Below are 72089 nucleotides of genomic sequence, written 5' to 3'. Positions count from 1 at the left end.
AAAAAGACAACAAGATACTCAAGTAGTCCAAATTAATGCGAATATTTCTACGGATGCTCACCCTGACAACATGTACATCAGAATATAAAAATTATCTATTGATTCTCATCGTAACGTGTACTATGATCTAATATCTCAAGTCCGCGTCAGCACTCATCAACTGAACGCCAACTGAACGTAGGGCTTCAAAGATCAGTCCAAACACTTTGATCAGGCTTAAATAATTTACTAAATTCTTGTTGGGCGCAGAGACACGCCCACCGCCGCGGAAACGATATGTCCTGAGAGAGAGCATTAGCTTTTGTTTTCATAAAAGTACAAGTCAAACTTGATATCTGTGTTTCGCGAAGGAAACCCAGACTCAGTAATGAAATATCTCAGCGAAGTGAGATATCCACTCTTCCTCTCATCAGTGCAAGGACTGAAATATTAAGGGCACCTGCAAGTAAAACAAATAGTTATGACAATACAAACACGGGATTTTTACGTGGTTCGGCAAACTTGCCTACGTCCACGGAAGGGGGGTTTCACTATGAGGAGAATACCAAACTCTTACAAGTTCTCTCTCAACTCACTCTTTCTTTTCTCTCAAAAGAACTCCACACAAGAATTACCACTTAGTATTTTTCCCCACACACTATAACCCCTCCACCCCTTCACTATTTATAGGAAAACCAAAGGGGAGGAGCTGAAGAATTTGGCGGGAGCAAACGGCGGGAAAATGACGCGCGCGCGGGAGAAAAAAATCGCGCGGGGCTGAGTTTCGTGCGCGCGCACGAAAGGGCAAGGGCGGCTTCACGTGGGCAGGCCCACGTGGGTGGGCCCCCTTGTCTCCTCGCTCACAATTCTCCACCTCGTACATCATTTGATAAACCTCAAATTTTGGACGAACACCAGAAGAACCTCACGAACTCCACCAGAGAGATATTTAGGTCAAACCAGGCCAAACCAGCCGCGTCACTATACCGCGACTGCCTACGTACCCTCTACCGGGATCAAGCTAACCGTAGTTCTGATAACTATTCTCCAACATAGTCTCCACCACACCTCCATCACCGCCCCGAAGGGCCATGCCCTCTTGGGCATATCAACACGGACTGATATGAAGCAAGTCCAAGCAATGCTGGAACTTGCTACCTGTCACCACCTTGGTTAACATGTCCGCGGGATTCTCATTCGTATGCACCTTCATGAGAGAAATATCGCCTTCCTCTATGACATCCCGCACAAAATGATACCTGACGTCGATATGCTTAGTACGAGCATGGTGAACTTGATTTTTCGCCAAGTGAATCGCACTCTGACTATCGCACCACAAGTTCACACTTTCCTGCTCGATCCCCAAATCGTCTAGAAGACCCCACAGCTACAATGCTTCCTTCACTCCCTCCGCTATAGCCATGTACTCGGCCTCTATTGTAGAAAGTACCACTGTAGCCTGCAACATCGATCGCCAACTAACTGGAGCTCCATGTATCCTAAATACATAACCAGTAGTAGATCGCCGTCTATCTAGATCTCCCGCATAATCTGAGTCCACATACCCGTCGATCTGACATGCATCTCCACCAAAACACAGACCCGTGTCCGCGGTATCTTTCAAGTACCTCAGGACTCATTTCACCGCTTCCCAGTGTGCCTTTCCCAGATTCGCCATGAACCTGCTGACCACACTAACCGCCTGTGAAATATCAGGGCGTGTACACACCATTGCGTACATTAAGCTGCCAACTGCACTAGCATAAGGAACACGCTCCATGTGTGCCTTATATTCCGCTGTAGTGGGAGATTGTTTACCTGAAAGCCTGAAGTGTGGAGCCAATGGAGTCACCACCGACTTAGCACTTTGCATCCCGAACCTCGCGATCACCCGCTCTATGTAGCCCTTCTGACTTAAGAACAATCGTCGATTCGCCCGCTCTCTTCTAATCTCCATACCCAGTATTTTCCTAGCTGCGCCCATATCCTTCATCTTGAACTCATTGCTAAGTTAAGATTTCAGCTTATCTATCTCCACCTTGTTCTTCGATGCAATAAGCATGTCATCCACATACAACAGGAGATAGATATAATCACCTCCACGAAGCTTCCGAATGTAGACACAACAATCATAGTCGCTTCGGGAAAACTCATGCTTCAGCATGAAGGAGTCAAAACGCTTGTATCACTGTCGAGGAGATTGCTTCAATCCATAAAGTGATTTCCTCAAGCGACATACATGATGCTCCTTATCCTCAACCTTGTAGCCCTCAGGTTGATGCATATAGACCTCTTCGTCCAAGTCTCCATGCAAGAAGGCCGTCTTGACATCGAGTTGTTCCAGCTCAAGATCACCATGAGCAACAATACTCAATAGCACCTGAATAGAAGTGTGTTTTACCACCGGAGAAAATATCTCATTGTAATCCACACCCTCTCTTTGTGCAAATCCCTTAGCCACTAGCCTCGCCTTGTACCTCGTTCCACCGAGCTCTGAAGGATCTTCATTTCTTTTATACAGCCACTTACAGCCTATAGCTTTCTTTCCTACGGGCAACGGGACAACCTCCCATGTTTGGTTCTTCCGGAGAGATTCCATCTCCTCCTCCATCGCAGCCAACCAACTCTCACTATTCTTGTCTCGAATAGCTTCCTTGAAGGAGACCAGCTCATCTTCCTCCACCGAGAGTGCGTATTCAACCAAATTAACATGCCCATAGTGCTTCAGGGGTTGATCAGCCCTCAGCTTCTGTACCTGCTTGTATGCTCGCCTTGGCCTAGTGGAAGCCAAGCTATCCTCGAGCTGCTGTTGTTGTAGTGCCTGTGTATTCTCCTGTTGAACCTCCTCCTGCTCAAGCTCATCATCTACATGATTTCCCACTTGAACACGACTAGAACCTGGTTGGTCTTTCGGTTCTATCTTAATAACCTGGGACTCGGGAGTCCCAACAGTATCAACACCACCATCTTTGGGCACCCTAGCAACCATGGACTTCTCATCAAAGATAACGTCCCTGCTGATCACGAACTTCGAATCTTCTGTACACCAAAGACGGTAGCCTTTTACGCCCTTTGCATACCCCAAGAAAATTGCCTTCTTGGCCATCGCGTCAAGCTTTCCCTCGTTGACGTGATAGTAGGCGGTACAACAAAAAATTCGGAGCCTCTCATAATCCGCATGCTCCCCTGACCACACCCGATAGGGTGTGTTACCGTCCAATGTCGAATGTGGAGACCGATTCACTATATAGCAAGCTGTAGCAATCGATTCTGCCCACCATTCTTTGCCCAAACTGTAGCAATCGATTCTGCCCACCATTCTTTGCCCAAACCAGCATATGATCGCATACTCACTGCTTTCTCTCGCAGTGTTCGGAACCAGCATATGATCGCATACTCACTGCTTTCTCTCGCAGTGTTCGGTTCAGTCTTTCCGCGACCCCATTCTGCTGTGGTATAGATCTAACTGTCCAGTGTCTAGCAATACCCTCCTGATCACAGAACTCCTTAAAAGCACCGTCTGTATATTCTGTACCGTTATCAGATCTCAGTGTCTTCAATTTCTTCCCTGTTCTGTTCTCAACCATTGCCTTCCACTTCTTGAATGTCTCAATTGCCTCATTCTTATGCTTCAGAAAGTAAATCCAAACATACCTAGAATGATCATCTATGAATGAGACAAAATATCTGGAACCACCCTTGGAAGTTGTCGAAGCCGGACCCCAAACATCCGTGTGCACATAATCTAGTATCCCTCTGCTATTGTGCTTGCTCCTCAGAAATTGAACCCCGTGCGCCTTTCCATACACACAATCCTCACAAAAATCCATGCAAGGCTTCTTCAGATTCTTCAGCAAACCCTCTTTACCAAGCAGATCCAGACCCTTCTCTGACATGTGCCCAAGCCGCCTATGCCATAACCGTGTGTGCTCACATGGGTCTCCACCACTTTCTTCAGCTCTAACTGTTGCATCTCTCGTCACCGTCGTACCCGAGAGAGTATATAGATTACCGTGACGAACACCCTTCATCACTGTTAGGGAACCTCGAACAACCCTCTTCACTCCGTTCTCTGTTACAATCTTGCAACCCCCGGAGTCCAAAGCTCCGACTGAGATGAGATTCTTCCGCAAGCCGGGAACGTGCCGTACGTCCGTTAAGGTTCGAACCACTCCATCATGCATTTTGATTTTGATATCACCTAGCCCCACCGTTTTACAAGCATGGTTGTTCCCCATCAATACGGTTCCACCATCAATGCTCCTGTAGGTAGTAAACCACTTCCTGTTTGGACACATGTGGTAAGAGCAACCAGAATCAAGAATCCACTTCCCGGAGGTATCCTCGCCATCCGTGACGACATAACATTCCTTATCGCTCCCATCCTCTGAAGCGTAGCTCGCCTCTTCCTTGCCTTCTCGTCTTTCAGTCTTGTTGTTGTTCTTTTTCCCGCCTACTCTCTTGTTAGGACAATCGACCTTGAAATGCCCAACTTCACCGTATTTGAAACACGCTCGTCCCGCAAGAGGTCTCGATTTCGATCTAGACTTTCCTCCCTTGCCTTTTCCACGCTCATTGCCTCTTCCTCTGGCAAACAGTCTCTGCGCTTGTTCTTTGTTACCACCAGTGGTCATATCACTAGTTGCAATTTTTCGAAGATCATCCGCTAGAAGCGCCGTTCTAGTCTCATCCATCGACAAACTGTCACCCACAAGCATCAGTGTTTGAACCAGATTCTCATAGGACTTCGGCAGAGATAGAAGTAGTAGAAGCGTCTGATCCTCGTTTTCCACTGTCACCTCAATGTCCTTCAAGTCTGATAAGATCCTATCAAACTTGTTAATATATTCCCGGATTGACGAGCCCTCCTCCATCTTGCAAGTATACAATTTGGATTTTAAATAGATCCGGTTCGTTAGACTCTTCGTCATGAAGGTGCTTTCTAACTTCAACCACACACCCGCAGCCGTTTCCTCCCCGTCTACCAAGAAAGCTACATCCCTCTCAAGGCATAGGATAATCGACGCTCGTGCTTCCAGATCCAGCTCCTCCCAATCCTCATCAGACATATTTTTATGCTTCTCTCTTCCTGCCAAAGCCTTGTGCAACTTTTGCGAAATCAGCGAATTTTTCATATGCATCCTCCAATAGGAAAAATCATTTTTCCCATTGAATTTTTCAATCTCGTATTTACCAACTTTACTTGTTTTACTTGTAGAAGTCATTATCCGCTTGAATTATCCGCTTCTCTCAAATTTTTTTAACAATTACTTGTGTTTTACCACACAATATTCAACCACCACCTCAGATCAGAAATTTTACCACCTCCGGTCTGAATTAAGGGGTTCTGATACCAATTGTTGGGCGCAGAGATACGCCCACCGCCGCGGAAGCGATATGTCCTGAGAGAGAGCCTTGGCTTTTGTTTTCACAAAAGTACAAGTCAAACTCGATATCTGTGTTTCGCGAAGGAAACCCAGACTCAGTAGCGAAATATCTCAGCGAAGTGAGATATCCACTCTTCCTCTCATCAGTGCAAGGACTGAACTATTGAGGGCACCTGCAAGTAAAACAAATAGTTATGACAATACAAACACGGGATTTTTACGTGGTTCGACAAACTTGCCTACGTCCACGGGAGGAGGGTTTCACTATGAGGAGAATACCAAACTCTTACAAGTTCTCTCTCAACTCACTCTTTCTTTTCTCTCAAAAGAACTCCACACAAGAATTACCACTTAGTATTTTTTCCCCACACACTATAACTCCTCCACCCCTTCACTATTTATAGGAAAACCAAAGGGGAGGAGCTGAAGAATTTGGCGGACACTATAACTCCTCCACCCCTTCACTATTTATAGGAAAACCAAAGGGGAGGAGCTGAAGAATTTGGCGGGAGCAAACGGCGGGAAAATAACACGCGCGCGGGAGAAAAAAATCGCGCGGGGCTAAGTTTCGTGCGCGCGCACGAAAGGGCAAGGGAGCTTCACGTGGGCAGGCCCACGTGGGTGGGCCCCCTTGCCCCCCGCTCACAATTCTAATACTAACCATGCAACTCTATTAAATATCAAAATCATATTTATTCAATTGTGGAGCCGGGTGAGGCTTGCCCTGGGCAACCGCCCAGGATAAGAAATTGTGCTTTTACAAGGTAAGAGTGGTCTTGTAGGCAGGTCCCAAGGTGGTGACGGTGATGGTCATGGACAGAGTAGCGGTCGAGAACGAGACTTAGGGCTAAGAAAGGAGAGAGTGAGAGAGTCTAGGGAAGGAGAAAGGGAACTTATAACTTGAGACCATCTTTATTTTTTGCTCAGGGAAAAAATAATCCTGGCTACGCCACTGTATTTATCATGTCCCTTTTCAGTGCAAATCCTTGTAGAGAGAAGCCACTGACCCACTTCCCTAGTGAGTATTGAGCAACTCCTCAAACGTTAAAACAACATTATCAGTTGCGCTGTACCTTTCCAACTTTCAATTTTATTCATTATTTTTTTTCCCGTGGTGCTCCTGAGAGAAGCCACTGACCCACGCTTCAATTTCCCATGGCTTTTTCCAAAAGGAACAAAATTGAGTTCGCAATGAACTGCTAAACTCTAATTATGGAGTTTTAATAGCGTGTGTTAAGTGATATCACTTTGTCATCCAATCAAAACCTTTTCTTCGCCTTTTCTAGCTAGATGCTAAAGAGGCTAAAAGTGATTGGGAGTGTGAAATCATCAAACCTCTTGTAGGCTCTCCCCAGAGAACGAAAACAAAACTCATTGCACTCATTTTGAAAGGGACTTACTTAGCAATCCACCTTTTCCAAATAATTGAAGTGCCCCTTGTAGTCTTCTCACCAAATTATCAAATTTATTTATTTGATTTTCGGATGGTACGTCCCTTTCTTTTGTGAAATGTGAGTCCATGACATATTCCCATACATGATGCTTTGCAAAGTTTGTAAATTAAGAGCATCTCCAACAGCTTCCTCATTTTATTGGTATTCTCATTTTTGAAGAATTTTGAGCTTTTTTTTTGTTCAACATATTCCCCATCTCATTTCCTAAAATAGGTATGAAAGAGAAAAAATAGGGAGTCTTCCCCAAATCTGCAGTATTCTGCAGAAAGCTTTGTCATAAATGCAGCACATTCTTCAAAACGGGATGGATGAGAAAAAAAACACAAAACAAAATCCGTAATTACAAAAAAAGCAATGGAGGCAGTTCCAATGCATAAGAGCATCCCAAAACAAAGATGTAGAATATTTTTATTATCGTAATAAATGCAGGATTCTTCGAAATAGGGAAGCTGTCGGAGTTGTAGCAAAAATAATTTAAAAAATATGACTTTTGTTTCCCTATTTTGAAGAAATTTTTGAAGAACCTATTGGAGATGCTCCAAGAAGGAGGAAGACTGCAAGCACACCGCCCATATCTCCTTTGGATTCTTGATGGGATGGGGATTTGGCTATGGTGATCCTATGTGGCTATGCGAGACATACGTAACTAAGGCTACTCGCAATAAATTGTGGAGGCCAAATAATTGTTAGGAATTGAGCCCTTTTAGATAGAGGATAATGAACCTAAAATATTATGTTTTACACTTTTTTGCTATTGAATCAAGCTTTAATAGTTACCGGTATTCTGGATGAACACAATGCGTTTATGGCAAAGATCATGGAGGAACATCGTTCTCGAACTGTAGGGGAAAGAATGATGTATTAAAAAGAAGAAAATTTCAAATATGAGGATATTTCCTTTGATCTTTTCCAAGTTGGAGGGCTTGTCTAGATTTTTCTTTTTCCCCCTTTCCAAATCCGAGAGAATTTATATGTATACACTAGTTTTATGCACATGGTAAAATACCATGATTAAGTATTTGTAATTTATTTCCTCGTTAAATTTTATTTCTCAGTTTTACTTTAATAGTTTTTGCTCACCTATGTCTCTAAGCTTTAGCATTGTAATTATTTATTTTCTTTGGGTTTGTTTGAATGGACTACATTAAATTTAAAATTTCATGTTGATAATACAATTGACAAGAAACAAATCTAATCCAAAGCTAATTTTTTTTTTTATTTGGACCAACATGAAGCCAAGTTTGACTTGAGAAAGTATAGTATTGCGAACGTGAAAAATACTTAAAAATTATGCTATAAAAGCAAGACGAATAATTAAAGCCAATAAACCAAGATGATTGGTTAAAAATGAGCTAGAATAAAACTGAAGAGAATATGAAGTTATTCCTAATCATTGATACACTTCATAAAAAATTATAAACTAAAAATTAATGCTAACTCTAATACATTTTTATATGATAAAAGTATCCACATAAGCATATAAAGTACTAAAAATAGTTTAACAAAATCCCTTCTAAATATTCGTAATTTTACCCAAAAAATAAAATAAACTATTCTATACAATATTCAATATATATATATAATTAAGTCAAGATAAATCATTCTCTACCTTTATCTTTTTCTTGTATAATTCTAGAGTAATGTCTTCATTATCTATATCGATTGTGACATCATGCTGGAGATGGATTTTTTTTGTACTGTTATATTTTCATGGGCCCGTTCATCTTTTGTTTTCTTGTCTTACTTTAAAAAAAAAGTTGCATTTATTTTAGATTTTCAACACAAACTTCTAGAATATAAATTTTGATTATTTTTCTGTTTTAATGTGGATAACGATTAATTTCATATATACAATTTTTTGCGTTTTTAATTTATTACTTAAATAATGTTAGGAGTTATATTTTTTTCTCTTTAATGAATTCTTTTGTTGTGCATCCATTAAGAATTTCTGTTTTGTTAAATAATGTTACATGGATATTATTGACTCAATTTATAATGACATGGATATCTCTTCTACAAAATTGAGACATATATAAGGTGAATTTTATGTTTAGTAACCTTTTATTAAGAATTTTAGTAATGAAGTATGTTACCTTCATATTTAAAGATCTTGAAATCTGAACATCAAACAATTACTCTTTTCTTTGCCAAGTTTAGCAATTTCAGTCTTTTTGTGATTTAAAAATTTTAAGGTTGTGTTTTGCAATTTTTAAAATTTTGATAATATTTGAAAAAAATATTTTTTAGGTTTTAAGTTCGTAATTTATATGTTTCATGTGTTTGTGGTAAGTTTTTACATTTTAGTATATTTCTTGTAACTCTAAAAATTTGAGGGTGTGTTTTGTAGTTACTAAAAGTTTGGGTTATTTTTTATAAAATTGAAAATTTTAGCGGTCTATTAATAATTTTTAGATTTAATGTGTACTGGTTATAAGTTTTAAAAATTTAGTGTTTTTTATGATTTTTGACTTTTGAGGGAATTTTTACAATTTTTATATCCTTGAGGGTTTTTTACAGATTTTAAAATTGTAAGTGTCTGTTAATCTCTTAAATTCATCTATATTATTTGTAAGTTTTGAAATTTTAAAATTTTAGGATGTTTTTTTTATAATTTAAACTTTTAAAGTTATTTCTACAAATTTTAAATGTTGAGGGTGTTAATTGTAAATTTAAAATTCTTCGGGGCTGTTGTTAATTTCAAGATTCTATGTTTGCTGTTTTAATATTTAAAAAATCATAATATTTTATGTAATTTTAAACTTTTGAGGTTACTTTGTGCAATTTTAAAACTTTTTTCGGTTTTTAAAAATATTTCATGTATTAGAATTTGTCAACTATGTACGATATCTTAATCTTATTTTTTTGACTGTTTAGCTATAGGTAATTCGCATTGAATTAGTATAGAATATAATTAGTATTAATATAGATTAAGATTTAAATAAAATATTCTAATAGTGTTTCATGTATATTATTAATCTTATTTTTAAGTCGTTGAGATATAATTAGATTTAGGATAAATTAAAATCTAAATAAAATATTTAAAATAGTGAAGGATAAAATTAATCATGAAAATATTTTTTCGAACTCGTACTTTTAAAGAGAGTATAAATATATATATATATATATATATATATATATATATATACATAGATGTGAAGAAGTTCTTTATTAATGGACTGTAGATTGGTAAGTGAGTTCATTTCAGAATTTTGTATTATTAAAAAGTAACAGAGAGGTTACTGTTTTTAATCACGACCATCTATATATTATTGATCGAGCACTATTTTGCCTCCTCTCCGCTATGCTTAGCACTAGTTAATTACGATCCCTTTTAGTGTACTGCTCCCATTTAAAATTTTCACTTAAAGCAGAATCATAAGCATTGACTAGCAAAACAACAAATAATTATCATTAAAGATAATGATCGATCTTTCTACTACTTAGTTCAATATAAAGGATCCAAATCATCTATCTACCCTTTAAAAGAGGGAGTACTAGAAAAACTTTCACTACCCCAAATTGCCCTTCAACTTTTGTAAATATAACAAAGTTAATTTGGATCTAATTAATGGGCAAATTTATGAGGTGTTTTCCATTATTATTATGAATTTATAAAATGAGTTATAAAATCAAAAGCCTTCACACCCAATAAATTCCAACTAATTGTCACAAGTTATGAGTTTTTTTACTTAAGAATTAATGGAAAATTTGTTGCGAAATGAAGAGGCTAAATATAGCATGGAACAGTGAGAACATTTCGGATTCTAGGACTCTGAAAAGGTTTCCGAAAGTAGCCTGGCAACATGCCCGCTTGTTGTGGAAAAACTCGGTTCGTCTTCTTCTACAACGAAGGATATGTTTCATGCATTGAGATTGAACAACATTCTTAAATGTTAGATTGATGTCAAAACCAGTAAGGTATCTTTATTAGCTAAGAAAAGAAATTGTTCTTCCCCCAAATTTTTTTTGCTGATATTGAATTACCCATATATCTTCTTTTTGTTGAAGAGAATTGTGGGGAAATTGCATAGGAATGCTAGACTCAACTAATTGTGCCTCCTATTTTGTTTGAAGAGAGCTGCTCGAGCAAGTCAATCCCCCTCCACCTCCCTCCCTCTTCCTTCTCTCTCCTCTCCCCTATCGCTTAAGGTAAAATTTCACCAAACCCCCTATGTCTTTTCTCTAATTTTTTGTTAGTCCATTCTGAGACTCTCCTTTGATTTCACCAAACAAAAGGTTCTGAAAGCACCGTCTACGACGTGAGGCTCGATGGCCGGAGAGTCACCATTAAAAAACCTGTCTTTTCCTCTTCAGACGACCTCGACAAGTTCCACATAGAACTTCAACTGTGGTGGTAAGAAAGTTTACACTCCTTTAGGTGGTTTTCGCTTAAAGTTGAGATTTTGAACTTCAACTGTGGTGGTAAGAAAGTTTACACTCCTTTAGGTGGTTTTCGCTTAAAGTTGAGATTTTGAGAGTGCCCATGTTGACCAATATGGATAATTTTGATGTTGGTTTTTTTTAGCGTGAAGTGAAGTGGATCATCCTTGATTGGCTAAGTTGGTTATTGCTCATGCGAGGCCTCCAAATTATTTGTTTTTCTTTGAGTTTTATGAGTGGGGGAATTTGGCAGAGAGATTGCATGTTGAGGAGTGGAGCCCTGAGATTGATGAAGAACTCGTGATTACTTATGATCTCGGTATATTCTTTTGTATAATGTGTTGTATATGACTATTTACCGAAAATATCCTGTGAGATCAAATTAGACATTGCATTGTTTGTTTTGTACTAAATTGTTTGTTATTATTTCAGCTGATACACAAGTTTATTATCCTCGAGTTCTATTTCTATTTATATAGTTACATCCTTAATTACCTTCTCTTTGATCTTCAATGTGTTCTGTTATTATTTGAAACTTTATAAACATAAAAAACATATTTTCATTTTTCTGATGCAGAATCAAGGTTTTGATGTGTCACTGTCAGATGCCAGTAGTGTTTTTGATTCCATAAAGGTGATAAGCTTTCAACTCCTATGTATTCTTTTTCTTTTTTGCTACTTTTCCATTTAGTGAAGAGGTATAACTTAAACCATTATTTCATCAGTCGCTTAGTCAAAGTGATGGAAGATGGCGATATGATTCTAGCAGTGCTGAATCCAGCACTTATGTTGCTGGTACTGAAATCTTTTACCTTTCTTGGTATCTATGTTGAAAATAACTTAACACTAGATGCTACATTTACCAGTTTATGTCTTTTGTAATTATTGCTTCATTTTAATTGACTGGAAATCGTCTCATGTTAATGTTGTAACTGCTAAGTACAACTATTGTTGTGCCTGATCAAACTGATCACTTTTCATGTTTGTACGGTTGCAGGGACAACACTTGAAACACTTGTAGGAGTGGTTTCCCTGGTAGATCCAGAGGTGGATCAATCAAGGGTAAGACTTACATTACCAATGTTTGTTTTTTAAATTGTATGATTGTGTTATGATTAGCTTTGAGTAACTATTTGATATCAGAATGATCGTTCATAATTTTTACTCCTATTTAAAAATTAAGGAGAATATCTCTTACTTTTGCTTATAATTACACTTCGTAGATTAGATGCATTGCTATCCCACTGAACTTTATTTTGCTTAAATGTAAGACTCATTGGCTTTAGGTTAGTATGGCAATGTGATTCTATGTTAATCTTTCATGGCCATTTGAAAGTGAAAATTCTTTATTTTACTCAAGCTCTAAGGCTTCTTGCAAAGTTGCAAGCTTGCAATACATCTTGCTAATCCATAATACTCTGAAGCATTATCACTAAGAAGGCAATAATTCATCCAAGTTGTGTGAGATAGGAATGCGACATGCGATTGAGTACCAAATTGAGTGATGACTTTTTTTTCATAGGTAAAGAATATTTCACTGATTATCAGGTGTACAAGGGTACTTAGGCATTCCAAAGTATAATAAAAGTAGGCTTCCAACAGCAAGAAAAAACATCACAATGCTGCATGAGAGAACAATATACAAATATAAGTTAGTGTCATTTAAAATCACCAAGTTTGCAGGCCATCAAGCTGTGAATTTTATTGAGTAATCCTGCAAGGGAATTGCTAATGCGTCTAAATTTTCTGCAGTTTCGTTCCTGCTAAATATAGTATATAGTTGCTACAAGGAGAGCTCTTCTATGCCTTGAACCTGGACCTTTTCTTCCCTCTAGAGTCTTATACCAAGGTCGGAATCTAATCCAAGACTTATGTCTTCCTTGTAGCCTCATATAGGATAGTATTTGATCACATATTTGAGCTGAAAATAAGCATTTAAAGAACAAATGCTCAACAGTTTTATTATGAGCCCACAAAGGTTACCTTGTGCATCATCTGTTCTCCCCCAAGCTTTAACTTTATCCTTGGTCATGAGCTTGTTGAGCATAACTAACTACAAGATTTTGTCAAATCATGCTCTTGTATTAAGTTAAAAGATTTGAGACTGTTCATATCAGTGTAAGTGATAATGTGCATTTATAGTACTTGAGTATTAAGTTAAAAGATTTGAGACTGTTCATATCAGTGTAAGTGATAATGTGCATTTATAGTACTTGATAAAATAAAATAAATTGGGTTAGAGAGATTTGAACCTTGTGAAATTTTGCATATACCTTAAAATTCACAGATATAATGGTATATTATTATAATCATAAATACCTTAGGCTCGAATTTAAAAAAATTAATTTAACTTTTTTTACCTTCAACAAATCATCATAGGCTATATCCCTTTCGCTCATTTGTTAGAACTATAAGTAGATATAGTAGTTTAATATATTTTGTCTAGAGAGCTTTATTTTTTTCCCTTTCCTTTTTTAGTTGTTTAATAATAATTGTAATTGACTCAATTGTTATATACTAAAGATTCTGAAATTTGGAAATTCCTATTAGAGAGTAAACTTTTACTAAATGGACATTATCAAATATCTTGCAATATCTTAATTCATGTAAGCAAATATGAGCTCAAATGCCAATTGAAATTACTATGAGGAAAGTACTAATTTCATGATACATATAAAAATTGATAATGCAATTGCTAAAGGAAATTATTAAGCTTACTAGCTACAAGTCATATGATAACTTAGAGAATGATAGTTAGTCAAAACGCATTTGCGTCTATGAGCTTAATTATTCTATTGATAGACTCTATAGCATAACAAATATTATAGATGTTAATGTAAGAAATGTTGGCAGATATTATAATGTAAGAAATATTATAGATGTAATGGGTATTTGTTTAAAAAGAATGTTCTTTATAGGAGAGATTTATTTCTATATTGCTTTGTTCATTATCAATGATTCAATCAGTACTTAGGTCATCTGCTCTAATTCCTTATGCATCCCTGTTTCATGTTCCTTTAACTTTGTGTTCAGAAGGTTATATGTCTTGATATGTCCTTCTTATTGTTTTAGCCTTTCCTATGACCATAAACAATGGCGAAATAGTAAGAGACATGGGGAGCTACTAGGAGATCAACAATTTGATGCTATTTAGTTGAGGTCAGGTCTTTGGTGAATGGAGATGTTTTTAAGCTCTATATTTTGTTGCTAAATGTTGCTAATGTTCCAATTTTTTGGTGTGAGTATGTTAGGAGTTGTTTTGATAGGTTTTTGATGTATACAGCTAGGGAATTTTATGTTTTTTTTGGTGTGATGTAATGAGAGATACTCTTCATTTTATTCTTTGGTTGGGGATTTTGATGATTATCTGTAAGTAGATTGTAATCACCCATTTTTTCAAGAATGTATTGCTCGGTTGGGGTCTTCTTTCAAGACTCAATCCTTTCTCTTAAGAAAACATGAGAAGAGCTTGACTTCATAGTGATTAACCGATGCTAGATAATTGTCTATGCTACTTGACATGTATTTTCTTGAAAACATATTGCACTTGCTGAACCAATTCTATTGTATTCTATCTTGAATGCTGGTCATATTATTTTGTTATAGGACACAAAAGATTTAATGTTCAATCCAAGTATCTCATTCATTCAATGAGATTATTAGGGTGATTCTTAGTTGTTATATCCAAATATCTTAAAGAATTTCAACTTATTTCGTTTTGCGATAGCGGTAAGGTTTATACTTTATTTATGTGCTATATATTGATCCATTCTTACATCAATAAATAACTAAATATTTCCTAAATAAGTTAAAATTTATAATAATGATAATTTTACGACGTGCATGCACGTGCAATCCAACTAGTATATATATAATATATATATATATATATATATAATATATATATAATACTATATAGATATATATATATATATATATAAATAGAAATCCTAGTACGAGGCTTTCACACTTTTTCTTAAGAATGAGTATGTTTCTGGAATACTAAAAATGTGACTCACATGTCAAAATGACGCTTCTCTTAAGCTTCCACCCTTCTAATCGCATCATGTTAAAGAAAATGGTTTATTAAAAGGATTAAATTGATCCCTTCCCCCCAAAAAAAAAGGATTAATTTACGGTTTAAATAAATAATAAAAAAATAAATCAGAAAATTCACAAATTAAAAAAATTTCTTTTAATATAAAATAAGCGTCATCTTTTCTAAAGTACTAATAATCGCCATGCACTTTGTCCGTGATGATCAATCAATTAACGAAAATGCCTAAGGTCTCCTTAACGGGTTATTTCTAGTCTATTTGTCTACAAATATTTGAACGAGGAAGGCTTACAATAAAAATAGCTCATTCAGTTTACTAAGCCCAGCTAATGAACAACAAATACAACAAATGGGCCTACTGCATAATTTATGAATTTGGACCTTGCGATTGCCCATTGTGATAGACATTTTTATAATTAAACCGTGTAACTGACAGCTATGAAGCCGCTAAATGGCACTTAAATGGCACTTCAAATAAGTTGTAAATAATAATATTTTTAATACCCTACGTTATAAAAAATTAGCACGTTAGTATCTTCTATGCGTTGCTATGAGAATATTTCTAAGAATATATCATGACAACTAACATAAGGTATTAAAACGCTACTTTCTTATAATTTTTGGGTATTAAAGCGTCATTTTTTACAACTTAGAATATTTAAAGGTAAATGTGGTGAAACAACAGGGTACTTAAGTGTCATTTTTTTTACAACTGAGGGTACTAAAGTGTCATTTTTTAGCTTAAGGTATCAAAGTATTAGTTTTTACAACTTAGAATATTTACGTGTAAAAGTGGTGAAACAATAGAGTATTTAAGGGCTAATTTATCAAATTGGTATTAAAAGTAGTATCCAGTGATCACATTGATAATAAAATTATCCCCGATGACCACAATGTATTTAAACTTGCATGATAAGACAAATGATGTAGAACACACAGCAGACATATTTATGTCAAAGTGGGATAGTCGCAAATGCGGATCTGGTCGAAGAAAATAACGTGTTTCGAAGAAACGGCCGTAACTTTCAAACCGTACGTCGGAATTGGACGAATTATATATGAAAATCGACTATCTCGACGAGACGGAGCCATCCAAACCGACCCATTTGGATTAGGTTTGCGTTCCAGTTTTGCCAAATTCCTTACGGTTTGAGAGATAATTACAATTTTGTTCGTTTTTACTATTTTTAGTAATAATTTAGGAGTCTGTTTTGTTTAGGAAATAAATCCAATTTGATCTCAGATTTGACCGGTGGACTTTCCTATTCATAAGGATTCTTTTTAGGAGTTTTAATGTTTTAGGAATTCTTTACTATTTTTGGTAAGTTCACAGTCTTTGTAGGAATTAGAGTCCTTGTAGGAGTCTTGTTTCTTTTTCTATTTAAGAAGAGTCTTGTAAGCCCTAGAGGCATAACTTTTGATTAATAAAATTTTGTTTTTCCTCAATATTTCTTCGTGGATTCGAAGCTCTTCGTGGATTCGAAGATCGTTCTTTGTGGATTCAGAGAACACCCTTGGTGGATTCCGAGGTTACAACTTCCGCGCTGCGTCAATTGGTATCAGAGCCTTGTTCCTCCGATCCGATGGCAGGTGAAGAAGCCCATATCTCTCGAACTGAGTTCGACGTGCTAAAGGCCGATGTCAATCAGATGAAGACTGTCTTGGAGCGACTAGCTGAGGCAGTAGAGCGTCTGGACACGACAGAAGATCAAAATCGCGTTGATGGTCGCCAACGACGTGAGACGACTCCGTATGAAGATTCCGACAGCGAGGAAGATCATTATGCACCCCCACGCCGCGGTGGTTATCGCAGGGACCGACGACGAAGGGATAATTATGACGTTGGAGGATTCAAGATGAAGATGGATCTGCCATCTTTCAACGGACAACTGCATATTGAAGAGTTCCTCGACTGGATTGCAGAAGTAGAGAGGTTCTTTGAGTATATGGAGATCCCAGAAGAACGCAAGGTAAAATTGGTGGCCTACCGACTCAAAGGTGGAGCTTCAGCTTGGTGGGAATCTGTTTGTCTGAATCGATCTCGTCAAGGGAAGCCGAAGGTCGAAAGGTGGGAGAAGATGAAGAAGCTGCTGAGAGCCCGTTTTCTGCCAAGTGATTATGAACAAGTTTTATTCGGTCAGTACCAAAATTTTAAGCAGGGTGGACGAACCGTGGATGAGTACACGCAGGAATTTTATCGGCTATCATACCGCAACAACTTGAACGAAAGTGAGGCCCAACAGATCTCTCGATATACAGGGGGATTAAGGATGGCGATTCAGGATCGTGTATCTTTACAACAGACCTATACCTTAGCAGATACGGTTAGCCTAGCCGAGAAGGTGGAGCGACAACTCGGACGAAGTAGTAAAGGATCATGGGCAGCTTCCGACGGGTCCTTTACGAGTTTCAAACGTGGTGGAAGTAAATAATCTCAAACTGTTCCTGAGCAGGATGCAACAACGGATAAGGGCAAGGGTCCAGCGACAACAACAGCAAAGAAGCCTACCCCATCGAACCCTTATGCCAAACCTGACCCGATCAAGTGTTACAGATGTGGACAACCTGGTCATCGATCCAATCAGTGCCCTAAAAGAGGTACTGTGAACATGGTGGATCATGAAGATGAGGATACAGACCGAGACAATGATGAAGACTATGATGATGGGTTGGATGCTGATGATGGTGGAGAACAACTCTCATGTGTTGTGCGACGACTACTGTTGGCCCCAAAGGCAGAAGAACCACCACAGAGGCATAACATCTTTCGAACAAGATGCACGGTGCAACAGAAGATCTGTGATGTCATCATAGATAGTGGGAGCAGCGAGAATATTGTCTCTCGGCGCATGGTGGAGAAGTTAGGGCTGAAGACGGAGAAGCATCCCGCTCCTTACAAGATCGGCTGGATTCGCAAGGGTAATGACGTACAGGTTGATGAAGTGTGTCGGGTATCATTTTCCATTGGCCGAACTTATGTGGATGAGGCATTGTGTGATGTAGTAGAGATGGATGCATGTCATATGTTGTTAGGCAGACCTTGGCAGTTTGACGTTGATGCCACACATAGGGGGAAAGATAACGTTTACATCTTCAAGAAGGATGGTTGCCGAATTGTGCTCAAGCCTCTAACCGAGAAGGGGCCTGTCAAAACCAATGTGGCTGAAAAGAAGAATTTCTTGGTTGTTGACAATGAAGACTTTATGAAAGATGTGAAGCAGTCTGATGAGATTTATGCCCTTGTAGTTTCGGGAAAAGATGAGTCTGCCACTGCCGAAATTTCACCTGAAGTACAGACCCTCTTACAGCAGTTTGATGCAGTTATGCCTGATGATCTTCCATCTGAATTACCCATGCTTAGGGACATTCAACATCAGATCGACTTTATCCCTGGATCTCGACTACCAAATCTGCCACACTATAGGATGAATCCGAAGGAAGGAGAGATTTTGCAGAAGCAGGTGGATGATCTCATCCAGAAGGGCCTTATACGACCTAGCATGAGTCCGTGTGCAGTACCAGCACTACTAGTCCCAAAGAAGAACGGAGAGTGACGTATGTGTGTGGACAGTAGGGCTATCAACAAGATTACAGTGAAGTATAGATTTCCTATTCCACGCTTGGAAGACATGCTAGACATGTTATCTGGTTCATGTAGGCGTCAAAAAATGCTGAAAGATATCGGCTATCATCAGATTCGGATTAGGGAAGGAGATGAGTGGAAGACTGCTTTCAAGACAAAAGAAGGCCTGTACGAGTGGTTAGTCATGCCTTTTGGTCTTTCTAATGCCCCTAGCACTTTCATGCGATTGATGAATCAGGTATTAAAACCCTTTATCGGCAAGTTCGTCGTAGTTTACTTTGATGATATCCTGATTTATAGCCAGAGTGGGGCTGCACATCTGGACCACTTGAGGGAGGTACTAACAGTTTTGCAGGAGAATAAGTTGTACATTAATCTGAAGAAGTGCAACTTCATGACCAGTAGCCTCGTGTTTCTAGGCTTTGTTGTTAGTGCAGAGGGTATTCATGTTGATGAAGAGAAAGTTCGTGCTATTAGAGAGACAGCAAACACTGTCTCGCCCGCCGAGACAGCAAATGCTGTCTCGCGAGCACTGTTCATCCAGAGGGTTATAAATACCCCCCCGAAGGCCATTTTCGCAGGGGCTGGCAGAGGGATCCAAGGCTGATCATTTTGAGCAATCCAGAGCAATCCAGAGCAGAGAGAGAGCAGAGGTGCTGATCTTACGGCCAATCCTTGAAATTGAGCTTTGACTTGATTTCAAGAAGAACGACTATCTTACATCGATAAGATATCGTTTCAATTTCTCACTTCGATAAACGAAGTCAGAATCATAAACCCCTCACGGTTCAATCAGAATCTGTGATTTGGTGGTCCACGAGTCAAAGCGCTCCCGGCACAGGCAAAGATCCCACGAAAGCAGTGATCCAAACAACGATCCTGCGTTTATTTTCTCAAGAGTTGTAATTTTCTTTTTGTTGTGTAAAAGAGTCTTATAAAAAGGCTGTTTTCTTTGAATTTATTGTAATCGACCGAAGATATAATGAATTCCACAACGAAACCAACTTTTGACGCAAACAAGCTGGCGACCACAGTGGGAGCCAACGGTCTCGCTGCCGAGACCGTCGTGTCGCAGCCGATCAAGATTCCAGTTGAATCCATGGTCGAATACGAATTCGACCAGACCAAGTTTGAGGAATATCTCTCATCATCCTCTTCAAGATCTTCATTATCTCGCAAGTACAAGAGGATCTCACAATTGAGGAAGAGTTGCATGCCAAAGAAGGCACAAAATGAAGACTCTCGCTTGATTGTTGCTGAGAATTTCACTCGCAATACTTCTGCTCACAATGGCTCTTATCTAGTTAAAGAGTCATCGAATCAAAGCCCGCCGGCATTGACGAAAAGAGCTCGTCAGAGACAACGCCAACGCTGTGCTCGCCAAATGGCTAAAGCCTTGGAACAAACCGACGGGGTTCGTTACCACGCGGACCTAGAGTCGAGGAGACATCGAGTGGTTCAGTTGTCTCAACAACCAATCACTCGTATCTCTGCTAAAACAACGACGGATGAATGGACTATTGTCAAAAAGACTCGTTCGACCCTCAAAGAACGTATACAAAAACGTCGTGCAAAAGCTGCTAATGCCCATGCTCTCTCACAACAAAGACGAGAAAAGAGAAAGGAAATGGTGACCAAAGAATCACCAAAACTTCGTCAAGTTTGGATTCCAAAGTCTGGACTTATGCAAAATCAGCATTCGGAGCCCGTTAAGACTCCATACCCACAAGGGGGTGGTTCTAAACGTGCGACTCCCGACATAACCTTGGATCGCTTAAAGACAAAAATAAATTGTCCTGAGAATGCCAACAAGGTTTTATACCCCCAGAAGAAGACGCATTCACCAAATGATATCGTCATACCTGGGAGATCATACCAACAGACGATACGATTTTTTGGCAATCATACCGATGAATCGTATTATCAAGTTGAAGTTGTGAATAATTTTCGAAAGAGAGTTATTCGAGAGATAAACTCTCGTTGTTCCTGTGCGCGACTCGTTAAAACAGCAGTATCAGAATGTGACTGTTTCAAACAAGAAGTCATCCCACGAAAAGTCTCTGTATTATCGAAACCTAAGCCGAGACATTTCCGCAAAAGAAGAGCAGCTGTCCAAAATGATGAATTCCCTGAAGTCACCATCAACGTGGCTGATAGAAGAAAGTCTAAACAGCATTCAAGTGACTCAAATCCCGACTTTTCCCCGAAAGGAAAAGTCAATCCAAGAATTGCTCAAAGGATGTCTCGACTCCAATTAGGAGCTATCAGACGCAGAGACTACAAGAGAATGCAAGAAGAAATGTCCTCGGAGGATGAATTCTCGGACACTTATTCTGCAATCGCTTCTGATGATACAATGTCTAGCACAGGACAAATCAGAGAAGTATTCACAATCACTGCTGATCAGTTCACTCAAATACTTCAGGAAGCTCTAGCCAAACAACGTGAAGAAATTAGAGCTGAAGTGAAGACAGAAATGAAGTTGGCTATCCAACAAATGAGAGAACTGTTAACTCAACAGCCTCAACCTCCTGAGTCCAATCAGCGATTTGAATCCAGCCACCACACTCGGAATGTTGTAGATGACAGTGATCCAGAGGTGGATGAAGTCATCTTGGCTGATACACTTCCCAATGGCAATAATGCTGGGGGTGGTTTAACGGATCCTCCCAATAACGATATTGGGGATGGTTCAATAGCACCTCTCAAAAGGGGTGGCCTAACTCATTCTCCTCAACGCCATTCGAATGAAGAAAAAGACGATAACGAGAAAATGCAAAAGCTTGAAGACAAAATCAATGCTTTGATGACAACTCAAGAAGTTAAGAAGACGGGTATTCCATGTCCTTATCCGAGGGAATGGGATTCAATACCATACCCGACCAAATTCAATCTGATTAACTTTACACCGTTTGAGGGGAAGAGTTCGCCGATTCAGCACTTGATTTATTTCAAGTCTCATTTGGGCATGATCTCTGGAAACGAGGCTTTAATGGTCCGGTCATTCGTTGGCACCCTTCGTGGGCCCGCTTTCGATTGGTATCGACGGCTCAAGCCAGGGAGGATCAATTGCTGGGATGACATAGAAAGTTTGTTCCTCAGCAACTTCTTTGATGATGATGCCGAAGTGTCAATCGGAACCCTTCTAGATGAGAAGCAAAAAGACGGAGAGTCAGTTGATAACTTTGTCAAACGTTTCCGTAACAAAGCAATGAATTGCAGAGATCCTATCACGAAGGAGTTCATCCTGCAAACATGCCACAATAACCTTTCCATCGATGTCCTGGAAGCTCTGGGGGTCGTGCCATCCACAACTTGGAAGTAGTTAAAATCTCGGGGTGAACAAGCTGAGCACTTTCTTAAAAGAAAGAAAACTGAGAGAGGCCAACCAATGACATCTGCAATCATTGAGAATGCGACTCTCGATCCGAGGTTTCAAAAGGAATATTCTTTCGAAGATGATGAAGCTCCAGCCATCTTGGAATACCTCCTCGCTAATGACAAAATCGAGCTACCACCTATTAAAGATCAGGATGGTGCTAAAATGATTATGGATCCAAATTACTGTGCGTACCACAGAAGGGTTCTTCATCCCACTGAGATTTGCTTTGGACTCAAAAATAAGATCCAAGCCCTAATTGACTCCGGCGTCATAACGACGAAAGAAGTCGAGTAAAGACGACCATAAAACTCCATTGGGTACACGAGTATAAACTGTTTCCCCTCACTCCGAAAAGTATACGAGTATAAACTGCTCCTCGATACTCCAAAAGGTATATGAGTCTAAACTATTTCCTTTCCTTAACGGGAAGTTCCTGGAGAATCCTATATTCTTAAGGATAACCCGAACATATGACTGAGGTTAACGTACTCCTCGTTATACCCAGTTTTACAAAGAAAGCTGGGGGTCGATAATTCATGTAATGGGAAGTTCCTGGAAGAATGTTAAATATAATATTCTTAGGGATAACCCGATTATTATGGACAGAATGATAAATACTAAGCTCCTATTATGATTTTCGAACACTCTTTTGCTGAGATGAGATTCGATCACTTCGTTAGATCAATCTTCCCTCACAAAACCCATTTGGTCAAACCTTTAAACAGTTAGGACCGAAGCCAAAATCCCCTCTCGATTCGTTCCATGAACGAGAGGTCCACAAATTGAACGATCAAACCTTTAAACAGTTAGGATCGTCTCAAATTCCCATTTTGGTCAAACCTTTAAACAGTTAGGACCAAAGCCAAAATCCCCTCTCGATTCGTTCCATGAACGAGAGGTCCACAAATTGAACGATCAAACCTTTAAACAGTTAGGATCGTCTCAAATTCCCATCTTGGTCAAACCTTTAAACAGTTAGGACCAAAGCCAAAATCCCCTCTCGATTCGTTCCATGAACGAGAGGTCCACAAATTGAACGATCAAACCTTTAAACAGTTAGGATCGTCTCAAATTCCCATCTTGGTCAAACCTTTAAACAGTTAGGACCAAAGCCAAAATCCCCTCTCGATTCGTTCCATGAACGAGAGGTCCACAAATTGAACGATCAAACCTTTAAACAGTTAGGATCGTCTCAAATTCCCATCTTGGTCAAACCTTTAAACAGTTAGGACCAAAGCCAAAATCCCCTCTCGATTCGTTCCATGAACGAGAGGTCCACAAATTGAACGATCAAACCTTTAAACAGTTAGGATCGTCTCAAATTCCCATCTTGGTCAAACCTTTAAACAGTTAGGACCAAAGCCAAAATCCCCTCTCGATTCGTTCCATGAACGAGAGGTCCACAAATTGAACGATCAAACCTTTAAACAGTTAGGATCGTCTCAAATTCCCATCTTGGTCAAACCTTTAAACAGTTAGGACCAAAGCCAAAATCCCCTCTCGATTCGTTCCATGAACGAGAGGTCCACAAATTGAACGATCAAACCTTTAAACAGTTAGGATCGTCTCAAATTCCCATCTTGGTCAAACCTTTAAACAGTTAGGACCAAAGCCAAAATCCCCTCTCGATTCGTTCCATGAACGAGAGGTCCACAAATTGAACGATCAAACCTTTAAACAGTTAGGATCGTCTCAAATTCCCATCTTGGTCAAACCTTTAAACAGTTAGGACCAAAGCCAAAATCCCCTCTCGATTCGTTCCATGAACGAGAGGTCCACAAATTGAACGATCAAACCTTTAAACAGTTAGGATCGTCTCAAATTCCCATCTTGGTCAAACCTTTAAACAGTTAGGACCAAAGCCAAAATCCCCTCTCGATTCGTTCCATGAACGAGAGGTCCACAAATTGAACGATCAAACCTTTAAACAGTTAGGATCGTCTCAAATTCCCATCTTGGTCAAACCTTTAAACAGTTAGGACCAAAGCCAAAATCCCCTCTCGATTCGTTCCATGAACGAGAGGTCCACAAATTGAACGATCAAACCTTTAAACAGTTAGGATCGTCTCAAATTCCCATCTTGGTCAAACCTTTAAACAGTTAGGACCAAAGCCAAAATCCCCTCTCGATTCGTTCCATGAACGAGAGGTCCACAAATTGAACGATCAAACCTTTAAACAGTTAGGATCGTCTCAAATTCCCATCTTGGTCAAACCTTTAAACAGTTAGGACCAAAGCCAAAATCCCCTCTCGATTCGTTCCATGAACGAGAGGTCCACAAATTGAACGATCAAACCTTTAAACAGTTAGGATCGTCTCAAATTCCCATCTTGGTCAAACCTTTAAACAGTTACGCGAGACAGTCTTTACTGTCTCGCGGGCGAGACAGACTTTTACTGTCTCGCCCACGCGAGACAGTCTTTGCTGTCTCGCCGTGCGAGACAGAATTTACTGTCTCGCACACGAGACAGTTATCAGTGGTTCAAGAAACTGTTTTGCAACCGTCGACACGTGGCCACTAACTGTTCAAGAACGTGGGAAACGTCGTGGGCGAGAATCAAGTGAATAACTGCCAGAATAACGGAGTTTGAAACGTGGGAAAGCAGTTACATCGAAAACTGCCAGAAATGTAGACAGTATTTTACTGTCTCGCTGGGCGAGACAGCAAATTTACTGTCTCGCTGGGCGAGACAGCAAACACTGTCTCGCCCGCCGAGACAGCAAATGCTGTCTCGCGAGCACTGTTCATCCAGAGGGTTATAAATACCTCCCGAAGGCCATTTTCGCAGGGGCTGGCAGAGGGATCCAAGGCTGATCATTTTGAGCAATCCAGAGCAATCCAGAGCAGAGAGAGAGCAGATGTGCTGATCTTACGGCCAATCCTTGAAATTGAGCTTTGACTTGATTTCAAGAAGAACGACTATCTTACATCGATAAGATATCGTTTCAATTTCTCACTTCGATAAACGAAGTCAGAATCATAAACCCCTCACGGTTCAATCAAAATCTGTGACTTGGTGGTCCACGAGTCAAAGCGCTCTCGGCACAGGCAAAGATCCCACGAAAGCAGTGATCCAAACAACGATCCTGCGTTTATTTTCTCAAGAGTTGTAATTTTCTTTTTGTTGTGTAAAAGAGTCTTATAAAAAGGTTGTTTTCTTTGAATTTATTGTAATCGATCGAAGATATAATGAATTCGACAACAAAACCGACTTTTGGCGAAAACAGTTCAAAAGTGTTCTCCAAGATAGATCTCAAGAACGGCTATCATCAGATTCAGATTAGGGAAGGAGATGAGTGGAAGACTGTTTTCAAGACAAAAGAAGGCATGTACGAGTAGTTAGTCATGCCTTTTGGTCTTTCTAATGCCCCTAGCACTTTTATGTGATTGATGAATCAGGTATTGAAACCCTTTATCGGCAAGTTCGTCGTAGTTTACTTTGATGATATCCTGATTTATAGCCAGAGTGAGACTGCACATCTAGACCACTTGAGGGAGGTACTAACAGTTTTGCAGGAGAACAAGTTGTACATCAATCTGAAGAAGTGCAACTTCATGACCAGTAGCCTCGTGTTTCTAGGCTTTGTTGTTAGTGCAGAGGGTATTCATGTTGATGAAGAGAAGGTTCGTGCTATTAGAGATTGGCCTACCCCGAAGACTGTCAGCGAAGTTCGTAGTTTTCATGGCCTAGCAACATTCTATAGGAGATTTGTAAGAAATTTCAGCAGCATTGTAGCACCTATAACTGAATGCATGAAGAAAGGAAAGTTCAATTGGGGGAAAGATGCAGATCATAGCTTTGCACTGATCAAGGAGAAGTTGTCCACCGTACCTGTGCTTGCACTTCCGGATTTTCAAAAAGTCTTTGAAGTTGATTGTGATGCGTCCATCATAGGAATTGGTGGTGTTTTATCTCAGGAAGGGCGTCCAGTTGCCTTTTACAGTGAGAAACTCAGTGAAGCTCGGCAGAAGTGGACCACATATGAGCTGGAGTTATATGTCATAGTTCAGTCTTTGAAGCATTGGGAGCACTATTTGATCTCGAGAGAGTTTCTGCTTCACACTGATCATCAGGCTTTGAAGACCCTTAATAGTAAGACTACCATCAACCGTATGCATGCTCGCTGGATTGCATATTTACAGCGTTTCACCTTTGTTTTGAAGCATAAATCTGGGCAACAGAATAAGGTTGCAGATGCACTCAGTAGGAGAACTGGATTGTTGGTAACTTTGAAGGCTGAAGTGATTGTGTTTGAGTACCTTAAGGAGCTGTATGCAGAGGATGAAGATTTTAAGAAGATTTGGGATGGTTGTCTTCAAAATAAATTAGTCAAAGGCTTTCATATTCAGGATGGTTATCTATTTCATGACGATCAATTGTGCATACCCCAGAGTTCACTAAGAGAACAGATAATTCGAGACCTTCATGCTGGCGGACTAGGAGGACATTTGGGACGTGATAAAACAATTGCAGCCATTGAAGAACGATATTATTGGCCTCAGTTGAAGAATGGAGCAGAAAGATATGTGCGGCGTTGTCCAATTTGTCAAGTTGCTAAGGGACAGTCTCAGAATACAGGATTGTATACACCCTTACCAGTTCCTGATGCGCCGTGGCATGATATTTCCATGGACTTTGTGTTGGGGCTGCCTAGAACCCAACGAGGTATGGATTCTATTTTTGTTGTGGTTGATAGGTTTTCAAAGATGGCGCACTTTATTCCATGCAAGAAGACTGCGGATGCGAGCAACATTGCCAATCTTTTCTTTCGGGAGATAGTTCGTCTTCATGGAGTGCCAAAGTCCATCACATCCGATAGAGATTCCAAGTTCTTATCACACTTTTGGAAGACTTTGTGGCAGAGATTCAACACTTCTCTCAAGTTCAGTACTGCCTATCACCCCCAAACGGATGGCCAAACTGAAGTGGTCAATCGCACCCTCGGCAATCTTCTTAGATCTATTTCTGGCGATCGACCAAAACAATGGGATCTTGCTTTGGCACATGCTGAATTTGCCTACAACTGTATGGAGAGTCGGACTACATGCAAGGCACCCTTTACAATTGTGTATGGAAGGCTTCCGAATCACTATCTTGATCTAGCCCCGCTGCCTAAACTTCCTGGACAGAGTGTTCCTGCAGATCATATGGTTGAAAAGATACGTGCTATTCAGCAGGAGGTGAAGGAGAAGATAGAGCAGTCTAATGCTAAGTATAAAGCCGAAGCTGATCAACACAGAAGGAGGAAGGTGTTTGAAGAAGGAGACATGGTGATGGTGTTTCTGCGAAAAGAACGTTTTCCCGTGGGTACTTACAACAAGCTGAAGAATAAGAAGTATGGTCCATGCAAAATACTGAAGAAGATTAGCGACAACGCTTATGTGGTTGACCTTCCTACAGATTTGGGTATTTCTCCTAGTTTTAATGTTGCAGATTTGTTTGAGTATTACCCACCAGAAACAGCTGTTCATGCAAGTGTAAGCTCGGGGTCGAGCTCTTTTCAAGCAGGGGGGACTGATGTAGAACACACAGCAGACATGTTTATGTCAAAGTGGGACAGTCGCAAATGCGGATCTGGTCGAAGAAAATAACGTGTTTCGAAGAAACGGCCGTAACTTTCAAACCGTACGTCGGAATTGGACGAATTATATATGAAAATCGACTATCTCGACGAGACAGAGCCATCCGAACCGACCCCTTAGGATTCGGTTTGCGTTCTCAGTTTTGCCAAATTCCTTACGGTTTGAGAGATAATTATAATTTTGTCCGTTTTTACTATTTTTAGTAATAATTTAGGAGTCTGTTTTGTTTAGGAAATAAATCTGATTTGATCTCAGATTTGACCGGTGGACTTTCCTATTCATAAAGATTCTTTTTAGGAGTTTTAATGTTTTAGGAATTCTTTACTATTTTTGGTAAGTTCAGAGTCCTTGTAGGAATTAGAGTCCTTGTAGGAGTCTTGTTTCTTTTTCTATTTAAGAAGAGTCTTGTAAGCCCTAGAGGCATAACTTTTGATTAATAAAATTTTGTTTTTCCTCAATATTTCTTCGTGGATTCGAAGCTCTTCGTGGATTCGAAGATCGTTCTTTGTGGATTCAGAGAACACCCTTGGTGGATTCCGAGGTTACAACTTCCGCGCTGCGTCAACAAATAGGCTGAAAAAATAATTTTTCTAGCTATTCCCCCCCAACCACTCAAATAATCTGCCACATGTTCTTAGGTGACATATTTATGATGAGATGACAACTATAATTAACCTCATCCAACCCATTAGAATGAGGGTTTTTAAATTAAGATAAAAGTAAAAATGTAATTATTTAATCTTGACTTATTCTCTTTCTTCCTTCAAATTGGAGGTTCTTCATTGCTTGAGCTCAAAAAATCCATGTTCTCCAGCAATGAAGAACCTCCAACTTAATAGAAAAAGCAGAAGAAGCCCTCAAACTAAAAACTTCCTCTTTTATTTTACACTAATTAAAAAAATCCTCTCTAATAGTTTGAATGAGGCTAACTATAGCTGCCACGTCATCATAATATGCCACATAAGCATTACGTGGTAGATAATATGAGTGATTGCCTGAAAAGTTAGCCTGAAAATTTATTTTTGAGCCTATTTGCCTCGACATGCAAGTTCAAATAACCTTGTTGTCACCAGAAATAATTTTAATACTAATCTAATCTTTGGGTATTACTTTTAATATCAATCTGGTAATTTAGTTGGTATTTAAGTGTCATTTAGCCATTAAGTAATAGATTCATATCTAATTCTCATTAATGTCTTATGAACTGCGCTATTTATATTTTCACCATTCCGGGCAAATTAAAAATAACACTTTATCTCTAATATTTATAAGTTCCAGTGGAGAGGATTTGGATTCATGATTCATGAGTTCGAATTTGAAGTGTAATTCTTGCTCTAACTAATTTAGAAACACTAAGTTGATATAGTTTTTTTTTCAATCTTATAATAAGTCAAGCGTAGTGGCATTATGCCAATTGCTTCTAGCGGCAACTCTCGGACATTTAAGTTACTATATAATAATGTTATATGGGGTTTGATACCTCAAACGATCGACCAAGGCCGACACCGTAATTCTACATACATGCATGTTTCTCATGACAACTCATGAGAAGTTTGGCTTAAGATTTCTTTTTTCTTTTTAAGAAAAATGATGGATTACAATACAGTAATCCAGCCAGCTAAATTAATAAACTGGTTGTTACATATAATGTGCACATCCCAACCCAAAATGTGCACATACATCCAACTGAAAATACATTTGGCTTAAGATTTTTAAACCATAAATATTAAGTTTGTGAGTTTCGATTTGTAAGAGTAAGAAAAAGACTATTGTGTTCATATGGGGGCGTTAACTGATGTGTTCGCTGACATGACACACACTCAATTTATTGCATTCAAGATCATCAATATATTTAGCGATAGCACAACTAATAGTATAGATGCATGCTATGTCAAAAACAAACATTTTGGAGTAACATCTCGGCCCTTATTTACTCAATTTACAAATCCGCAACTGTAAATTTTCAAGGAACCAACACTATTCTAGATAAGAGAGGCTTTTGGCATTGGTCCATCAAATCAGCCTCGATATGCCTAGCGAATTAAATTGAATTCCAAACGAAAGAGAAACTAACGCAATTTTCAAGTTTGCTATTGTAAATGATGAATTTGACGCTTCTTATTAAGAATCAGATGGCAGGCCTAATATACGAATCATAATACTATTGAAAACTACCTGCAACAGATGAACTTGTCATAAATAAAAAAGTATGAAAACTTAAAACTTGTACATGTGGCAATGATTGACTATTTTCCTCCATCAAAATCAAGAATGATCATGCAGCCAACCGGATACATGAAAATAAAATAATTAGCTACACGCGCTTCATTTTTCCGAAACTATCAATGGCAAGAAAACAAATAGCTGCATCGATCTCAAGAACACCCATCTCAAAAATCCTGGACTTGAGATCACAGGCAACCAAATGGACACCTTAGCCTCAAATTCCAACCGTTTGATACCATTTGGACATGGCTCTTTATCTTTTTAATATCAAAGAAAAAGTGCGTTAACAAAATTACATGTTTGTCCTAAACCATATCAAGCCGGCTAATATCCCCTGCATACGTCAGGCACGGACCAAACGATCCCTTGAAACCACTCGTATCCTAACCTATCGCTACAATTTGAGCGGGATAAAGTGAAGCAAGTTGGGATAATAAGATAATTTGAAACTAGAACTGCGACAGATTTAAATAAAACAAATAAACACGGATTTGGATCCTCTCCACTACAAAAAAGTAGTGGAGAGACCACTACTTTTAATCTCAAGCGTTGATTATTTAGTAGGCGGTTATGATACAATCTAAATCTAACACTTACCATACCACCGTGTATTGCACTCATTCCTAATTTGCACTAAAAGAAAAAATCATAACCATCAACTAGATAATCAATGGATGTGATTATGTAGTGGTCCCTCCACTATTTTTTTTGTAGTGGAGAGGATCCGAATCCAATAAACACCTTAAAGTGAAGCCTGGCATAATTGCACTTGCCCCAAGATGTCCCAATGAATAATCCTCGAGCGCTCGGACTAAGTCCAAGGACATCACGGTGCTTTGAGACAGCAACACTAGGATATCCCATTGTGATGCATCACCTCCTTTATATCACAAGCAACCTCTCCCCCTGAGAAACATTGAAGAGTACCTTATCAAAAATGGGGACAGAAGGAGACTCCAAAACTTTCGGAGACATGACAACTTCATCAGCGTTGGTGACCAATGGATCCGTTGATTTTCGTGGCAGGATCGCCGTTAAGGCCATGACTGGAGGATGGAAAGCCTCTCCGTTCATTATCGGTATACGAAACTTCCGACACTTCTGCCCGTCTATCTGTCTGTCCGTCTATCTATCCGTATAACTATAACGATATTTTTGTGAATGTTAGTGAACGAGGTTGCGGAGAGGATGGCGTTTTATGCGATAGCGGTGAGCATGGTGACGTACCTTGTGAAGGAGATGCACCAGTCGTTGCCAGACGCAGCGACGCACGTTAACGATTGGGTCGGAGCAGCATTTATACTGACCATCCTGGGAGCGTTTCTTGCGGATGCGTATCTTGGCCGGTTCCTGACTATCGTGGTCTTTTCTTGCATCTACGCCGTGGTATGATTCACATTTTTCTTCTTTCTGTTACTTCAAAAGGGACGGGAGAAAACTAAATCATAACCCTCTAAACTAGTGCATAAGATCACCTGAGTTCAGAAAACCATCAAAAGTTCCAACCTTTTCAGCGTTATTTTCAGAAAACCTCCAAAAAAAGTCAACATAATGTTTAGAAAACGCAAACTTTCAACATTATTTTTAGAAAACCCACCCAAACTATCATCATTTGGACATCGACAATATTTTCAGAAAACCCCCATTATGCTGTTAGGGGGGTTGTTGAAAAAATTACGGATGCCTGGATTTATTTCCGGGATTTGGAGCCTACGCATGCACTGTAAAAAGTAGTGAGAGACCACTTCTTATATGATTGTCATTGACGTGTTTAATGGGTGGTTGTAATTCAATCCAAATCTAGCAATCACCATGCTCCTCATGAATGACACTCATTCCTAAATTAAGAAGTTGTTTCTCCACTATTTTTTTTATAGTAAAGAGGATCTGAATCTGCAAATTTTGGTATAAGCTCCCATAACTCGTTCACTCTTCCAAATTTTAACAGGGAATGGCCCTCCTAACAGTCTCCGCCTCCCACGACGGCCTCCGCCCTCCCCTTGGCCAACCCGCAACCTCCAAACAAAACGCATTCCTCTACATCTCCCTCTCCCTCATCGCCCTCGGCACCGGCGGCATCAAACCCTGCGTCTCATCTTTTGGCGCTGACCAATTCGACGAGTCCGACCCCAAAGAATCTGCCATGAAGTCGTCCTTCTTCAACTGGTTCTTCTTCGCCATCAACATGGGAGTGCTCCTCGGCATCACGGTGATGGTTTATGTGCAGGAAGAGAGAGGGTGGGGCTGGGGGTTTGGAGTTCCGGCGGCGATGACGGTGGTTTCGATAGCGGTGATTGCGGCGGGGTTTAGGGTCTATAGGTTCCAGAGGCCGATGGGGAGTCCGTTTACCAGGTTTCTGCAGGTATTGGTTGCTGCTTGTAGGAATCATTTGAAGGGGGCTGTGAGGGGAGGGGAGTTGTATGAGGTGAAGGGTAAGGAGTCTGATATTGTTGGTGCAAGGAAATTGAGACACACTAATCAGTACAGGTAAGAAATTTCGGATTTTGGCGATACAGATCTTATCAAAACATTCCTCATACAACCTGAGATATATAGATAATAGATTCCAAATTATCCGTAATAACTTTTTCATTGGCGTACTAATAACTTTTTCATTGGCGTACTACATCACGCTCGCACACATGGGGTGTTCTGATAAAATTTTGTACTCAAAGCTTGACCACATAGATTTGAATACGAAGAAATTTTCAAAACAGACTCAAACCGTTGTAGGATTTGTCCATAACCAAGAACGAGAGACTTTTGGAAGCAATCCTAAACTGTTCAAAAAAAAGACTTTTGACCTATATCTCCTCACTGCTTTCAGATTCTTGGACAAGGCAGCAGTCATAGCAGAGCCCAACACCACCACCGCAACAAAGCCCAGCAGATGGAGGCTGTGCACGGTGACACAAGTCGAAGAGCTCAAATGCTTCATCAGAGTCCTCCCAATCTGGGCCACAACGATCTCCCTCTCCCTCTCCTTCGCCCAAATGTCCACCTTCTTCATCTCCCAATCCTCCCTCATGAACCGCACCCTCTCTACCTTCACCATTCCCACGGGCTCCGTCCCCGTCTTCGGGGCCCTCGTCCCCCTCCTCCTCGTCCCCCTCTACGAGTCCCTCGCCGTCCCCCTCCTCCGCAACCTCACTGGCGCACGCCGGCGGGAAACAAAAAACAAACGCATCAGCTCTCTCCAGCGCATGGGTGTCGGCCTCTTCATCGCCATCTTCGCCTTTCTCTCCGCTGCCTTGGTTGAAAAACACCGCCGAGACAATTCAACTTCAAATTCAGGTCCTAAACCGTTGAGCGTGTTCTGGCTGTTCCCGCAGTTCTTCCTCATGGGCGCCGCGGAAGTGTTTACGTACGTCGGGCAGCTGGAGTTTTTCTACGACGAGGCGACGGACGGGACGAGGAGCCTGTGCAGTGCCATGTTTTTGAGCGAGTTTGGGATCGGGAGCTGGCTGAGTACGGCGCTGGTGAAGATCGTGGAGGGGACAACAGGAGGAGAGGAGAGAGGGTGGTTGAGGAATAGGTTGGATGAGAGCAGGTTGGACTTGTTTTACTGGGTTTTGTGTGGGATCAATGGGGTGAGCTTCGTGGTGTATTTGGTTGTGGCGATGAGGTACAAGGGAAAGGATGGAGGTAGGAGTGGGAGTGTGAGGGATGAGGCTGTGCTGATGAAAGCTGAGGAGGAGGAGGGGGTTTAATGGATTTTTCAGGGTATTTATGTTTTAATTATTGAATTAAAGTGATTTGGCACAAATTTTACATTTTCATTTAGTCGAAGAACACGTAGTAATCTTGTGTTTCTCATCGTTTATCATGTGATTGTATCTTATCATATCAAACGTTGACATTGTTTCCTTATTTTTTTTAGAGGAACAGGGTTTACTTCCATATGCACTGTAGAAGTTTGATTGTATCATGTTGTATACTAACATGTTTGTTACAGATTGAACGTCTTTTTAATGGACAAAATTAAAGCCTGAAATTTTAAATGCATGTTCAATGTGATTTTGACCCGGATTGGTCTAGTATCATTTAAAATTTTCTTTATATTACAAACCCTTTTTTGCTACATCCAAACTGCAACAATATGCTGAGAATTGAGAATTTTAATTTTATACTCTAACGTTTCTGCACGACAGGTTAATTAACGAATGTCTCTTACAAATTTATTTTGTAAATAGTTCATACACATGCCGGTTATTTCAAAATTTGTTGTGTTTTAGTAAACTTTTTACCGGATCACTTTTGAAAAATAAAATTGTATCTCTTTGAAAGTAACAGTGGTGTAGTCACCTGAGGGAGGGGTTGCAGGTTTTTCCCCCAGGTCGTAGCTTTCAAGATGCTCTGATGCACTTTGCATGTTTGCTAGTATTTATTGGCAACACGAAGTAACGCAGCAAATGCTTCATTTCCTGCAATTTTGAGATGCTATAATTAGGAAATCAAAATCATATGGAATATTATTATATAAAAAAACTTATAAAGTTTTGGAAGCTGCTATGAATTAGAGCTAATGAATGACTATAACATTCATCAGCCCAGAGAAGTCTAGTTGAGGGTTTTTAGTTTTCACTAGTTTCAGGCCCGTGCGATGCACGGATTTGTCTAATATACAAAAAATGATGTAACAAAAGAATACAAAATAAAACAATAATAATATATAAGTAGTCAGAAATGATACAACATAAGTTATATATATAGTTTAAAAAATTAGAAAGTTTGAAAATTTTGAATCAGTTTAAGATTATATATATAGTTTGAAAAATGTAAATGTGTAAAAACGATATTCAAAAATATGGTGGGGGTTATTTTATTATTAAAAGGTAGAAAAAAATTCAAAATTAAAGTGAAATGTCAAAAAAGTAACAAAAGTGGGGAAACTTTAAAAAATTGAAAAAATGAAAGGTTTGGAAAAATGTAAACATAGGAAAATAATATTTGAAAATTTTGTGCGAATCATATTAATATTTAAATCGTTGATAACTGTCCATAGAAATTGGTTCAGCAAGCACAAAATGTATTCAAGAAAATACAGATCAAGTAGGGACAACCTTAAAATCAACATAGAAAATTGTCTAGCATCAATTAATCATTATGAAGTCAAGCTCTTCACATGTACGAATAGCTTTCACCACGTTTTCTTAAGAGAAAGGATGGGGTCTTCAAAGAATACCCCAGCCGAGCAATACATTCTTGAAATAAATAGGTGATTACAATCTACTTACTGGTAATCACCAACATCCCCAACCAAAGAATAAAATGAACAATATATCTCTTTACATCACACCAAAGAAACATAAAACTCCCTAGTTGTATACATCAAAGACCTATCAAAACAACTCCTAACATACTCACACCCAATAAAAGGCAAAAATAGCAACATTTAGCAACAAAATATAGAACTCAAAAAACCTTTCCATTCACCAAAGAACTGACCTCAACTAAATAGCATCAAGTTGTTGATCTCCAGCAACTCGCCATGTCTCTTACTGTTTCACCGGGGTTTTATGGTCATAGGAAAGGCAAAAACAATAAGATAGGACATACCAAGACATATAACCTTCTGAACATAAAGTAAATGAACATAAAACAGGGATGCATAGGGAATTAGAGCAGATCACCTAAGTACCGATCGAATCATTGATAATGAACATAGCAACATAGAAATGAATCTTGCATATAAAAAACATTCTTTTTATACACATACCCATTACATCTACAATAATTCTTACATTATAATGTCTACCAACATTAATTACATTAACATCTATAATGTCCCATATGCTATAGAGTCTATCAATATAAAAATTAAGCTAATAGATGCAAATGCATCTTGGCCAAATATCATTTTCTAAGTTATCATATGACTTGTAGCCTATAAGCTTAAAATTTTCCTTTAGCAATTGCATTATCGATTTTATACGTATCATGAAATTAGTACTTTCCGCAAGTAATTCCAATTGGTATTTGTGCACATATTTGCTTACATAAAATAAGATATTGCAAGATATATACTAATTTCCAATTAGTAAAAGTTTACTATATGATAGGAATTTTCAAATTTCAGGATATTTAGTGTATAACAATTGAGTCAATTACATTTATTATTACAAAGTTAAAAAAGGAAAGGAAAAAAAACTCTCTAGACAAAATATATTAAACTACTATATCTACTTATATAGTTCTAACAGATGAGCAAAACGTATATAGTCTATGATGGTTTGTTAAAGATAAAAAAGTTCAGATAATTTTAAAAAAAAGAGCCCAAGGTATTTTCAAATTTCAGGATATTTAGTGTATAACAATTGAGTCAATTACATTTATTATTACAAAGTTAAAAAAGGAAAGGAAAAAAACTCTCTAGACAAAATATATTAAACTACTATATCTACTTATAATTCTAACAGATGAGCGAAACGTATATAGTCTATGATGATTTGTTAAAGATAAAAATAGTTAATTTGCTTGCAAGAAAAAGAGCATTAATATGATTTTTCCCCTAAATTTTCTGAAATTAGATATAAGGTATCCAATGAAAAATGATTGCCTCAAAATATGATTTTTTTTAAAGGATTTTTATCGACAAAAATAGTTAATTTGCTTGCAAGAAAAAGAGCATTAATATAATTAAACATAATCTAATAGGATATAATTACTGTTCTCAAGTCGTGATAGAAGGAACTAAAATAAAACAAAGGGTTATTTCACTTTAATATCACAAAGTTTATACCAATTGAACCTCAATACCCCAAACTTACTTTTTGCCCAAAAAGATCCCAAAGTTCTCATAAGTTTAATTTTGATTATGTAAAAATAAATGTGGTATTCAAGTTCAGATTAACTTTAAAATAAATACAAAAAACTAAATAATTTCTAGGGATTTAACTCCAAATGAGCAAGAAAAGACATCTATACAGAAAAAATATAACACAAACTTACAACTAATGGATGAAACAACATACCCTTTTCTAGGAATAAATCAAATTACTTCACTCTCCATCTTATAGAAACAATCCTCTCTCAGCAACCTCTGTAGTCACCTTAAATGTTATCTCAGCCTACACACACTTAAGAACTTCCACATGCTTTGAACAAAAGGACTCCATGTACTATTTTTTTAAAAAAATAAGCCCATTTCAATAAAAAATTCCCAAACAACATACAATCACAAAAAATTGAAAAGGAAACTTATTTTCCTTTATTGAATCCATGCAGAGTGCTTAGCAAAGCGCCAAGCTCATTATGCGAATTGATGTGCGAAAAGAATATTCTGACTCATTCATCAAAATATAAAGTGAATTGATAAAAGCGTAAATTTACAAATTTAGTTATGCAGTTGTGATTCACGGACTCCAATTGTGGGCTTCAAGCTCCTACAATGTTTTACAAACCTATGCAATAACATAACATTTTCATTGAATTATAGAAAAAGGATTAAATAAGAAGACTATTACTTACCTGCATACCTATGATTAAATTCTGGAAGGTCTCTTTGAATACTCTATAATGTGTGTAGTTTTAGATAGCTTATCTTGCTTGTCACTAATTAAAATACTCCCAAAGAAAGAATTGGACCGGATTTCTATTACAGAAATTGGCTAAAAAGATCAAATATTTTAATTTACTTTGGAAAGACAAAAAAAAACAAAAAGATCAAAGAGATTGGTGAGATGAAATGGTTTCTGGAAATTGGTTACAGAGACTATCAAATAACAATGTTGAAATTAGATATTTAGGATCCACAAACAACATAGCAATTTCGCTGGCTGCTTTTTAGCATCATAATAATTAATCAACATAATCCACCCCTAATTACCATAAAAGTTGCACAGACAGTTGAAAAGTTTGAAATGCAAATTCAAAAATGAATAATTTAGTATATAGCTAAACGGTCTAATAACCACTGCTCAACTTTCAACATATAAGGAGGAAATATATAACCTCATTCAACATCCTGTGAAGCTCATCCCTTGGCTCAAAAACACGATCTCTGTCATCGCTGTCAACGACAAAAATAAGACCGTGTATTCTGGAAGTAATGCCTCTACAAAGGTCTGATCTGTTGTTAGACATTTGAAAATTACAATGTCAGTGAAGCTTCATATGCTCCACATCCTATGTTTAGTTAAAATGAACATAAAATTCAAACAATCGAATTATGATAAAGCTAAAATAAAACAAAAAAAAATCCATCTATTTGGGTTTCGTAAGTCAATGTAAAGTATGCAAACGTCCAAGCTTCACCAATTATATAAATAAGCATGTAAACTGAATACCTTATCCTGACCCCCGACATCCCAAACAATGAAGCTAATGTTCTTGAACTCAACAGTCTCCACATTGAATCCTGCATGAAGACCCAAGTCATCTATATCTTCTATTCAAAATTTTGAGTATTGAATCCTACACGAAACCCAAGTCATTTACAACAAATGCTCTCCACACACACGTCTAAAGCTTAGAAAACATGAAGCTAAAATATTCATAACACTAATCATTACCCAAACTATATACATATTAACAGCATTAAAAAATGATATTACATTAAGGAAGGTGTTCAAAAAGCTACAGATCAAAAAGGCATGTTACCAATCTTCATCTATGAAAGTATCAATTAATTGTTCTTATATTCGAACCATATCCATGTTTGTTCCCTCAAAATTGATCCGTCCCCTTTCTAGTTATATGGGTTACAAATGAATTTCTTCATCAATATCCGCATTCATAAATAGTAAACGGATACGAATAAGGTAATGCCAGTCACTTTGCCCCCAGCTCAGTGCATTACCATGTTGCGATTAAGGCAGTCTCGTAAAAAAAGTACCAACTTGTCGAATCAAGAGACTCTAACGTCTCCATCTTGTTGAGGTTTATGCTAAAAGATACCAGCTTGTAGGATGAAAACAGCCAAATTATGCAGCTCAAGCATTCTTATACCCAAAAAATCCCAAATTTGCAACCAAAAGAACTCAGTGCCCACAGAGTTGCTCGGCTACAGTGTGCAGAGTTGCGCGGCTACAGTGTAAAATTATGACCCTCAATCTCACCACAACTCCAGAGAGTAGCAATCCCACCGGTCAAGCGTTTTATATTCTAACATCTACGAACACAAATAATGCCCACAGAAATCAATCTATTTCTAAAATAATAGATAAGGTGAATCAAAACAAACCCAATTTCAGAAGTATCAATCAAAAGTTTCAACTTTTTAAGCACGAGAAAAATAACTACGATAAATCCCAACAAATTAAATAAAGAATAGAAAATTAAGAACCAAAAAACTCACCATCTTCAGACACTTTTACGTTAGACTTCCTCAATGTCTCCGCCACCGCCAACACTTTATCCTCCGGCACCGCCTCCTACTTCACCTCACCCAATCCAAGATGGGTTCTCATCCGAGCAAAGGAACATATCAAACCCAAACTCACCACAACAAAAAACATACCAGGATTAGAATGAAAAAATAAGCTTTAAAAGAAAAAATTTGATGTTGAAGCAAACAAAGCATACATCCATCTTCGCCCGCTTCAACCTTTTGCTTCAAGAACTTGTCCCTCGGAAGATTGCTGTCACTGAAATAAAACTCCACCTGCGACAGAATCCCTAAAGAAGAAAACATCAAAAGTTAGAAATTTTAGCGGCCCCAAAAGGATTAGGATTTGGATTGAGAGCGACCTGGCGGAGGACTTGGGAAGATGAGAAGGTTGAACTCAGAGTTTTGTGGGAGGGAGAGAGAGGAGCTATAGAGATGAGAGAAAGGGGAAAAGTCTAGGAGGCGAATACGAACAGGTGAGCTTTGGAAATGAAGAAAGGTGAAAAGTCTGGAACGAAGCTTTAATTGCGGTGCACGGATTCAATTTGCTGATTAAATTTTGCTTAGAAAATTTTAAAAAAATATGAAATTGCCACGTGGCGTTTTGAAGGGTAAGAGTTTTTAGTAATAGTATATAGATTAATAAGAAGGTGGCAAAATGAAATGCATTAACAAGAAAAGTTTTTGCGGTTGCAGTAATTCTCTCGAACGCCTTAGCAGCAATACCTCGATGTTCTAGCTCGATAAAATCCACATGTCACCAAACTAAAATTTCCTCTTAAGCATTTTATCGAACAGCTTCTGTGCATGTTCAAAACCCTCTCAATCCGCTGGATTCTGCCATGCTCATCGAAAGGAAACCGTGCAAAATCGAAAATTTAAGAGAATTACAGGAATAAGGATGGCTTCAAGAGCTAGGGTTAGGGTTCGGGGGTACCCCGGACAAGTGAGCAGGGCGCCGACAGAGGTGAAGGAGAGATTATAGAAGCGGAGGGGTTAAAGAGAAAAGAAGGGGGAGGACGAGGAGGCGTGGTAACTTTTACAATGAGTTATTCTCACTTTTGGGATACATTTCATAAATTATACAAGTATTTTAAAATAGAAATTAATTTGGGACCAGTTACGAGATAAGTGATTTCTCTCTCTATAATAGTCATTAATCTTTATTAGAAGAAAAATTCCTCAAAAACCCAAAATATGGGACTAATAGGGAGGACAAGTGAGGTGTCACCCTCTTATTAGATAATGAGTTGGTCATCATTAATGATGGTCAACTCATTATTCAATAGAAATGAGACATCTCACTTGTCCCCCTTATTGGTCCCATATTTTGGGTCCTTGTAGCATAACTCTTTAGAATTACAATAAGGGGTTGTTTGGTTCGTTTCCTTGATATAGAGAAATGCAATTCCATGTAAAGAAACACAAGTTTTGAGTTTTCCAAACTTTTCCAAGAAATAGATTGTTTTGCTTTGGTTCGCACATAAAAAATGGTAGGAAACCTATATATTTATTTTTCTTGTGTTTGGTTCGCATAGGAAAAAAATAAAAACTTTTGTAAACAAAGCAGAGAAGGAAACAAATCTGACGTGGCAGAGTTTTCATCAATTTCACTTGGTTGGGGAAGAAAAACGGAGAGGGAAAAAAATCTTACTTGGCGACGATTTCAGTAGAGTTTTTCATCTTCCATTCGAGCGAACCAAAGCGGCACAAAGAAATGGACGGAAACAAAAAAGCTGACGTGGAGGGCTAAAAATCTGACGTGGAGAGGTTTTCTGAGTTTTCCACCCCTTATAATAGCGAACCAAACAGCCCCTAAAGCAAGAAGGGTCACATTGTCTCGCAATTGGTCCCATGAATTTTGCGCCCAAAAAGAAGTACTCATTTTAACATTTATCATTCAATTGATTAGAATAATTAATTTGTCACACATATTTTTGGTCCTGTCTCTAAATATATCTTCCATTTTAATTAATTTTAAAACTTCAACAATTAATAGATTATATCCCATGAAAAAACAGTTAATAGATTACATACATGTTAATATGAAAATTTCAGAACGGTTAAGAGGGTAAGAGAATTATTTAATAGTAATAATCTAATAATATTGAGATTAACTGTTTTAAGTGTAATTAACCCAACTTGACATTTATTGATTTCTTAAAAAAAATCAACAATATATTCCAAATTTATTCCTCAAATAGCTCCTCCACTTCCATCTAAAAAAGTCGACTCCATAATTGAAGGGGAGTTGAGTAGAATTTTCAAAGGGGAGTTGAGTAGAATTTTCAAAGCCGGGGGCGTTGTCTACAGCTGAGGGATAGCTGATGGGGGTTTTCTAAGACACACCCCGATAGTTGAAGGGGGTTCCGTAGAATTAACCCACTCAAGCGAAGTTTAAAATTTTAGCCTCGGGTTACACACCTCAGGCTCGGATAACCGTTATCCACCCGAACCTACCCGCTTACCCACCTACCCGTTATTATGCCAACGTTTTAATTCATGCCCTTTCTCCCACTTCAAGAAACAAAACCAGAACGCTAAGTTCTCGTCCGATTCCTCCTCTCATTCTCTCCCGGCTCCTCTCCCTCTTTCCGCTCATCAAAGGAATTGGGAAAATTAACCTCCGGCCCCTCTCAGTTCTTGGGTTAGTTTTTTGCCCCCCCCTCCTAATTAATTTGGGTGAAGGAACCAAAAGATGGCGGCTTTGACTGGGAGCGCGATGAGAAGAAAGAGATTCTCTGATATCACCAACATCACCAGCAACGGGAGATCCGAGAGATCCGAAGTCAACGAGCAAGAAAACCCTAATGGAGGGCCCATTAAGAGTGCAAAGGATTACATTGAGATGCTTTTAAAGGTTTGAATTTATTGATTCCTCTCCAATTTCCTTTTTTTCTTTTAAAAGTTGTTGAATTTTTTTTTTATTGAAAAAATGGGTTATTTTCGTTTCCATTTCAGGAAAATAATGCGCTTCTGAGGCTTCTTGATGAGAGAAAGTATGCGTATTGTTGTAAAGATTATCTCTTTCGGTGCTTTTTCAAATGGGTATTTTTATTTTGGAGAGAAAATTTTATGGTTTTTTTTTTGTTTGGTTGAATTTTAACAGTAAAATCGTAGAAATTACTGGGACGGAGTTGCAAAAGCTTAAGATAAGTTTACAGAAGGCCAATCAGCAGAACTGGCAGCTTGCTCAGGCTAATTCTCACATGTTAGCGGTATGTTGTCTCTCTACCCTCTAAATTCAACTAAAAAATCTTATTTTTATTTCTATTTCTGATATTTTTGTTTCTTTTGTTTTACAGGAGCTCAATTTGGGTAAAGACAGAGTAAGTCCACTGACCTCTTAAGAATAGATAGGAGATCTGCTTGGTTTTACTCTTTGAAATTGTATTTGACTTTATTTACGTTATTGTAAATCGTATATTTCTCCACAGTTTGCGCTCTCTTAATTGCAACAGAGAAAAATTTTCCACCCTCTTACTTGCATTTTTGCAATGCATTTTCATGTTTATTTAGTGAAATTGTATTTTAACTATCAAACATATGATGCAATGGGCATTGCTAACTGATTCTATGTTTTTTTAAGCCATAATATATTCTATTCTCGGATCTTCGATTCAGACATGGTTTCCAAATCTATAGCTCGAGTTTGCTCTAGTTGATTGAAACTGTAAACATCTCTTAAAGCTTAGTAAAATAGGGAGCTTACTTTTGTAACTATAACACAAAATTAAAGTTCCAGGTGATTGGGTTGGTCACATTTACTTAGGAACTAACTTCACTGGTGTGATGAGAAAATGTTATAGGGTGTTTCCAATAATTTTCACAATTTCATTTGAAATTAGAATAATTAGCGTCTCGTTAGAAAGAATTTCTTCATTCTGACCATCAAACTATTTATAAGTTCTGACATATCGTGTTTTTTCGGGTTTAAAGCTAAAAGCAATGCAGCATGAACTTGGAACTACAGTTGCAGTCCTCAGAGCTAGAACTTCAGAACTACAGGTTAGTTAAAGCTAAATAATTTTTATATTTCTTGCACTATTGTAATTGAATTTTATAGCTCATTGCAACTTCTGACTAATTGTAGGAGGAGAAGAAATTGAGCGAGCAATACAAAAAGCTTGGTGAAAAGATTGGCACTGAGGTAACCATTATACTGAGTACTAACAGATTGTAGTGAGATAATTTGTATCAAGCCGATTATTAATTTTCTTTATCTTTAAACATTAAATTTGCAAGGAGAATCTCTTGAAGCCAAATGAAATTGTGATAGATCCACCTCCTCCAGCTTACTGCAAAAAACCAGCTGATATAGATAGAAAACGCACTCTGAGAAGTCGATGTAAGTTGAATCCCGCTTCGATAATACTAAGCATCCATTGAAGTGCTCACTGTATATAAGTAACTCTATATTTGTTTGCAGCTCTAGGGCCGACCTGTATAACTCGTCAAGAAACGACAAAGGAGAAGGATGAAGGCAGAAGGTAATGCATATATATATTAATATGCAGATAATTCCCCTCATCTATACATCCAGTAGCACTCATTATCCATCAACTATTTTATTGACACTTATCATCCGTGGATTGATATTTTGAGAAGGATAAATTGAAAATAACCCACATCTTCTTTATAAATTGAGGGTTGCTAAGTGCTACAGAGGGCTTGTTTGAGATATGTAATTTTACCCTTAATTTACTCCTGTTGCTATCATCCGTGGAGTTATGTAATTTGCCCTTAATTTCCTGTTGCTATCATCATTTTATTCCTGTATTGAATATGGAAAGTTTTAATTTGAAGCAGGAAATCTTTGAGGAGGGCTTGTAACATGAAAACTGAGCTTTCTGAACAAAGTGAGAGCTTGTTTGAGATAGAAGACATAAAATTTGCACTACGCTCACAGGAAGATCGATGCTTCGACAGCACTCAGGATTCAACCGAGAAGGATCGAAGTGTTTCTCCTGGAAATCAAAATCAGGGGTCGAGAAGAAGATCGTTGATAGGGAGGCCAATGAGAAGGGCAGCTGAGAAGGTGAATTCTTACAAGGAAGTGCCCCTCAAAATGAAGTTGAGAAGAGTTGAGTAACTGTGGGTGGAATTTTAAGTTTCATTGTGGAGCTTTTCCACAATTGAAACTGATAAAGAACACTATATTCTGTGTTCCGGGAAATTTATGTTGTATAACTGTGCACCCTTTGATTTACTTGTGTACTGATGTAATGGAGACAAATTTAGAAACATTGAATTCATTCATCTCTCTCCTACGTTCTGTCTGGTTCATTTCAGGTCGTAATTGCAATGTAAGTATCAGTTACGTACAACTTTAGTGGTTGTACATGTTTACATCTGTTTGTACTGAAATATCAGGCTTTTGCATTTATTATAGCAGATGTACTTGTAGTTACATGTGCTTGTATTGAGATATCGGGCATTTACTGAGATATTGGCTTCATAAAGAAAATAATTTCTCGAACTAACAGCTTATCGTATTCACGTTATCTTGCCAAGCGCCAACATCTCCACAACTAGACGGTACATGAGCTATTAATACCATAAATCCATCTGGTCTGGTTTACAGCAGTTGGAACACATCAACGAAAGGTATATATGGCCTATAAACGACTGGATAACTCGTTAGAAAATGGAAATCAGTTCTTCAGTCTGGACAACCGAAAACCAGGGCAACTTCTGTGATCTTAGTTCCACCAATGAGCATGATGATTGGTACCATGCGATATGGTTAAAAGACCCTAAGTTCTTTAGTTATCCGTCAGTCTGGAATCTGTAGCCTGCCTCCGCAAAATGTGCTCTCACCATTGCAAGAGCTCTTGAGCGGTGCGATATCTTGTTCTTCTCCTCCTTCGGCATTTCAGCATACCTGCATTTATTCAACGACAATCACATTTGTTCATTTGTGCGGTTCATTGTGGAGAAACTTGAAAAAGATACAGTGTCAAGATGGAAGTCCTACGTCAGTTCGTATCCATCTGGTTGAAAGATTGGATCCCAACCAAAATCTGTGGGGCCCCTTGCAGGAACTATCTTACCCTGCAGTAGAGCAGCAACAAGCGCTTGGTTATGTTATATATAGTAAGATGAAATATGAAGATTTATTTGTAATAGAAATTTTGCTCAGTCATACAGCTGAAAAACCTTAGTTTTATCTATAATGAAACGGTGATTATCAAAGTTCAGATATAGATTCTCAGTCAGAGTAAGTGCCTAGGCTAGGCGTACAACGAATGGGCATGGAGATATTACAAATGGATGCTACGTAGCAGTCGATGTTTTTCATAAGTGTTTTATATACATTAAATTGTCCAAGGGATATAAAGTTTACTATTAATTTGTAATTTTTGATGCTTTAATACCACCATATTAGTGATTTGTGACGTTGCATCAAAGCAAAGATCTTTAAGAGTAAGTATATTTGAAGATCTTAGCAGTTAGCAAGTGTATAATGCGCCAAGTCACACCTTCTGAAGAACACCACTGGACATTCTAAAAGAAAACCTGTTGTACATCTGCAAGAATACATCTGCTTCTCTTACCACTGAAATTCAGCTCAACAAGTCAAAGTGATTACCAGGACATGTATTTATATGAAAAGGTGTCCATCATCTATAAAAAAGAAACATTTTAGTTCACTTATCATGGATTCATATTTGTCTATAAGACCATAATGGAACGCCTGATCAGTTGATATTAATCTTAAACATAGGTAAGGTCATGTTGGAGAAAATTGCAGAACCTGCCATGATCAATTAGTTATGTCTTGCTTGTCTCTCATTCAGCACCCAAACTCTAGAGTTTTCCATTACTATTGCCAATCTTGATTCAAATATTATAGATCTAAACTTAATATAGAATGGTCCAATTATGTAATAGTGAACTATATAAACTAAAGCTTCTTAAAATCTTCAAGATTAATACCTTGATGTATGGGGAAAAAATTCTTAGTTCCATACAAGAACTGTTTTCTGTTGAATGTGCAAGCGGATCAGACCCATAGTCAAACATAATTATGAGAAAAGAAAAACAAACCTAAAGGGCTAGCAAACTATGTAGATATATAAAGTAGACTAAGTAGTCCCCTGATTTAAGAGAAATAACAGAATTTTTTTATTGTCAACTTACAACTGTTGTCTTTAATTTAAGGGAAGTTTTTACTCATAAGGAAATGGCTGTACCTGTGTTTTACCAACAAATGCCATTGGTTCTACAGATGGCCCAAGAGCAAGAGAAAAAACACACATAGCATAAGCTGATTTGTCCTCATAAGCTGCCAGTAAATTGTTCAGACCTGTAAAGAAGAAAAGAAACTCAGAAAAACACCTTAAAACCCATCATTAAGGAAATAAGGGAAGAATAACACAATATGAAAAACCTTCATGCCCAGTCTTCTGCAGAAACCACTTTCTGGTTATTCAGGTGTCAAATCATTTGCACAGAACATGAAAACATCAGGTTATTAGAAAAGTTGCTTTCATATAGGAGCGATCATCAACAGGAAACAACACATCACAGATAGGGGAGACTAATGAAGAAGCTTCCTCTTTAGGCAAGAAAGCAGCGAAATGTTTTGCAGGTCGGAAGGAAATGGGTAAATAACTTACATGTAAGGTCCTGTACAGTAAACCAAAGAAGTTTTAATCCAATGTGTTCACAACACCAGGAAAAAGCAAGGGGGGAAATGGAAATTTTGGTTACCTGGCAAACCGTTAAGTGCATTAAAACACAGGCATGTATCCTCGACAAGCACAGGTCCGTTTACCTTACAAGTTATGAGAAGTATTATAAAAATAAGAAAAAGAAGACCACAACATAATTACATAGGACTTAAGTGAAAAGTTTTAAACATGAGACGCATGAATTACAACTAGATTAAATAAACTCAGCTAAAGAAAAGTAATCGACGGAATAATGTCATCAAGAAACAGTACCTCAATTGCAGCCAATCGGGCCTTTTCTTTCGATATTTCTTCTGGTTCCCCCTGCAATTCAGGCACTGGAAAAGAAAGTTCAGAACAGAAAATAAAACAAAACATCCATTAGTCCAGATCATGCATTACTAAAAAAACACTTGGAACTAACAATTCAATATTAAGTCACTTCATTTGAAGTTCAAAATGATAAGAAACAAGTGCAGTTTACGGACTTAACGACGTACTAGTGTGATTCTTAAACAGGACCAGGATAACTGTTGAACCTAAGTAAATTAATAAAACTGCTGAATATAACGTGAATATAAAACTTCAGCTTTTAATAAGATGTCAAGTAAAAAGTTATAAACTAGAATATAAAATACAGTCGGGTTTAAAATAATGGTTATTCCTTCTGTTTGTTAGTCCAATATGACAGCATTTTATCATTCATTTAGAGATGCAACAGATAGACAACTTTGCAGTTGCAGAACTGAAAAAGAAATGTAGATGAAATGAGAAACTGAAAGGGGTGCATTTACGAAAGTTAGAGATTGGCCCTTGAGATGGTTAGGGCATGGTGAGAGCAAATAATGGCAAGGCTTCGGAGGAGTGAAAATGGGCTTCATATAAATCGTAGAAACTGAAATGTAGATTACAACACCAATTATTATTATTTTTTATTTATTAGCAATTTTAAAAAAAAAATTACTAGGTTCTTAATGGTATGGACTATTTCATTAAACAGCGCAAGAACTTTGAGAACAAAAAACAATAAAATGATTTTGCAGAGTTCAACAAGACAAGTCTAAATGCATTATTTGGGAATACCAAATCTTTTAACAAGTGTATATAAAGATATATTCCGTGTTCGAGGCGAAAGAAAATCAACTGAAATAGGTGATGTTATAATTTGCGCTTAATTTCCAAAGTCTGATTACCTCACCCTATCCATAAATGATCAGCAATCTTCTCATTTCATCAAATACATAGGCCTCCGGACAAAATGACCCAGTTCAGCCAAAGTTAAACCTAGATGCTTTGAGCTAAAAATGTCATTTTTCAACCCTTGCAACTATAAGCGTTAGGGCTTCGTAAAAAAAACACGAACAAGTACAAATTGGGGTTTCGTCAAGCAAGTATGCAATCTTTCATTTGATCTATGTGGGTTGATTAGGGCAAAAAGTAGAGATAAAGGTGAGAGCTTTACGTTCAAGTTTGAGGGATTTGAAGGGGATTGAGTTGCCCAGGATCGCCCGAACTTCTTCGAGCTTCTTCGCGTTGCCGGTGACGAACGTCACTGGGCGGAGCGACGAACCCATCATCGCGTTTGGCGGCGGCGGCGGCGGAGGACTGGTACTACTTGACATTAGGTTATCGATTTGATTGATTCACCCTGATTTCACGGTAACTGGTGCAAACTGTAAAATTCACAAACTAACAATTCTGGATTTTGCATAAATAAAAAAGGTTATTTTGCTATGGAAAACTCCGCAGGGACCCCAAAATAAGGGGCTGTTTGGTTGTATGTTTTTACCATGTAAAAGGATGTAAAGTGTAAAAAAAGTGGGTCCTAATGTCAGCTTTCATCACTTTCAATTGTTTGTTTGTAGTTGTGAAAATAGTGTAAAGTGATTTCATATGCTGATGTGGCTTGTAAAGTGATTTCATGAAAAAAAGACATGATTTTAGGAGAAAGCTAACATTGAAGTTAGGAAAAAATAATAAAAAATAATTCCAACCAATATGATCATTTGAGTAGGGACCAATTTTTACACTTTCCAAACAAACAATTAAAGTTTTATTTTGCAAACCAAACAAGTGTTTTATTATTCCAATGGAATCAAAAACAAACAAAGAAAAGTATAAAAGTGAAATTGATGAGGTGGACAACAACTTTCCAAGTTGTGTCATAAAAACACAACTTTACCAACAACAACCAAACAGGGGGGGCTGATTTACTGTTCATGAACAGTAAATCAGCCCCCCAGGGACTGACACCTCACATGTCCTCTCAGGGGTCCCCTATTTTGGGGTCCCTGTAGCACTACTCTTTTGCTATTACGCTCTCAAAGGTTTAATATCTGATAGGTGTAGTCCCTTGAGAGTCGAGCCACTGAAAATTCTAGCAGCTCCCTCAATTCTAAATGGACGGATTGATTTGAAACAGCTCACAAAAAGTGAGGGATCTAATGGCAATTTGAGTTAATTGTGGAACTAAATTTGAGATAACCTATAAGAATTGGAGAATGACAATTTCAATGATTTGAGGGATTGATTTCAAAATATTAAACATTTAAGAGGCTAAAATCGGAGAAACCTAACAATAATGTATCATAATTTTAAAGTAAAGAAAAATATCAGAACCTTTCAATTCAAAAAAACATTATCATAAACTATTGAGGAATTATCTGCAACTTAAATATCGTATATCTTTGGTTATGTTACCATGAAAACATAATGTTACCATCAATTTTCAGATAAGATCATTTTATTGTCAGATGATCTACAAGGTCACGAGGGAATTTAAGTACTATCTAAAGCTGATAGTATTTAATATTTCTAGAGCAATTTGAAAGCACGTCATATTTTTTTTGCCATTAAAAATAGCTTATAAGGCTTTTGAACAAAATGCTTATGTTTTGTAAAATTTACTTAAAGATAAATAGTAATGGTCAATTTCCCCACGTCAAATAAAAATTTTGTAGATTAATTCTAACAAGAAAGATATCTTTAATCTTTAGGGTAAATCTTCCAAAACTACATGGCCTATTATTAAGAGTTGTAAACAAAACTACTTTAAGCCATTTTTCTTTAAAAAAATATCACAAAATATTAAGCCAAAAATAAAAATAGCATCTTCTCAGAATATATTAATTAACAAATAAACATTGCGACCTTTCTTTTTGTTTTTAGGCTTCAATGTGCAGAATGTGTTGGGCCTTATTATTAATATCGAAAGTTCAAAACTAATGAAAACAATAAATGGGTCTTCAGCCCAAATCACCCATCAAATAAACACCCCGCAAAATCTAATGCAGAATGCTTGTTTCACGTACAAATTACAAGGCCCACTATTGAATAGAGCTCTAATTACGAGGTCAATTCAATATCTATGTAGTCGAAATGTTCCCTCTATTTTCATTTTTTAGTTTCTCTTTTTATGCGATTGAAGACTTTGTTCGCATTATCCCCATAAATATGGTGATTAGATGTGGAATGGGACCAGGATAAGATATAATTAAAGCACTAAATCCAGGATATGCTACTAATAGTGATGGTTAACTTTTTATTAAATTATTGAAGAACTTTGTGCATTTGTGCTTTATTAGGGTAGTAGGGGCATGTGAACCCTAATCAACCACTCACTTTTACCAAAAATCTTTGAATTCCATGGCTTTTAAGTACTATCCATGATTAAATCTTATTATTTCTTAGAGGTATTATGAGATTGACCTTAAAACAAATTTATTTATTTTTTAAAAAAAGTGGCAGGAATTATTTCTGAAAAAAAAGGGAACTAGAATTTCATGTGAACCAAGGAAGCCCACTAAGTTATGGAGCCCAGCCCAAAAAGTTATAACAGTACAAGACGAAGAGGTTGAGCCCATCAAATGCTCCGCAAGTTGACCATTGAAGTACAAAAAATAATAGAGCAAGATCAGTTTTATTAAGCAATTGAAGTATATATCTTTTTGCTGAAAACTAACCTATTCTGTTATTATTTAGACTCTCTTCAAGCAAATGAAGTGAACCTCTCATTTGAAATTATGTCACTGTTCTCACTCTCTTATAACATTATTATTTCTCATGGAAAATATTTGAATTCTTCTCCTATGAGATCGCTTTTTCAATCATAATTACCGAATCACATCCAAAACGGTCATGAATTATTTCAATTATGATTATTGTCACTCTATATTGAGTTACACTAATATTATCTTCATTTAAAATAAATTATTATAGTTGTCAATTAAATAGTAAGATTATGGGGTTGAGGAAAAAATTAAAGAAAACTCCATTCCTAAGGCATTTGCTTACTTAATTAATTGTAGTTTAGCACTATAAACACAATCAAAACTACACCAGGATACACAACAGCACCCCCCTAATTCAGGAGACAACACTAGAGTGCTATTAATTAATCAATAGTAATGCCCTACAAAAACAATAAATTTTTTTTAAGTTAAATAATCTTAGTTCTCCAACCTATTATGAAGTAGCACGGTCCTTGCTTTATGAACAAGGTTCATGATTAGCCGAAAGCAAAATTAATTAAAACGGTAGCTATTATTTTGTTTGTAAACTTGGTCTGTGTTTTTTTTTTTTTTTTTGAAAAGACTTGGTCTGTGTTTTGATTCTTCGCTGTAATAAATTATACGAAGCTTTTGAAAGAAGGGTGACTTATGGGCAGGCGTCACGTGGACAATTCATTAACCCTTCGAACCGCCCCCCCCCCCCCCCCCCCCCTATATTTTTAAGCTAGGATGTCTATCTTGAGCCTATCGTGAAAGTTTCCCCTTAATTTAGATCACAGCTAGCAGTCCAGCACTGGTTAATTTATTTTAAGCCATTTACCTCCTACTTTAAATGGTGTCTGCCTATGATCCATGCACTAGTGAGATTCATTACACGACATGTTTTTCTTTATTTTTTTTCTTTGTTCCTATTTCATTGCATCACCTCCCTTCCACATTATAATAAAAAACATATACTTCATGTTATAGGGCGGTGTTTGTTTTCAGCTTTTTTTTTGGGATTACAAATTCTAGGATGTCAAAATGGGTTTTTTTGAGTTATGGGATTCAAAAACAGTGTCTGTTTCAAAAAAAATTCTTGTGATATGAAATTCTTAACAAGATTCGAAGTAATCTGACAAGTTTTAGCATTGTCCCACTCCTATGCTTTGAGTTGGGATTTCGTTTGCGAGTCTGACAAAACCTGTCCACCTTCAAGCAGTCCTCCACTCCCGTTGAAGGCCAGAAACTGACCGATACCATTCACCCCCTGCCGTTTCATTCTTGCGGCGCGAAAACCCTAGGCCTTCTGTTGCCCTCCTTTTAACGCTGCGAAAACCCTTAGGCCTCGTTTCCCTCTTGGTCCGCTGCCACGACGCTCCTAATCGTCTGTTCAACGTCGCCGGACTCCATCTGCCGTCCTCAGTGGTAGTGCTTGCTGCTTTGGGCTATTCTCACTTGCTGAGCCTTCCTCACTTGCTAAAATTGGTTTGGGGTTTCTAAGGCTACCTCACTTGCTAATTTAGGGTTCCAACTGATCCTCTCTCCGACCACGCAGGTATATCTCCTCCCTTTGCCTTCAAAATTAGGGTTTCGAAATACTTGATTTGGGGGTTTTTGTGAAATTAGAACTGCATCAGTTGGGTGCCGAAATACTTGAGGTCTGAACTTTGTTGCTGGAATTGTTTGGGTTGGCTTGTTAAATTATTCAGTTCATTGTTAGTGATATGCCGACAATTTGTGAAATTGATTTGAGTTCAGTTGGGTTTAGACTGATTATAAGCCTTTGTATTTGGTTTGACTTTTGAGTTCACAATTTACATAGATTATTTAAAAAAATTTGATACTAGATTTTGAAACCTGTAAATGATGTATATAATATTAAGGAAACTCATGTGTTGATTTAAAGATGTCATCTTGTATTAATAGAACTCAGGCATGCGTATGGGTATAAATTTGCATTATTGACACACTTGATTTTGACAATGAATTTGTACTAAAAAATTCAAGCAAAATATTTAGTATTAAACAAAATCACTTCATTTGAATAGGTATGCATTGACTTGTTCTTGACATCAAAAGTTACTTATGCTCACGTTTTAGATATTTTTTTTATTACGACTACTTTTTTGCGTGTTTTAATTTAGGTGAAAATCAAGTTGAACGTCTATATTGAACTTCCATGTAGATGGACGATATTGGTGAAGAAATGCTAGTGAGGATGGCTTCTAATGCCACTATGTCTGCGGTCATTTGTGTGTTTGCTTGTTTAATGAGGAGACGTAGTCGAAGGAAATCAATCAGTTATCATCCTAACACAGGCCAAAAAGAGAAGATAGTTTCTAGAGCTAGGCACATAAGTCGTGTGTTCAATGGCTTCAACGAGAGTTGTAGGTCTTATGTTAGAATGAGGCCACACGCATTTGAAAAGCTTGTTAGCATAATGAGATATACCGGCCTACTACAAGATTCACGTGATGTTAAAGTAGAAGAGCAATTGCTCATGTTCCTTAATATATTGGGCCATAAAACAAAAAATAGAATTGTTAGGTCACATTTCATAAGATCGGGGGAAACCGTTTCAAAATACTTTAACAAGTGCTTGGAAGCAGTGGGGCATTTAAGAGGGCGATACATGAAGCAAGCACCAAATGAATTATCGCCAGAAATTGCCGCTAACCCGTTGTACTATCCTTATTTCAAGGTAATCTAAGATAAGTAAACTGATTATAACACACCATGTATTTTTACTTTTTTATTATTAATAATTGTTTAATATATCATATAGGATTGCATTGGCATGATTGATGGAACCCATATCGACGCCATGCTTCCCGCTAACCTTGTTGCACGATTTAGAGGACGTAAAGGTTTAACTTTTGATTATTGTGGCATGATTATTGTAATAAATATCGTGGTGGGGACACAACCGAGATTGGGATGTAATTTAAGTTATATGTACCAACTTATATTATTTTAGACTATAAGGTTTGAATTTTGTGGTAAGATTAATGTATTCTCTCTTTATGAATTGAAATGTGGGCAGCTTATTGTATACTCTCTTTATGAATTGTATTTTCATTTGTTGCTAACTGTTATTGTACTAACATAAGGTTTAACTTTTGATATTTGTATGTTCTAATTTGTAGCAATCAGGCATGGGAGACTTTGATGACAGTGATAAATGCAAGGATACTCCTTCACCTAGAACACCTACAACACCCACTTATCCATACTTTCTGGGTCCATGAATACTTCACCCGGAACCTACTCCGGTGAGGCTCATTCTTTAAAGAGACCACTTTCAATTGATCTAGAAGATGAGGCTACCTCACCATGCAAACGCAAGAAGAAGGCAAATGCTAAGGGGAAAATGCAACCAAAAGTCTTGAATCAAAAAGAGAATACAAGAGGTGTGCCTAATGCTAAATGGACTTCAGAGCATGATGATGTGTTAATCCCCTTTCTTGCTCAAATGGCGAAGGATGGTCTCAAAGTTGACAAAAATTTTAAAGTGCTTGCATATCGAAGAGCTGCAGAAGAGGTCAACAGAAAGTGCTTGACTGAATACACGAAGGAGCAAGTCATGAATCATGTCAAGTGCTTGAAGGCTAAATATTTTAATATGCGCACTGTCATGAACATGAGTGGGGCTGGTTATGATCCAGAAACAAAGATAGTCACCATGGATCCAGATTATTTTGATAGGTGGACACAGGTAAATATTTATCCTAATTTAAAAAACCAAAAATCCTATTATATTACTATACTGATTATATAATATTCCATTATACAGGACAAAAAATGCAATAGCTCTAGGTTGAAGGAGTATCTGAACACTCCTCTCATTCACTATGATAACTTGTGTTGCATCGCGGGAGATGACCAAGCAAAGGGTGATCTCACCAAAGATATGACTGAAAAGCTAGGCTCTAAACAACATGTTTTAATAGCTGACGAGGAGCATGTCGATCTGTGTGATAATGAGGTTGATGTGTCCTTTACCTCACATAATGACTTCATCAACTCTCAAACCCAAAAAATGAAAAAATCAAGTGGGGTAGCTCATACTTCAAGTGGTACATCACATCATAAAAAGAAAAGTAGCAAGGCCAAAGAGGATGAGTCTCTCACGCGCGATTTCATAGAGTCCATGTCATACTCAATTCAACATCAACGCATTATACATTGGAGTGAGACAATGGCCAATGCTCTAAGGGCGCATTCCAATGAGTTTCTCGAGGATACATTGGACAAAGTGCTGATTACTTGTATGATCATGAATCCGAATCTAGGAGGTTGATCATCAAAACAAAAAATTCTCAAAAGCTATTCATAGAGAAGATTATCAACGAGCAAGGATTTGACTTATGAAAACTTGATATTGCACTACTTTTGAAGACTTTGACATATCTATTGCTTTCATAAACTCATTGTATATTTAACAACTTAATGATGTAACTAATTTTGTAAGTTGAACACTTAGTGGTGTAGCTTTATGTTATTAATTTTGTACAAGAAGATGATGGTATCTCATTATAATTTGGGTTCTTTTGCAGGTTTATGTATCCATATCTTATGATACTTGATGCAAATTATGGATGAATATGATACTTGATAGCAACCTACATTGCACGTTATGTATTGGTATGGCTATTAGGTACTTTTCAATTTGGGCAATGATGATAGTCCTATTATGAGAATGCAATCTACAATGATTTTATAATGTTTAGGTAGGGCAATCTAGGATGCCATTGCAACCTACATTGTATTTACAATGTTAGGTGAGGCAATCCATCCATGTAATTGCAATCTACATTGTAATTTCATTGTTAGATGAGGCAATCCATGTTTTTATTTTTTACCTATATCTGAGCCCCTACCTTGGTTATACATTGGATTTGGGTCATTTTTTGGTTGCTTTTGGGTGAAAAAGATTGGATTTGGGTTATTTGAGCACTGTCCTTGTTTTTTAGCTTGTTTTTAATGCACATTTGTGAGGTTTGGTTTTTCAGTTTAGGTTTGTCATTGAGCTTGGTTGCTTGTGAGCTTGTGAGCTGGTTTGTTTTCTATTGTTGCAGTTTCAGTTTTAGTTTCAGATTGGCTTTGGTTATATGAGGCAATCCATGCTTTGTGGGTTTGCTTGTGGGTTTAATTGCAGGCTTGGTCATCTGTTGGTTTGCTGCAGCTTTGTTTATTTGAGCTGCTTGCTTGTGGGTTTGCTTGTAGCCTTGGTCATTTCTTGGTTTGTTGCAGCCTTGGTTTGTTGCGGCCTTGGTTATTTGAGCACTGAGCTTGTTTTTTAGCTTGTTTTTGAGCTTGTTTTTTATGTCTTTGTGGCTGCTGTTGGGAGTTGCTGGACGTGGTTGTGCTGGTGACTTTATTCTCCTGGCTGGTCATTTGTTGGGAGTTGTTGGACGTGGTTGTGCTGGTGACTTTATGCTCCTACATCATTTGTTGCTTTGCATTGTGCTTGTGGGTTTGCTTGTGAGCTTGTGCTTTAAACTTGGTTGCAAATGGATTTTGTTGCTGGAGGTCACTGGGTTGCTACGTTTGTTGCAGTCTAATTTTTTGGTTTTGATGTTATTCTCCTCCATCATTTGTTGCTGGACGTGGTTGTGCTGGTGACTTTGACTGAGCTAACATCTATATGAGACCATGCTTTGGGCCAGATTATGTTTCAGTCTCAAAGTTTCATCTATTGTTGTGTGCTTGCTTGAAGGGTAAATACAACTGTATTTGTTTTTTATGGGGGTTAAGCTCACCAAAAATACTTATATTCACCAATTATTATTATGGATGAATATGATACTTGATAGCAACCTACATTGCACGTTATGTATTGGTATGGCTATTAGGTACTTTTCAATTTGGGCAATGATGATAGTCCTATTATGAGAATGCAATCTACAATGATTTTATAATGTTTAGGTAGGGCAATCTAGGATGCCATTGCAACCTACATTGTATTTACAATGTTAGGTGAGGCAATCCATCCATGTAATTGCAATCTACATTGTAATTTCATTGTTAGATGAGGCAATCCATGTTTTTATTTTTTACCTATATCTGAGCCCCTACCTTGGTTATACATTGGATTTGGGTCATTTTTTGGTTGCTTTTGGGTGAAAAAGATTGGATTTGGGTTATTTGAGCACTGTCCTTGTTTTTTAGCTTGTTTTTAATGCACATTTGTGAGGTTTGGTTTTTCAGTTTAGGTTTGTCATTGAGCTTGGTTGCTTGTGAGCTTGTGAGCTGGTTTGTTTTCTATTGTTGCAGTTTCAGTTTTAGTTTCAGATTGGCTTTGGTTATATGAGGCAATCCATGCTTTGTGGGTTTGCTTGTGGGTTTAATTGCAGGCTTGGTCATCTGTTGGTTTGCTGCAGCTTTGTTTATTTGAGCTGCTTGCTTGTGGGTTTGCTTGTAGCCTTGGTCATTTCTTGGTTTGTTGCAGCCTTGGTTTGTTGCGGCCTTGGTTATTTGAGCACTGAGCTTGTTTTTTAGCTTGTTTTTGAGCTTGTTTTTTATGTCTTTGTGGCTGCTGTTGGGAGTTGCTGGACGTGGTTGTGCTGGTGACTTTATTCTCCTGGCTGGTCATTTGTTGGGAGTTGTTGGACGTGGTTGTGCTGGTGACTTTATGCTCCTACATCATTTGTTGCTTTGCATTGTGCTTGTGGGTTTGCTTGTGAGCTTGTAAGTTTACTAAATATATTTTTGGTAATTGTAGGAAAATATTATTTGTGTGATGCGGGCTACACTACTATGCCTGGCTTTATCTCCCCATATCGAGGAGTGCGTTATCATTTAAACGAACACAAGGGTAGGTCAATCAATAATAGACAAGAGTTGTTCAATTTAAGACACTCATCTCTAAGGTCTAAAATTGAATCAACTTTTGGGGTATTGAAAAATCGTTTTAAAATCCTATCTGCGAAGCCACATTACCCCTTTTCAACTCAAGTTGATATAGTTATTGCATGTACTATACTTCATAACTACATCGCCATAGAAGATCCGGGAGATGAGTTGTTGCATGAGGAAAATTTCATTGAAGATGATGTTGGCGAAATAGCTAATGAGGATGAAGATGGTGTGGTTGACTTTAGTCAAACTATGACACAAAGAGAGGAAAGAGATTCAAGAAATGAGTGGAGGTTAAAGAGGGATCAAATTGCAGTTGAAATGTGGCATGATTATTGTAATAAATATCGTGGTGGGGACACAACCGAGATTGGGATGTAATTTAAGTTATATGTACCAACTTATATTATTTTAGACTATAAGGTTTGAATTTTGTGGTAAGATTAATGTATTCTCTCTTTATGAATTGAAATGTGGGCAGATTATTGTATACTCTCTTTATGAATTGTATTTTCATTTGTTGCTAATTGTTATTGTACTAACATAAGGTTTAACTTTTGATATTTGTATGTTCTAATTTGTAGCAATCAGGCATGGGAGACTTTGATGACAGTGATAAATGCAAGGATACTCCTTCACCTAGAACACCTACAACACCCCCTTATCCATACTTTCTGGGTCCTACACCACCCACTACACTACCATTCCCTCCTCCACCTTATCCATCTTACAATCCCTATGATAGGGGCTACTCATTTATGACTCAACAACCTATGTCATTTATGAATATGCTTAACAGTGGCCACCCAATTATGAATACTTCACCCGGAACCTACTCCGGTGAGGCTCATTCTTTAAAGAGACCACTTTCAATTGATCTAGAAGATGAGGCTACCTCACCATGCAAACGCAAGAAGAAGGCAAATGCTAAGGGAAAATGCAACCAAAAGTCTTGAATCAAAAAGAGAATACAAGAGGTGTGCCTAATGCTAAATGGACTTCAGAGCATGACGATGTGTTAATCCCCTTTCTTGCTCAAATGGCAAAGGATGGTCTCAAAGTTGACAAAAATTTTAAAGTGCTTGCATATCGAAGAGCTGCAGAAGAGGTCAACAGAAAGTGCTTGACTGAATACACGAAGGAGCAAGTCATGAATCATGTCAAGTGCTTGAAGGGTAAATATTTTGATATGCGCACTATCATGAACATGAGTGGGGCTAGTTATCATCCAGAAACTAAGATAGTCACCATGGATCCAGATTGTTTTGATAGGTGGATACAGGTAAATATTTATCCTAATTTAAAAAACCAAAAATCCTATTATATTACTATACTGATTATATAATATTCCATTATACAGGACAAAAAATGCAATAGCTCTAGGTTGAAGGAGTATCTGAACACTCCTCTCATTCACTATGATAACTTGTGTTGCATCGCGGGAGATGACCAAGCAAAGGGTGATCTCACCAAAGATATGACTGAAAAGCTAGGCTCTAAACAACATGTTTTAATAGCTGACGAGGAGCATGTCGATCTTAGTGATAATGAGGTTGATGTGTCCTTTACCTCACATAATGACTTCAACAACCCTCAAACCCAAAAAATGAAAAAATCAAGTGGGGTATCTCATGCTTCAAGTGGTACATCACATCATAAAAAAGAAAAGTAGCAAGGCCAAAGAGGATGAGTCTCTCACGCGCGAATTCATAGAGTCCATGTCATACTCAATTCAACATCAACGCATTATACATTGGAGTGAGACAATGGCCAATGCTCTAATGGCGCATTCCAATGAGTTTCCCGAGGATACATTGGACAAAGTGCTTGATTACTTGTATGATCATGAATCCGAATCTAGGAGGTTGATCATCAAAATAAAAAATTCTCAAAAGCTATTCATAGAGAAGATTATCCACGAGCAAGGATTCTAGGAGGTCATAATTTGGGTTTGTCTTTTAAAATACTTCATATTTCACTACTTTTGCAAACTTGACATAATACACAACTGATTTTGTAAGCTCATTGCATATTCCACTAATTTGTGATTGTAATCTGAACACTTATGGATCCAGAAACTAATTATGTATGCTGAACATGTATATAGTAATATTAGCATAATGTTTTGTTCTTTCCCACCGTCACTCTTATTTTTATCCTTAAGATACTTGGTGTTTTATAAGAAACACAAGAAGATGATGGTATCTCATTATAATTTGGGTTCTTTTGCAGGTTTATGTATCCATATCTTATGATACTTGATGCAAATTATGGATGAATATGATACTTGATAGCAACCTACATTGCACGTTATGTATTGGTATGGCTATTAGGTACTTTTCAATTTGGGCAATGATGATAGTCCTATTATGAGAATGCAATCTACAATGATTTTATAATGTTTAGGTAGGGCAATCTAGGATGCCATTGCAACCTACATTGTATTTACAATGTTAGGTGAGGCAATCCATCCATGTAATTGCAATCTACATTGTAATTTCATTGTTAGATGAGGCAATCCATTTTTTTTATTTTTTACCTATATCTGAGCCCCTACCTTGGTTATACATTGGATTTGGGTCAATTTTTGGTTGCTTTTGGGTGAAAAAGATTGGATTTGGGTTATTTGAGCACTGTCCTTGTTTTTTAGCTTGTTTATTTGAGCACTGTCCTTGGTTATTTGAGCACTGTCCTTGTTTATTTGAGCTTGGTTGTGCTGGTGACTTTATGCTCCTACATCACTTGTTGCTTTGCATTGTGCTTGTGGGTTTGCTTGTGAGCTTGTGAGCTGGTTTGTTTTCTATTGTTGCAGTTTCAGTTTTAGTTTCACATTGGATTTGGTTATATGAGGCAATCCATGCTTTGTGGGTTTGCTTGTGGGTTTAATTGCAGGCTTGGTCATCTGTTGGTTTGCTGCAGCTTTGTTTATTTGAGCTGCTTGCTTGTGGGTTTGCTTGTAGCCTTGGTCATTTCTTGGTTTGTTGCAGCCTTGGTTTGTTGCGGCCTTGGTTATTTGATCACTGAGCTTGTTTTTGAGCTTGTTTTTGATAAATTTGTGGCTGCTGTTGGGAGTTGCTGGATGTGGTTGTGCTGGTGACTTTATTCTCCTGACTGGTCATTTGTTGGGAGTTGTTGGACGTGGTTGTGCTGGTGACTTTATGCTCCTACATAATTTGTTGCTTTGCATTGTGCTTGTGGGTTTTCTTGTGAGCTTGTGCTTTAAACTTGGTTGCAAATGGATTTTGTTGCTGGAGGTCACTGATTTTGTTGCTGGAGGTCACTGGGTTGCTACGTTTGTTGCAGTCTATTTTTTTTGGTTTTGATGTTATTCTCCTCCATCATTTGTTGCTGGACGTGGTTGTGCTGGTGACTTTGACTGAGCTAACATCTATATGAGACCATGCTTTGGGCCAGATTATGTTTCAGTCTCAAAGTTTCATCTATTGTTGTGTGCTTGCTTGAAGGGTAAATACAACTGTATTTGTTTTTTATGGGGTTTAAGCTCACCAAAAATACTTATATTCACCAATTATTATTATGGATGAATATGATACTTGATAGCAACCTACATTGCACGTTATGTATTGGTATGGCTATTAGGTACTTTTCAATTTGGGCAATGATGATAGTCCTATTATGAGAATGCAATCTACAATGATTTTATAATGTTTAGGTAGGGCAATCTAGGATGCCATTGCAACCTACATTGTATTTACAATGTTAGGTGAGACAATCCATCCATGTAATTGCAATCTACATTGTAATTTCATTGTTAGATGAGGCAATCCATTTTTTTTTATTTTTTACCTATATCTGAGCCCCTACCTTGGTTATACATTGGATTTGGGTCAATTTTTGGTTGCTTTTGGGTGAAAAAGATTGGATTTGGGTTATTTGAGCACTGTCCTTGTTTTTTAGCTTGTTTATTTGAGCACTGTCCTTGGTTATTTGAGCACTGAGCTTGTTTATTTGAGCTTGGTTGTGCTGGTGACTTTATGCTCCTACATCACTTGTTGCTTTGCATTGTGCTTGTGGGTTTGCTTGTGAGCTTGTGCTTTAAACTTGGTTGCAAATGGATTTTGTTGCTGGAGGTTTTTGGGTTGCTACGTTTGTTGCAGTCTATTTTTTTGGTTTTGATGTTATTCTCCTCCATCATTTGGGTCATTTTTTGGTTGCTTTTGGGTGAAAAAGATTTTTTGGTTTTGATGTTATTCTCCTCCATCATTTGGGTCATTTTTTGGTTGCTTTTGGGTGAAAAAGATTGGATTTGGTTATATGAGGCAATCCATGCTTTGTGGGTTTGCTTGTGGGTTTAATTGCATTCTTGGTCATTTGTTGGTTTGCTGTAGTTTTGTTTATCTGAGCTTCTTGCTTGTGGGTTTGCTTGTAGCCTTGGTCATTTCTTGGTTTGTTGCAGCCTTCGTTTGTTGCGGCCTGCTTGTAGCCTTGGTCATTTCTTGGTTTGTTGCAGCCTTCGTTTGTTGCGGCCTTGGTTATTTGAGCACTGAGATTGTTTTTGAGCTTGTTTTTCTCCTCTTTGTGGCTGCTGTTGGGAGTTGCTGGACGTGGTTGTGCTGGTGACTTTATTCTCCTAGCTGGAAATCAAGTTGGGAGTTGTTGGACGTGGTTGTGCTGGTGACTTTATTCTCCTACATCATTTGTTGCTTTGCATTGTTGCTGAACGAGGTTGTGCTTGCTACAAAAGATGGCTTGGTGACGTTATTCACCTACATCATTTGTTGTTGGACGTGGTTGTGCTGGTGACTTTGACTGAGCTAACATATATATGAGACCATGCTTTGATTCGGCTTATGTTTGAGTTTCAGTTTCATCTTTTGTTCTGGACTTGCTTGAAGGGTAAATACAAGTTCATTTGTTTTTATTGGGGGTAAGCTCACCAGAAATTCTTATGTTCACCAATCACTATTTTGAGGATCCTAAATTTTGTTTGCTACAACTCTAGATTTCAAATTCTAAAATATGTAATGCTACAATTCAAGTTTGAAACAAACAAAATATTATAAGTTATGGTATTACATATCCTAAAATTTGGGTGTAACAAACAACATTTTAGAGATCCCAAAACCCACCAAAAAATTTATGGATTTCAAATCCCATGTGAAATCCATATCCATAAATTTTTGGGATTTGAAACAAACACCCCCTAAACAAATGTCGTAAATGAATCAGTTTAAATTGGAAACAATTATTTATTGGGTGAATTTAGTACTTTATTTTATTTTTCGTAATTACTCACAAATTGAACGAGGGTTACCAAATAATTAATTGAAATGGAATTTCTTATTTTTGCTCTACGGGCTATTAGGGCATCTCCAACAGCTTCTCTAAAATTTTCTCCAAAATGAGAAATCAAAAGTCATATTCTCCAAATTATTTTTACACCAACTCCAACAGCTTCCTCATTTTGAAGAATCCATTTTTTCCTCCAAAAATTTGGAGAATGCTGCAGATTTAGGGAAGCTTCCCCATTTTTTTTCCTCCAAAAATTTGGAGAATGCTGCAGATTTAGGGAAGCTTCCCCATTTTTTCTCCTCCATCCCTATTTTGGGGAATGAGATGGGGAATCTGTTGGACCAAAAAACTAACTAAATTCTCCAAAAGTGAGAAATGGGGAAGCTGTTGGAGATGCTCTAATAAGACATGTTTCGCTAGTCACGTCAAAATACACGGATCCTTTTATTCTATTTACCAACGGTTTATTTTACCAAATAAATATTCTCATATACATAACCTTTTATTGATTACTTGTCTCATTTTTTTTTTGTGACTATATATATTAAGATCACTGCATTAATATATCTCTTCTTAATGAGTTCTTCTTGGTTTTTGAATGATCCAAGCCACCTAAATTTCATTTCTCAATGGAACTAAGTTTGTACTTGGTCATCTGACAAGATCATTTTAAAACTTTGCTAAATTAGTTTTTTTGTTTTTATATCTCTAAGTATAGGTCACTTGTAAAAAAATGATTAGTGAAATGGGGCAAGGGGCAGTGAAAACGTGGCTAGATTCTGTTGGTGTGAGAGTCCCGAGGGCACGACCCTTGAAACAAGGACTAGTGATCTGTAGTCCTTGCTCTTTTTATACCACTAACTAGGTCTAAAGCCTTGAATAATCTTCTATAATGACAATGCTAGTCTACAAATTAATACTAATATACTAAAAAAAAATTACGATGTATATGTCAAAGGTGAATTTGGGTTATCTATAATAGAGGTTTTGTCAATATTTTTGATAAATTTTTTAGTGTGTTAATGATTTAATTTGGGGTAAGTTGTAGATAATCTTTCTAAATTCATACCTTCACTAGCCCCTATTGATCTCTTAACATGTTCGTTAACATTTATCATCCCTCGATCATCTCTCTCTAATTCCTGTCTTAAGGACTGATAGGTGCTAATAAACTAGTTGATATATGACATTTGCTCCGAATGTGTAAATGAGTGAGATTGTCTATAATTTATTCTTCAAATTTGAAATGTAGCTCTCGCTACGCTCTCTTGTAGATATATAATCATTTTCATTTTTTTTTTACGAATTAAATTTATTTTTTTAAATGACCGTGATAAAAAAAAAAAGTAAGAAGCTCTTCTTACTATTTAACTCTTACCAAGAGAATCCAAATCAATTGATCCCTATTCATTAAAGAACAAAGGGGATGTAGAGATTGAGTGAGGCTAGGGAGTGGAATCCACTAACAATTGCCTCAGCACCATGTGGGTTTTAGCCTCGAGATTGAGGTGAATACAGGTCTAAAGTTTAAAGTTTAAACTTTGGACAGTGATTGCTATCCTTTGGCTTTAATCTCAGTAAAACATTGGATTAGTTTATTTAATTAGTACTAGCTAGCTTTTCAATTTAAAGAAGATTAGTGCAGAGAGGGCACATGCATTTTGTGCAGAGGATGGGTGAAAAATAAATTAGCTACTAACGTTTTTAATGTCAATGGTTGTGAATTGATGCTAACATGGTGTATGATCTAGTGATGCGTGTAAGTTGGGTGGATATGGATTTAATGTATTGGCTAGTTGAATTCTGATTTTGAATAAAAATAATAATGTTAGAGGCACACCACCCACCACAACCTCAACCACACTCCCCCCTCTCAATGCTACAGTAAACTGGGCCCCACATGGGATTTTAAATTTTTTAAAATCTCATGTGGGGCCTGGTTTACTGTAGCATTGAGAGGGGGGAGTGTGGTTAGGGTTGTGGTGGGTGGTGTGCCCCTAACACCACTCGAATAAAAATTAAGTTTACAATTTGAAGAGAGAATTATGTGACCCCATGCCTATATGATATAAAAAAGTAATTACACTTCCACATTTTCTCATGAAAAATGTGGAAAACAAAAGTTTTCAAATTGAGCAGAATTATGGACGATTTATGTTATTTTTAGTAACAAAGACTAAACAACAGATGCCCAACTTGAATATATGACTTTTTTTTAAGAATAACATATTAAAGATTTTGATTTAAACTATACCGCATTGAGTTTGATGTAGAGTAAAATACTTTTATTGCCGGGACATTTGGAAATAAGTGAAACGATATTTATAGGATAAGTTGATGAGAATTTGTAAAATATAAGCTTATTTATTCATCAACTATGTAATTCTTCCAGAGTGTAATAGGGATTTAGGCCTCATATTATGCAATTTTTCTCTACTTGTTTTAAATTTCATGTCAGTTTCTCGTCAGGATATTTATGGGCTATTGGTGATTTCGATCTATTTGCATCAATGGTGCATCGAAAAATATTTATTACTGCATCAGCTACTATCTCCAAGTCCTTGAATTTAAGAACGGATATCACGTTGATACAAGGTTAACACAGAGAATCAAGACCGTCAATCGAGCAATTCAGATGCAGGGAAATGGAGATATATAAGCAAATGCAATACAAGATTAACACAGTGAATTAGGATCATCAATAAGGGCAATTTGAATGCTAATATATCTGTAGATATCCCTATCTCTTTTGCATCTGTAATTTAAAAAAAACACAATTTTTACCATAAATAATCCAAACAGTAATTAATTTTTGTATATATGCAGCGCTTTCTGCGTAATTACACCATATCAACTATGAATAATGATGACGATCCTAAGAGTTTGTTTGGCAAACTCTTAAATTTAGGTCAAGACTGAACCGAACCGAACCTAACCTAATTTTGAATTAATTTGTGATTTATAAAAGCTGGACCAGTTCTAACACGGTTCTTTTTAGACTTAAAAAATAGGCCTTAAAACCAATTTAGTTTTTAATCAGCACCTATTTGATTCCAACTCTAAACTAGTTTATATAATAATACGGTCATGATTGATCCTGCCTCAATTCAATTTCTAGGTGATTAACAAACGCAGCCTACAGCTTAGAAACTATCCTCAACAAATTATGTGTCCTCTCACGCGCGTGGGGAAGAGCCCTAAGCCTCCCTCACACGTGGGGAAGAGCCTTGCAAATTGCATCAACACGAGTTCCATGCACACTGAGTTGTCACTGTTCAAGCTACGAGCGGGGACTATAAGTGGGCCCAATCCGACGCACCAAAAGAGCAGAATATCAAAGCGAGGGCGAGTAGACCCCACCATGCACGTACTTTTGTGCACACGTCACCCGTTCTCCAACCCGACAATGGTTTGACCACAAAAGGACATAACAAAGCCCGGGTGTGTTCATTCATGGAGAGCTCCTCCGTCAGAAGCCAATGCAACCTCAAATAGGAACAAAGATAATAAATGGCTACCATCTGAAAATAGAGAAAAGGACAGCAGCTTCAGTTTAAGGGTTGTTGAGGGGTATTTATTAATAAATTAGTATTTCCGTTGAGAACGATAGCAGAGCCCAACAAAAGCCATCTAAGAAAACGGGGCTTAAAAGGCTGAAAAGTTTGTTTTGTTTCGGGGGAAATTGTGTCAACTTCATGGTCTGTCAGCTTGTAAATTGGAGATCTATGTACTATAGCTTTTTTTAGCAATTATTTCTTGCCAATTAAGCATAGAAAAAAATAAAAAAAAATCTCAAAGTGTTTTTATCTCTTCCATTCTTTTCTCTCTAAATCTAATACTCATGCCTTATCATTCCCCATTTTTTCTAACACGTCTCCTTCCGATCCTCTCCCCCTCTTCCTCCTTTTTCACTCAGACACCGACATCCCCCTCCGTCATCACCGAACTTAGGTGCACGCTCCGGTCATGTTGTTGATCCAAGGGGTATATATTACATAGAAAAAACTCAATATTATTCATTTTTTCTCTCACTAATTTTCCCCGCTCTTTCTTTCTTTTCCCTCAAAAGTAAAATAAGCCCAAATTCGGTCGGCAACGACAATGGCAATAGCGAAACTCTCGAATTCGTCGAAGTTCTCGTTGGAGGATCCGTCAAATAACATATTGATCTCCGACACTGAATGCGAAGAACGAGGCAGAGGAGACGGTGTTGGAGGAGGAGGACGAGAAGCTCGTGTGTTAACTTTAATAAAATTCGTAATTTCTGTTTGAACATCATGGAAAGATGAAAATTTAAAGAAATGCCGGCTAAATATGATTTTTATGTTAAGTTCAAATCCAAGGTGAAACATTAAGTCTAATGAGTTGGCAATGAAGTCCAATGGCTTGTATACTAAGTCTATCGGGTTGAATAATAAGTCCTAGGGATTGTATGTTAAGTGTATTGTGTTGAATAATAAGTCTAATTTGTTGAATATTAAGTGTGATGGATTATATGTTAAGTCCAAATTGATTCATGTTAAGTCCAGTTTGTTTCATATTAAGTCCAATTCGGTTCATGTTAAGTTCAATTTAAATCATACTTAGTTGACAAGGAATAAACTGCTAAAGAAGGGCATCACATAGATTTTCAATTTAAAGGCTGCATCACATGGGAAAAAGTTAGAGGGGCTACAATACATGAAGTTATTACAGCACATGAAGTTATTACTTTTGGTGCCTTGACATAATTTTCCATTTGTTTTGTACTAGTTTGCAGTCCGTGCAAAGCACGATATTTTTTTTTGTTACAGTAATCCCGCTTTTTTTAATATGCATGATTTGAGTTTTTGGAAGTGCTACAGTATCCCGCTCTGCTACAGTACCTTTTAGATGTTACAGTATACCCGTGCGCTACAGTAACATTTTTAAGTAATTATTAACTACAGCAATCATGCTACAGTAAATGCTACTGTAGCATTTACTGTAGCATGAACATTGAACAGTGAATCTCTGATCCTCCTATTTGTATAAAGGAATAGATTTGTATTTGAGAAAGAAAACTCAATACAAAATCATAGGCGTTAGCTTATATATGATAGATATTTTTGAAAAAGGAACTTGGAGAATTAGCTAAGAAGCTCGCCATATGTATTCCATTTAAATTTATAAAATTGAATGTCATGTTAGACTATAAAATCATAACCCTCAAAACTTCCTAGTTTTAATGTCATACTATAAAATCATAATCCTCAAGTCTCACAACTTTACAATTTTGATGTATTAACAAAATATTTTAGCATGATATTAGAATAAACTGGATTCGGTTATTACTGACCATGAGTCTCTAAAGTGAATTAAAAAACATGATAACCGCTTTGTGAGTTCGGTCTTAATTTGGCCTGTGAAAGAGTCCTTAACAAACAGAGGCATGCCATGCTGTACAATCATACACTCAACATTCACCATAACTTTAAACTTTTGATATAATAACATGATCCTTTGACAATCATAAATCATTGTGATAATGAATTACATTTGAAACATATGCCAAAATCTTCTTACTTTCTTATATAATTATCTAGAGAGCTCTTGGGTTATTGGATGATACTACATTGATTACAGAGAGATCCACTTTCAGAGTCTAAGATTCTTTAAAAAACAATTTCGAGATATTGCTTTATGCCCTGTTTGGATAGAGGGTAGAGAGGGGGAGGGGAAGAGAAATACAACTTTCACCTTGTTTGGGAGTTTTTTTAAGGAGGGTAGAGAGGAGGAAGGAAGGGGAACGGAGGGTAAAATTACTTGGTTTTAAAGTCATTTATGTAAATTTACATATATTTACTTCCTTTCACCTTCATTCACCTTACTCAACTCCCAAACAACATATTACAATTCCCTTCCCTTCCCTTCCCTTCCCGTTGTTTACCTTTCCTTCCCTTCCCTTAGGGCCTGTTTGGATTCGTAGGGGGTGAAGGGAAGTTAAGGGAAACTGAGTGAAGGGAAGGGAAGGGAAAGGAAGGGAAGGGAAGAGAATTCCTTTCCCCTTGGTTACACCCTAATTTGGGGGGTAACAATTTTTATACTATTTGGGGGTGAACCAATGTGCATGGAGGTGAATTAACTTCACCTCCTAAGTGTTCCCAAACAAGGTGAATGGAGGTGAATGGTTCCCCTAACTTCCATTCACCCTCATTCCCCTCAATCCAAACAAGCCCTTAGTAAACTCCCAAACACACCATTAATATGAGTTGGTTTTCTTGGAATTATTAAAATTCATGAAAAAATTTTGGAGCTAAACAACTCATGACCTTCTAATTATTGTGGTTAGTGAAGATTGATGCATATGGGATATCTAATATACAACCGTATCCTAGAGAATCTCTTGTGCCTTCTCATTTCAAAGTGACACTCAGCTCGTTTACTTCTTCGCTTAAACCCAGAGTAAGACCTACTCCCTTTATAACTCCCAGGTCCATCGACAGATGCTTTATGTCCCCACAATCTTTGCCAATTTGACAATTCATTATAAACAAAATTATATCTCGCGAATCCATGCACATAATTAATTTTAATTGACTCCCTTATTAATTAATCTCATTATATAAAAAAATTATATGTTGTATTTCGTAAGAAATAACGTAGAGAGATAATAAGTCCACCACCCTCTGCATGCGAACAACCTCACACATGGTGTCGTCTCTCTATCCTGCTGCTGCCGCGCGTGACGCGATCCAATACTTTGAAATTAGAATATTATTAGAATAAAAAAAAATATGGTTTAAAGTATAAAAAATTGCATTAAGCAAATTAAGTTTCAGAAATCCAAGTGGGAACTAACTAGTACTACTACTCAGTGCCCAGAAGTTGAGGCTCATTCGCTCTTTCTTTTCCCCTTGTCTTGGGTGAATTTACTTTACCCCTTTCATTTGCTTTGATTTTTTACTTTAAACCACTTTTGATGGAAAATAATTCTTTAACCCCTGGGTCGTTGAGAATTTTATCCATCAACAGTAAAGAACTTATTCAAGATTTTTAGGATCAAGTACATGAATTCAAAGTATGTTAAAAGTCATAACAGCTACTGAGTTAACCATAACGTATTTTTCTCAGTTGTTTTCGATCAAGTCCTTGTAGGTCTGTACCCCTCCATCCTATGTGTCCCATGAACCATCTCTTATCGGGTTTTGGACCGGCCGGCGCATTTAGCGATGACATCTAATGCAGGACATCTTATTATGGGTTTTCCTTATAGTTACATCTAAGGGCTGTTTGGTTCCCTGTTTTTAAGGAAAAGTTTCTCTTGAAAGCCTGCCAAAAATACCAAAAATGTTACTTTTTAACAGGCTTTCAACCAAAATCTTCTTTTTTAGAGGTGAATTGGGCTGAAAGCCTGCCAAAAAGTGACACTTTGGCAGGCTTTCAAGAGAAAAAAATTCTAACCAAACAGCCCCTTATTAGGTTGATTTCACAAAGTGACGCAGCGCGGAAGTTGTAGCATTGGAATCCACCAAGGACAATATTCGAATCCACGAAAAGCTTCGAATCCACGAAGTAAATATTGAAGAAAAATAAAATTTTATTAATCAAAAGTCATGCCCCTAGGGCTTACAAGACTCTACTTAAATTGAAAAGAAACAAGACTTTTACAAGGACTCAAACTCCTACAAGGACTCTAACTTACCAAAAATAGTAAAAGAATTCCTAAAACATTAAAACTCCTAAACAAAACTCCTTACGACTAGAAAAATCCACCGGTCAAATCTAAGATTAAATCGGCTTTGTTTCTTAATCAAAACAGACTCCTAAAGCATTACTAAAAATAGTAAAAACGGACAAAAATACATATATCTCTCAAACCGTAAGGAATTTGGCGAAACGGAGGAAACAAACCAAACCCTTAAGGATAGGTTTGGATGGATCCGTCTTGTCGAGATAGTCGATTTTCATATATAATTGGTTCAATTCCGACGTACGGTTTGAAAATTACGGTCGTTTCCTCGAAACAAGTTCTTTTCTTCGACCGGGCCCGTATTTGGACTTACGACTGTCCCACTTTAACATAAACGTGTTTGCCGTGTGTTCTACATCACAAAGCCACCAAAGTTTGGGATGATTACAAAAAAAACTCCAAGGTTTAAACCTTTTTGTGACGTACGGTTTGATATTTACTATTCGCATGCAACAATGCCCCTCTCATATCTGAGAGGATATTCTAGTTTGCTAACTATGGTACTGTTTAGCAAAGGATTAAGTGAGGGGTTAAGGAGACTTAACCCCTTCCAAACACAAAAAATCTATACGGTACCGTTTGGCAAAGAGTTAAGTGAGGGGTTAAGGAGACTTAACCCCTTCTTAACCCGCCAAACACAAAAAATCTATACAATGGTTAAAGTGAGTTAACCCTTCATAATTTGCCAAACATAAAAAATATAGAAGGGTTAAACTAACCTCTCTAGAGGGATTAAAATGAGTTAACCCCTCAAAATGAGGGGTTTACTAATACTCCTATTTAGAAGGATTAAGAGTTGACCATTCTAATTATAAAGAAAATAGTCAAAATCGTTATTATTCTCAAACACTAAAACTGATCACAAGGGCTAAAATAAAACTTATTTAACAGGTTAATAATTTAGTCCTTCAGATTATCGAATGGACTAAGTACATTAATTTTTCTCTTTAACCCATTTTCTTTAACCCTTTGCCAAACAAGGCCTACAAGAGTTAAAGTGAGTTAACCCTCCATAATTTGCCAAATATAAAAAATATAGAAGGGTTAAGCTAACCCCTCTAGAGAGATTAAAATGAGTTAACCCCTCAAAATGAGGGGTTTACTAATACTCTTATTTAGAAGGATTAAGAGTTAATCCTTCTAAATATAAAGAAAATAGTCAAAATCATTGTTATTCCCAAACACTAAAACTGATCACATGGGCTAAAATAAAACTTATTTAACGGGATAATAATTTAG

At 37.4% G+C, this 72089-nt stretch overlaps 4 protein-coding genes and 2 long non-coding RNA genes across 11 annotated transcripts in view; 4 read left to right on the top strand and 2 right to left on the bottom strand.

Annotated features, from left to right (window-relative positions):
• On the top strand, positions 10929–12218 carry LOC109839717. Its single transcript, XR_002246712.1, has 5 exons — positions 10929–10969; positions 11057–11174; positions 11778–11834; positions 11926–11995; positions 12198–12218. It is a non-coding gene; the product is annotated as an uncharacterized LOC109839717 (long non-coding RNA).
• Positions 30197–40364, bottom strand: LOC109836508. 5 transcript variants are annotated; one of them, XR_002245976.1, is made up of 9 exons: positions 39723–39981; positions 39331–39650; positions 38321–38391; positions 37986–38103; positions 35481–35533; positions 34338–34456; positions 31260–31448; positions 30774–31173; positions 30197–30426 (listed from the first exon to the last, which is right to left on the bottom strand). It is a non-coding gene; the product is annotated as an uncharacterized LOC109836508 (long non-coding RNA). The 5 variants fall into 5 exon arrangements; XR_002245980.1 differs by lacking the exon at positions 30197–30426 and having other exon boundaries at positions 30683–31173; positions 39331–39470; positions 39558–39650; positions 39723–39976; XR_002245979.1 differs by lacking the exons at positions 30197–30426; positions 39723–39981 and adding an exon at positions 40087–40364 and having other exon boundaries at positions 30683–31173.
• Positions 31514–34323, top strand: LOC109836502 (protein NRT1/ PTR FAMILY 8.2-like). The gene is made up of 2 exons (XM_020404412.1): positions 31514–32519; positions 32860–34323. Exons 1-2 carry the CDS (start codon positions 31984–31986, stop codon positions 33740–33742), a joined length of 1419 nt encoding a protein of 472 aa, XP_020260001.1. The 5' UTR covers positions 31514–31983; the 3' UTR covers positions 33743–34323.
• Positions 41887–44623, top strand: LOC109836503 (SHUGOSHIN 2-like). Of its 2 annotated transcripts, none has more exons than XM_020404414.1 (9): positions 41887–42220; positions 42322–42359; positions 42470–42578; positions 42666–42689; positions 43300–43368; positions 43454–43510; positions 43606–43708; positions 43790–43850; positions 44170–44623. In XM_020404414.1, exons 1-9 carry the CDS (start codon positions 42059–42061, stop codon positions 44450–44452), a joined length of 906 nt encoding a protein of 301 aa, XP_020260003.1. In that variant the 5' UTR covers positions 41887–42058; the 3' UTR covers positions 44453–44623. The 2 variants fall into 2 exon arrangements, with proteins under 2 accessions (XP_020260003.1, XP_020260002.1); XM_020404413.1 differs by having other exon boundaries at positions 44167–44623.
• LOC109836505 (inosine triphosphate pyrophosphatase) lies at positions 44831–48680 on the bottom strand. Its single transcript, XM_020404416.1, has 8 exons — positions 48499–48680; positions 47310–47374; positions 47077–47140; positions 46983–46992; positions 46754–46785; positions 46557–46669; positions 45338–45414; positions 44831–45244 (listed from the first exon to the last, which is right to left on the bottom strand). Exons 1-8 carry the CDS (start codon positions 48656–48658, stop codon positions 45130–45132), a joined length of 636 nt encoding a protein of 211 aa, XP_020260005.1. The 5' UTR covers positions 48659–48680; the 3' UTR covers positions 44831–45129.
• LOC109838132 (receptor-like protein kinase 2) overlaps positions 58926–72089 on the top strand; it is a 17716-nt gene continuing 4552 nt past the window's right edge. The window contains 4 exon segments of the mRNA XM_020406600.1: positions 58926–59168; positions 59247–59438; positions 60779–60878; positions 60959–61162. Coding sequence (XP_020262189.1) covers positions 58926–59168; positions 59247–59438; positions 60779–60878; positions 60959–61162 — 739 coding nt within the window.

Source organism: Asparagus officinalis, chromosome 4, assembly GCF_001876935.1.
Source record: "Asparagus officinalis chromosome 4, Aspof.V1, whole genome shotgun sequence".
NCBI lineage: Eukaryota > Viridiplantae > Streptophyta > Magnoliopsida > Asparagales > Asparagaceae > Asparagus > Asparagus officinalis.
The sequence above is the reverse complement of the archived record's forward strand: the minus strand, read 5'-3'. Positions and strand labels throughout refer to the sequence as shown.

What these genes read in the sequence shown, in the direction of transcription:
- LOC109836505 (XM_020404416.1), bottom strand. Translation starts at nt 48,658, where the DNA reads ATGTCAAGTAGTACCAGTCCTCCGCCGCCGCCGCCGCCAAACGCGATG. An exon ending in CAAATCCCTCAAACTTGAAC is followed by an intron (nt 47,375 to 48,498) that starts GTAAAGCTCTCA and finishes TTTCTTTTCCAG; the next exon opens with TGCCTGAATTGCAGGGGGAA. An exon ending in CCAGATGGATACGAACTGAC is followed by an intron (nt 45,245 to 45,337) that starts GTAGGACTTCCA and finishes GAATAAATGCAG; the next exon opens with GTATGCTGAAATGCCGAAGG.
- LOC109836502 (XM_020404412.1), top strand. Translation starts at nt 31,984, where the DNA reads ATGGCCCTCCTAACAGTCTCCGCCTCCCACGACGGCCTCCGCCCTCCC. An exon ending in AGACACACTAATCAGTACAG is followed by an intron (nt 32,520 to 32,859) that starts GTAAGAAATTTC and finishes CACTGCTTTCAG; the next exon opens with ATTCTTGGACAAGGCAGCAG.
- LOC109836503 (XM_020404413.1), top strand. Translation starts at nt 42,059, where the DNA reads ATGGCGGCTTTGACTGGGAGCGCGATGAGAAGAAAGAGATTCTCTGAT. An exon ending in ACGCACTCTGAGAAGTCGAT is followed by an intron (nt 43,709 to 43,789) that starts GTAAGTTGAATC and finishes ATTTGTTTGCAG; the next exon opens with CTCTAGGGCCGACCTGTATA. An exon ending in GAGAAGGATGAAGGCAGAAG is followed by an intron (nt 43,851 to 44,166) that starts GTAATGCATATA and finishes TTTAATTTGAAG; the next exon opens with CAGGAAATCTTTGAGGAGGG.